Consider the following 71237-nt stretch of genomic DNA (forward strand, 5'->3'; position numbering starts at 1 on the left):
TCTTGAATCACAATATATGAATCTGAAAATTCTCAATTAATCATAAAATTCCAGAAATTAACAATTGTTCAAACATATATGTCAACTAAGGCAAAACCAACGAAATACAAAGCAAAGGTTACAAAGTAGAGGTCGAATTACACCGTGGATGGAAGATGAAGATGGGTGAATAACGTTGAATCCTTTGAGACTCGAAAGCAAGCTTCAAAGGTGGAGGATGGATGATGATGCTCACGGCTTGGTTCTTCTCTTCCTTGGCCTTGATTGAACTTCGTGGCTTGCCCTAGAGGATGTTGGAAAGGAAAATGGAAAGGAAATGGAGAGACAAAGAAGATGGAATGGATGAAGGAATGTAGTTAGAGTGAGAGGAGAAGGTGTTTATATAGGGAAGAAAAAGAAGAGTGAAATGATAAATGGAAGAAAAATAATGAAAGTGGTTTGTAAAATATGGAAAAGATGGAGTAATGATGAAATGAAAGCAAGGCATGAAGGTGCAGAAGTATGGAAGTGATGATGATCTATTGGAGCAGAAAAATATATCCAAGGAAAAAGAGAAAAGCATCTAGCTTTCTTCATGTGGGTAGGAAACTTGAACATGTGGTGTTGAGCTGTTTTTAGATCAGTTTCTGCCCCTTTATTCCTTCAATTATTTCTCCAACAGGACTTCAGATTTGGCTCGTGACTTCTTCATATGAAATGATCTACCATGAGTGTAGATCATTTTGGTAAAATTTCAGAATTTATTTCCATGCCTTTGGGCCAGAATCTCTGCTGGACTCCTTACGGGTCCAGTTTTCCAGTTTTGCTTCTGCAGGAAATTGGGCTGACTGTTTGAAGGCCTTCCACTCAAAACTAGCTCTGGCACTCTTCATAAGAAATGATCCTTAGGATGTCTAGAATGGATCTGGAAAGTTTCAGCTCATTTAGAGTTCATTTGGTCAGGCGGCCGCTCCTTCTTCCTTGCTTGGCTTGGTTTCTCCTAGCCGGAGTAGGAAAATGTGTAAAATTGACATTTTAGTACATTTCCATTTTTCTCCACCATTTATAGGTAAGTGTGGACCTAATGCTCATTTCACCATCATTTACTCCAATGTACCTAAGAAAATAGAAATTGAGTTAAAAATCGATTCGTTAAGGAATTAACTAAGCAAAATGTGAGGAATTAACTATTAAAATACCACTTTAAAATGCTCCTATCAAATTCCCCCACACTTAGCTTTTGCTAGTCCCTTAGCAAAATCAAAAACTAACAAACCAAAAAGACTATGACACAAAACAAAGAAACCAACGAAAAAAAATGACTAAGTATGGAAACAAAAACACAAAGACTCAAAGAAACCAAAAACGTAAAACACAAAGCAAAACACAAAGAAAAAAAAAAATGTCACACATAAAAGAGTAAATTCAAAGACAAAGACCAAGATGTTGACATCACAAAGACCTCTATTGCCCTTCAACATATTGACTCAGAAATCTCTTACTTTCACAACACCAAGATTAGCACTCAACCAAGAATCAATGTTAAGCATTCGAGAGTTAATTAAAACATATGATCCACACATACACAAGTAGGACTTGGTTGTAACAATGGTGATGGGGTTTAGCTTAGCATGCTTCAGACAAGTATGATTCATATCCTCACAAGGTATATCCACTCTTTCTTCTCTCAGATCAAGGCAATGCTTAAAAGCTTATAATCACTCATTTATATGTGAGAGAACATATTTTAAGGCAGTCAAATAGCTCACATATATAAGAAACGAAAAGCACTTTGTGAATATAATTTTTTTTTCAAAAGATCTCATGAAGGATATCAACTACTTGCACGAATGGACCCAAGCCATAGGTTCAACTCTTGTAACTCATCTCCACATCAAAGGCTGTCCCATCTTAAGGATCAAGAAGGTCTTCTCAAAGGGTTGTAATGGGGCTAAGGCTCAAAGTTTTCAGAAATGAAAGGTATGGAATGTCAAAGTATCCTAAAAACCTAGCAGAGCTCATGCAGATGTAGAGAGACTTCTAGAAATCCACCAACTCAAAATGCCACACCCATAGAGGTAAAATAAAAGGGCTAATGTCTTCATGTTGGGCCCAACCTTCCTTCTAAACTTCCTTTGAACTCTAGTGAAATGGACAAAGGTCAAATTTTTCTGTAGTGGGCCTTCAATTCAAAGCAAACTCCAAAATCACTAAGTATGAGGGATGAAAGTCCATAAACATATATATTTTTTTTCTTTCTTTTTCTTTTTAGCCGTACACAATTTTTCTCTTTTCTTTTCATTTTTTCACGGCTTCAACATATCTTTTTCTTTATGGACAAGTCTATCCCCACACTTGAACTTTCACCTCTTCTCAATCTTCATCCTTAGCACCAAACCCATGTAGTATGTCTCAAAAGATAGCTCCACTAAGTTTTTAGAACAAAGGGTAGGATTATCACTATACTAAGGTTCAGGGGTTAAGGATTTTTAGGGTGATGAAAGAAAAGGCTTAATGTAGGCTCAAAGGGGTTTATCTAAGGGGGTCCCACGACGGGCACAAATGGGGACACAAGTTTATTTAGCAATGGTGGTAATTCCTAGAGAACCTCTATCCCTTCCAGAATCAGGGCCATGTATTGATATCACGTCTCAACAAGCACAAGAGCGAATTCTAGCATTCTCTAGTCAATTAAACTTAATCTATGGCAAGCAGTCAATCAAGATGAAAGAATAATGAGATCATCAAAACATCGCCAAGAAATTAAGAATATATTTTTCATTTCACTCCAAGAAAAAGGGACATGTTCAATTATCTCACATGGATTTTATGAATCACAACTCATCTTAACATGCTCATATTCTGTACCAAGGTCATGCAATCCATATCCACTACAAGTGCATACATTTTTCATATATCTCAATTAACCAAAGAATACCATGTTAAAATCATCTCAATGTTGTGATCCTCTTTTAGTCATGATTTCAGAGATATAGAATCATCCCAGACAGTTGAAAGGCATCCTAAGACTCAAAACAAAACAAAAACAAGAACAACACATAAAGTGATGCAACATACAAGAAAAAAAACGTTTTGGACTTAGGGATATTTCTCTTCTCCTTTCGGTAACTCCTTTGGAACATGACCAGGTGAAGAGAGGAACGATTTTGGCGGAGCTCAGCTCACTTGATTTACAGGGGACGAGACCCTTTGTCAGCACTTCTCATATCCAAACTAGACCTTTAGACATCACATCCCATTGGATGCGCCTACGATGAAGAAGATATTTACCCAAAATTCATTTTGACTCTAACAACAAACAAACAAAACAAACAAACTAAAGAACAAAGATAAACAAAAACCAAAACATGAATATAAAACCTAAAACAAAGTTAACGATTTTTTTTTTTTTTTTTTTTTAAATTTAATTTTTTTAATTTTCTGATTTTTCTGATTTTTTATTTTGTTTTGTTTTTATGACAAAAACTAACTACAAGCATTAATCCTTCCCCCCACACTTAAATCATACATTGTCCTCAATGTTAAACAAGTTAGAGCATGCAATGAACAATTATCATGTGAATGGAATGATTAACTCAAGAAAACCTAAAAACAAAAACTAAAAACGCAAATAACAAAGATACAATCAGAAAATAGTAATAGAGGAGATAGAGTTTAAGAGAGCAAATCTGCGTTGATGGCTCCTCCACAGCTACGGTTGAAATGGGTTGCCTCCCATGCAGCGCTTAATGTTTAAAGTCTTTCAGCCTAGACTTGTACCTCCATTTACTCCTTTGGAGGAGCGGTATGCGGGCGAGTGGCAGCCTTCTTGCTGGTTTCAGCCTTCGGAGGAGGGTTCTGATGGAGTGACATAAATAAAAAAAAACGGGGGAGGCAAGGTTCGAAACCTTAACCTGCTACACGAAACCTTTGTCCCCAACCACTGGAGCACAAGCTGTGCTTAATATAATGTGTACAAATTTTATACTTATTATGTCATAAACGAACATAATAAAAATAAACGAGAGGCGAGGTTCGAACCTCAGACCTCTTGTACACGAACTTTACACTCAACCACTCGAGCACGGCTGCTCACGTTATTATCCATACCAATCCTTTTATTTAAACCAACTGTTTCAACAATTCGGCACAAAACATCCAAGACTGTTGCAGAAACCCAGCCCAACGTATCCAAAACTGTTACAGAAATCCGGCCCATCATGTCCAAAACTGTTTCTGAAACTCGGCCCATCATGTCCAAAACTGTTTCTGAAACTCGGCCCATCAGGCCTCCACCCACAGCTACGGTGATGCCTTGATCCGAGACAGGCCCAAGTACGGCCCACTTGTGTCACGGCTTATCCCTTCCGTGATTTACGGCAGTCAAATCTGCTTTCGGCTACAGCTGTCTGCCACAGCGCCTCGAGATTCCCTCGGTCCCCTTACACGCTCTCCACGCGCCAACAACTTTTCCGGGTTTCAGGGCGACTTTAATCCAACGCGTAGAATGAATCACAGGAATCGTCCATCCAACGGTGGAGATCTGCTCACCTCGCTCTATAAATAGGTGCATTCTGAGGGCGCAACTGTTCACTCCAAAGGAATGAAAATCTCTCCTGAGTTCCAGCCCCTCTCTCCCAACTCTTCAGCTTTCCTCTTCTTTCAAAACTCAAAATATTTCTTCTTCGATTCAATCCTTCTCTTCTGATCTTCTCTCCCATCTAGTTGATTCAATCCCATCTTTCCTCTGAACTTTCAGATCTCCAACACACCATCATCATCCTTAATCCCTTTAACAACAACTCCTTCAAACACTCGACAACTTTACTCTTCGATCTTCACATCCCCTCAACCCATTACCATGGAACCACGAACTCTGCAACTGATGGAGCTACAAACCCAGCAACAAATCGAGGATGGAGGAAACAACCAAGCAGCCGGGAGTAGTGCCAACACAGATTTCTGGCGAAGCCGTGCCAGGTGGGTTCCTACTCCAGATCAAATAAGGATCCTCAAGGATCTTTACTACGACAAGGGAGTTAAGTGCCCAACTACAGAGCACATTCACGAGATCTGTCTCCAGCTGAACCAGTATGGACATGTTGAGGGCAAGAACATTTATTTTTGGTTCCAGAATGTCAGGGCTCGAGAGAAGCAGATGAAGAGGTGCAATCAGGCTGCTCAAGTGCCCATGGGAACTAGTTCTCCTGGTACTGGTGGATCCATTGATCTCAATTTTGGGTCCACTGGTTCTACTGGTGCTGGTGGATCCATCGACATCAATTTTGGGTCAGCTGGTGGATCCATTGACATCAATTTTGGGTCCACTAGTTCTACTGATGATGGTAGATCCATTAATCTCAACTTTGGTTCCACCGATTCTACTGGTAATGAAGGATTTCTTGATTTAAATTTTGTTTCATATTCTTCCTCACACTTCAACACTAGTACCAGTACAACTCTTTTGGCACAACAGGAGGACAAACATCCCTGCAACAACGAGGAGGAGATCACCAGGAGATTGAAACCCTTCCACTATTCCCCATGCATGGTGAGGACATCTTGGGCATCATGAAGACTACTTCCGAGAGAGGTAGCGGTTATGGCGGTGGCTCTCACATTTCCCTTGAGCTCAGCCTCAACTCCTACAGAGATGCAGACATGGCTTAGTATAGAGTATTATTATTATTATTATTATTTTTTTTTTTTTTTTTTTTTTTTGTAAATAGCTGAATTTAATAAGACTGAATGAATGCATTTTTTTTTTATTTTTTTATTATTATTATTATTATTTTAATTTTATTTTATTATTTTTATTTTTATTTATTTTTTTTTTATTTTTTTTTTATTATTATTTTTTTTTAATTTATTTTTTTATTATTATTATTATTATTTTTTTTTTTTTTTTTTTTTAAATATAGGACTCAAAAATATTTATAGGACTCAAAATGAAAGACAAAAATATTTATAGGATTCAAAATGAAACACAAAAATATAAATCCCTTCCCCCACACTTAAATATTGCATTATCCTCAATGTAATCAATTAAAAGCATGCAATGAAATAAGTAAGCATATAGGGATGGAATTTACGAAAATAACTACTAAAACAAAAAGAAAATGGAGGAGTAAAAGGGGAAGAGAAAGCAAATCTGATTATATTCTGAATTGGGTTGCCTCCCAAGCAGCGCTTGTATTTTACGTCTTGCAGCCAGACGGTACCTACATTAAATAAAGTTAGTAACTTAATATTAACAAAGAAATACAAAAAAAAAAAAAAAAAAAAAAAAAAAAAAAAAAAAACAAGTAACTATGAATTACAAACTACAAGTATAATTAACAAGTATTTTGTACATAAGACACAAGTTAAGTATACAAGTGAGTATAAAACGTAAAAAAAGTATTTTTACAAGTATAAAGTGTGAAACAACAAAATAATTTACACGTAAAGAGTATGCACAAGTATTTCTTTTGTTATAAACATTATTGATATCAAATCTAATTCCAAGCGGTAAATCAAGTGGACGTGCGGCCCAAGTATAGTCGTCTAGACACAAAGTCCCTCCTACATCCGTTGGGCAACCTTACTGAAATGGCCAGGTAGGGGAGGGCGAACACAAGAGGAAAAATCCATTTTGGCATGAGCTAGGCCCATTTATAAGCACTTCTGGATTCAAAAACCCGTCATGAACGTTGTCCCCTTCCTAGACACCATCTCACATAGGATATTCTTACTAGGATGTAAAAGGTCCTAAGTGTGTTAGACAGTTCAATGAATGTTAATAAAGGCCGCCCTCAACCTTAAGGGACCTGAACTAGGTACCAATAAGGGGTTTAGGCCAATATTAATAAACACGACTTCACCTATTCCTTCTTTAATTTACAACTTACAATTAAAACTCGTGTTCAACAATATAAAAAAAAAACAACCTAAGTAATTAATTAACTAAGTTTCAAACAGTTTATATACAATAATTATAAACAAAAACAAGTGATTTTTCAATTCCCCGGCAACGGCGCCAAAAATTGTTACGCTTTGAGCAAGCGCATAATTTAACCCTAAAAATATCATTAGTAGTATAAGCAAGTAGGGATCGTTCTATTCCGGGGATTGAGGGTACACCTGTCATTGTCAAACAATTAAACAATTAAAATTAAAACAAAGTAATATAATCACAAAGATATTCACAAGTATAAACATATTTACGAAAAAGGGGGAATTTTGGATTTTGGATTCGAAAATAAACTAAGTTAAGAAAACAAATAAAACACATAAACATAATTAAACGAATGGAATGAGAGAACAAAGATCAAAACCGAAACTTATGATTAAAATTGATTCAAACCCTAATATTGTTCATCTAAGTCATGAGAAAGGAGTTGATCATGTGAAACATTCGAAAGCAAATGAATTCCCATTTTTTACTTTTCAATGCTAATTAACCTAAGCGAAAGCACCTAGATTAATCCTATCAAACATGCAATCAAACCCTAGAAAGCTAGTCAATCATGTCATGTTTAACGCATTACACATAGAGAAAGGCTATCAACTCAAGTGTACAACTTAGTATGGAAAAGTCCACCTAATTGCAATTCTCTTTAATTAAATTCGATCTTTGTACAAAACCTTTACTACTTTGATTCAAGTTTACACAAAACGAAAAGTCGATTTCATGTTCTTAAACCTAGCACCAATTATATCGAAACCCTAAGTGTTTGCAACCACATAAGATTAAAATACAAAAGTTATCCATAATGCAAATTTAATTAAACAAACCCACATAAGCAACTCTTGAATCACAATATATGAATCTGAAAATTCTCAATTAATCATAAAATTCCAGAAATTAACAATTGTTCAAACATATATGTCAACTAAGGCAAAACCAACGAAATACAAAGCAAAGGTTACAAAGTAGAGGTCGAATTACACCGTGGATGGAAGATGAAGATGGGTGAATAACGTTGAATCCTTTGAGACTCGAAAGCAAGCTTCAAAGGTGGAGGATGGATGATGATGCTCACGGCTTGGTTCTTCTCTTCCTTGGCCTTGATTGAACTTCGTGGCTTGCCCTAGAGGATGTTGGAAAGGAAAATGGAAAGGAAATGGAGAGACAAAGAAGATGGAATGGATGAAGGAATGTAGTTAGAGTGAGAGGAGAAGGTGTTTATATAGGGAAGAAAAAGAAGAGTGAAATGATAAATGGAAGAAAAATAATGAAAGTGGTTTGTAAAATATGGAAAAGATGGAGTAATGATGAAATGAAAGCAAGGCATGAAGGTGCAGAAGTATGGAAGTGATGATGATCTATTGGAGCAGAAAAATATATCCAAGGAAAAAGAGAAAAGCATCTAGCTTTCTTCATGTGGGTAGGAAACTTGAACATGTGGTGTTGAGCTGTTTTTAGATCAGTTTCTGCCCCTTTATTCCTTCAATTATTTCTCCAACAGGACTTCAGATTTGGCTCGTGACTTCTTCATATGAAATGATCTACCATGAGTGTAGATCATTTTGGTAAAATTTCAGAATTTATTTCCATGCCTTTGGGCCAGAATCTCTGCTGGACTCCTTACGGGTCCAGTTTTCCAGTTTTGCTTCTGCAGGAAATTGGGCTGACTGTTTGAAGGCCTTCCACTCAAAACTAGCTCTGGCACTCTTCATAAGAAATGATCCTTAGGATGTCTAGAATGGATCTGGAAAGTTTCAGCTCATTTAGAGTTCATTTGGTCAGGCGGCCGCTCCTTCTTCCTTGCTTGGCTTGGTTTCTCCTAGCCGGAGTAGGAAAATGTGTAAAATTGACATTTTAGTACATTTCCATTTTTCTCCACCATTTATAGGTAAGTGTGGACCTAATGCTCATTTCACCATCATTTACTCCAATGTACCTAAGAAAATAGAAATTGAGTTAAAAATCGATTCGTTAAGGAATTAACTAAGCAAAATGTGAGGAATTAACTATTAAAATACCACTTTAAAATGCTCCTATCAGCGCATCCCTTTGATCAATTATCTCAAGTATCCTGATCAGACCACGGATAGAAGGATTTGCTATCTTGCCCTCAACTACTTCCTCAGAGGCGATGAACTTCGCAGACGAGGAGAAGATAGCATGGATTTCAGATGTGTTTATGGCCACGAAGCGAAACAACTCATGCGCGAAGTTCATTATGGCATTTGTGGCGCCCACCAAGCAGGTCCAAAGATGCGATGGTTGCTCAGACGACATGGATATTTTTGGCCCAGTATCTTGAAGGATTGTATCGCGTTCGCTAAAGGTTGTTTGGACTGCCAAGCTCATGGGCCAGTCCAGCATGTTCCTAATATTCCAATGCAGCCCATTATACAGCCTTGGCCTGCAAGAGGTTGGGCGCTGGATTTAATTGGGTTGATTCACCCACATTCATCACTTCAACACAAGTTCATCATCGTCGCGACTGATTTCTTTACAAAGTGGGTTGAAGCAGAACCTTTGAAGGAAGCATCTGGTGGCACGTTGCGACAATTCCTATTCAGAAACATCATTTGCAGATTTGGGATCCCAGAAGTTTTTGTTTCAGACCGGGGGGCAGCTTTCATGGGTGGTGAAGTTGATAAACTGGCAAGAGAATGGGGAATACAGTTCATCCATTCCAGTCCTTACCATGCTCAGTCTAACGGTCAAGCAGAGGCCAGCAACAAGATCATTATCAATTTGCTGAAGAAAATGTTGGAAGCTAATCCACGACAGTGGCATGAGACACTTTATGAAACTCTTTGGGCCTACCGCACCTCTAAGCGGAATCCCACCGCGACAACACCTTACGCTTTGATGTTTGGCCATGATGCAGTCCTGCCGTTGGAAGTCAACGTCCAATCATTACGAGTTCAAGAGCAACATCATCTCATTGGAGAAGACTACGTTCAGGCTATGTGGCAGGAACATGAAGACCTTAGCGAAAAGCGTTTGGAGGCTTTAGATAGTTTGGTCATGGAAAAGCAACGAGTCGCTCGCGCCTATGACAAGCGGACGCGGGGAAAGAGTTACAGCGAAGGAGAGTTAGTTTGGAAAGCAGTTCTCCCGCTTGGCGAAAAATTAGATGGTTGCGGCAAATGGACTCCAAGATGGGAAGGTCCATACATCATCTATAAAATCTTAGAGAAAGGAGCTTTTCATCTCAAGGACCTAGATGGAGATGTCGATCATAACCCTATCAATGGGAGATACTTGAAGAAATACTTTCCCAATGTCTGGGACTCGGAGGAGTCGTAGACGGTTTATTCGCATAAGACATGGGGGACAATTCTAGTGTTCCTACACTCACAAAGCCCATTCATGAAGGCCTGTTTTTGAGGCCCATAATCGTTTCTTCGCTACGCCTAGCAACACTAGGGGGGCAACACTACACTATACTAAGCCGAGTCAGCGGCTCCAGAAATTTTTTACAGCTTTGTGTTTTCTCTGCGAATCTCCACCCTTGGATGGACAGTCGAAGATTCAAACTAAGTGTCAGTAAATCTTAATTAAAGTTGCCCTAAATCTCGGAAAAGAAGGGATTATTGGCGTGTGGGGGAACCGAACGGTTTTCGAGGAGGTAACTGTTCCATTTTCAATATTATATTCTCACGGTGGAGTTTTCAACAGCTAGTTACTGCGAAGTTAAAGACCCATTAAGAAGATAAAACCAAGAGTTTTGATTTGGGGCCAGCAAGTGGATCCAAAAGATACATATGTCCTCAAAAACCTCGCCGCGAGGCTCTTTTTGACGCATAGCATATTTTAAAAGTTTATATTATTTTCAATATACAACTATGGGGGCCTATATTTGGGGCATTGCGAGACACAATTATTGGTTTCTTACGGATATTTGAATATCAGGATAAGAAAACATTATTGTATTCAAAAAGTGGCTTTGCGGCCAAAAGCAGTACATTCATTACAAAGCCAAAGGTGGCTAAAATACAAAACAGGAATCTTCGGATATCTTTTGAATCTTTCCTCAAGTGGAAGCAGCTATGGAATCCAACGTCGGGTTGAGCCGAGCCATTATCCCAAGGAGGGGCAGACTTCAGGGAAGGAAAAAGAAGAGGAACGGAGCCCTCGCGCCCCTTTACAGGGAAGCTGCTAAGAAACCCAACGTCGGCTTGAGCTGCGCCATTATCTCAAGGAGGGGCAGAGAGTGAAGGAACCGAATATCGGCTTGAGTCTCTGCACCCCCTTTAGCCTTGGTAACCACCATTAGTTGGACGTGAAGTATGGGAACAACCATTCTGTAGCTTGAACCCATTCCTTCAAAGAGTCCATCCCTTCTCATCCCTTCAAGATTCTGTCAAAAAGAGAGAGGGGGAGAAGGAGGTGAGAACCAAAGCCCCTTCCATCTGGAGGGCACAACACGGGCCGGGTCCAGAAGGAAAGAAACAGAGGAGGAAAGACGAACCACAAAGTGGCCTTCCTCCCTTTCCCCGTTTCGCTCCACGTATGGGATTTTCTCAAAAAAATGATCTCACATGACCGGAGATCCCACACTAATGGAGCTCCCCGTACTTCTTTTCCCCTGAAAGCCTATACATTCCATCCAGGCTTTCAAAGGTAAAAAACACGGGGTTGCCTAAGATTACGCCATAAGGCCTAACCCAGGCTTAAGATTACGCCATAAAGCCTAAAATTTAGAGGCTAAAGGCTATTTCATGAGGGGAAGATTTGTGAAGAAGGAGAAAAAGAAGCAAAGACTGAAAGGCCATTTCCTGAATGTTTCAGAAGATTTGTTATGAGTATTCCCTGCCCAAAATACACTATTTATAGGGACTTCAGGCAAATCTCCACCCTTGGATGGATGGTTAAAGAGTCAAACTGATGTTAGTAAACCGAGATTAGTGATTTCAAATCTCGGGAAAAAGGGACTAGTAGCACGTGAGGAAACCGAACAGTTTTCGAGGAAGCCTACAGAGATTGGCCCGTGAAGCTCAATTTTCAAGCAAAGTTCCTCCCAGCGGAGGTCCGCCACAATGGGACCAGCTTCGGCCTGAGTGGCCCGTTCTCTGACACGGGCCAGGTTGCGGCCCATTTCTTCAGAAGCAGCCAAAGGTTCATCAAGTTGGGCTTCTTCTGCAGCAATCACATTCTCAACAAAGAGCCAGCGAACAAGGCAAATACTTGCTGCTATACACATGGCGAAGCTACCACCAAGGAAGAGAAGGATCCTCATTCGCGATCAAAAGCAGTCTCCTTCGCATGGGGGGCACGCTAAAGTTCTGATCTCCTACAACGTGCCCAAGTTTCGTCAATTCACTGCATACCAGACATCAGATACATGAGGGGCAATGGCCTATTTAGAGGCCTATATGGAATCAGTCAAGTAATTTCAATCAAGCCAATAAAAGTGGCTTTGGAGCAACGATGTTATAAGAGCAGTGCTGATTCAAGACCTCTTCAGTCAAGACGAAGACCTTTGACTTCGAGGTCTAGGGGGCAATGTTTGGGCCCAAAATGAGCATTTTGGCCTGACAAGGCACGTCTTGGAGAAATTGAGCTAATGTCAGTGGCTCAAGCTATATATTGTCGACAAGTTCGAAATATATATTTAGAGGCTAAATAAAGCCTACTATGGAAGCATGAAAAGTCAACTATAGCACATTTTCCTACTTCGGTGAGGAGAACCGAGCTAAACAGAAGGAGTGGCCGCCTGACCAAATAAACTCTAAATGAGCTGAAACTCTGCAGATCCATTCTAGACAGCCCAAGGATCATGTCTTATGAAGAGTGCCAGAGCTAGTTTTGAGTGGAAGGCCTTCAAACAATCAATCCAATTTTCTGCAGAAGTAAAACTGGAAAACTGTACCTGTAAGAGGTCCAGCAGCATTTTCGGCCCAACCACATGGAAATAAATTCTGAAATTTTACCACAATAATCTACATTCATGGTGGATCATTTGATGTGAAGAGGTCGAAGGCCCATTTTGAGTTCTTGGTGGAGATATAGCTGCAGAAAAATTGGAGCAGTAAGTGCTTAAACCTAACATTCCATTAGTGTTTTAAGTGCTTAAACCTAACATTCCATTAATGTTTAAGTGCTAAAACCTAACCCATTATGAGTTGTTTAAGGCCAAATAGTGTTGCTTGGTAGCCTATATATAGAGGCTACAACAAGTATCAAAGGACAACAACACAATTCAACAACATCTCTAAGATGATCTAAGTTCTCTCTAGAGCAACCTCTCTAAGAGCAACTCCTCTCCTTCTCTTTCTCTTACCGGTGATCACACTCCTAGTCCTAGTATTCTCAGAAGCCGACTTTCAGTGCCACCAAACCCTCTGTCAACGTACTTCGGTCCTAGTCTCCTCGGGAGCCGATTGTAGTACCACGACCACAACGGTTACGGAACCAGCCAAGCAAGGGTAACGCCCTCGCAAACCAGCCAAGCTAAAGTCACGCTTTAGCAAGTTCTCTCTACTTCCCAGTGGTTCTCGCTCTGCTCGATCTACAACATCGAGTATCGATTGTGATTTTCAAGAAGCTCAGCAAAAGTCCTCACCACGAGGCATAAAGAATCCCACGACGAGGTTGGTGCTCTCCTCGTCTACAATCGCTTGAAAGAAGTCAGGTTAAGGGACACCCCCGACGACCGTACCCGAACGGTGCTGGCTCGCCCGCGCAGAAAAGAGAATGTTGACCAGCTGCAACAAAATTGGAGCCAAACAGAAGCAGTGGTGGGTTAGTGGTTGGTGGGGAGGTTATCTTCCTCTTGTAAGCATCTCAAGGATGGTTTAATTTGGTGTCGTCAATGATTGATTGGGATTGGAGTTCATAGGGGTGCGGTCAATGGGATCGATCTGAATCGCATGCAAGTGGAGGAGGATATGCATTTGATATTTTCAGAACTGGTTTTAGTGTATCTGAGATGGTACAAGCGAGGGAATGTAATAGCCAAGGAGATAAGGGTGAAGAGACGTAGGTGTTGGCATGGTGTTGATAGTAGGGTGGTGGCAGTGTTAGGTTTACTGTAGTCCCAGGTCTGAGTGTCCAGTAATTCATTTTGGTCGGGTTGGAGTAACAATGAGTGAAGGCTAGGTCGATCAAAGGACTGGTCGGGTGGACTCTAGGTGGCGGGTTAGTGGTGACACAAGTGAGGTTGTATGGTTCATTGGTCTTCTTGGCTGGACGAGAGGTGAGATGTCAAAGATACACTGCTCTTGCGCATGAGTTTTAAAGTGAAGTTATGTTTAGTTGACTCTGCCATAAAGGTGTTGTGCAAGTTTTTTCATTTAGTCTTTTCAAGTTTGTAGTCAGCCACTTGCAAGACGAGAGGGTAAAAAATATTTCCATCGTCTTGTTAAAGAAGCCTTGTTAGTCAGCCTTTGTGCTTTGGTTAGAGTCAGGGTCTTATGGGTTCCAACAGTGTGTCATTATAGACTTTCAGTTTGAAATCTAATGTGGGCAAAGTTGGGTTCTATCACATTCTTGTTGACTATTGCTAGAATGACTTTTGCACTCTACTGATTGTAATCGTTAAATATATATGAAGTTTCTCTTCTGATAAAAAAAAAAAATTAGTGTGCCTAGTCCTGTGGTGACCCGAGAGGGGGGTCCCACAGCGCCGAGACCCCGTGCCAATGAGAAATCGACATGTCACGAATGACATCCTGATGACTCATCAACCCGGAAACGCAAGGCCTTTTGGGTTTAGTTTGTTGGATTACAAAACAATCTCTTTGGGCAAATCATTCTAGCAACCGAACATCATATTTTCAAAAGAGGAATTTAAAGTGGGCTAAAGGATTTGGGCTTACAATCGGAGCCCAATTTGGAAAACAAATCACTAAGTAACGACCAGTATGAGAGACGCGCCCCAAGGTTACGGGCCTCTCGAAGTTTTGTAAATAAGCGAGTAGGAAACAAATAAAAAGTAAATAAATGAGTGACTTCAAATTCCAACAAAGGACCAAAACCTTCTTTTGATAGAGTCAAAGAAGAATACGCCAAGTCGAGCCATGTGCCTCCTCTGTGCGCTCCCTGACCACGTGCTCGAAACCTGCACACTGTTGTAGGGGTGAGCTTTCGTCCTCGCATGCCCAGTAAGGGCCGACCCAACCATGCTAGGTTTAAAAAATAATATACTTGAAAATATTTACTACATAATATTGTGCACGTTTATCGAAAATACTTTAAAAAGAGGCAACCACAAACATTTGTTCTCTTTTATAAAACATATGTAGCATGCTTCACACAACTTGGAGCTCCGAGATACTTACCTGCTGGCTACTACAAAACAATCGGTGACCGGCCCGGTTCGTCATCCTTCGAGAATCGGCAAACTACTCTGTAGTGCATATGACTACAAGTAGCGAAAGTGTCCATTTCATGGCCCTGAATGTCCTATGACTGGTTCACCGTCAGTACTCACCTTTCCTTGACGAACATAGGAGCACAGCCCCCTCCGGAGGTTCACGGTTATTGACATCGTGGGATCCCTAGGAATCAACGCGTCTAGGTCCCATTCACTTTCAAGTCACAAGTACAAACATACAATGGGTACAGTGTCTCAACATGCAAGTCTAACCTCGGTTTTCGCAATCAGCAATTATCAGTTATGAAAACACAGGTATCACGAGACATCGACTAATGAACAACCAAAAACGTACTTGCAGGCAACATATTATTTTACTAGAGCATACCACGTATATCGAAAAACCTCTAACAAGGAAGGGACAGCTCACCCTACCTGGATATGGAGTGCTCGTCCACAATTGGATTCTTTCTCGACTTTCAATACTTCGTCCAGTTCCAGATGCACACGCACTAGTCCTTTATAATAAAATTAACCAATGAGTAACTTGACGTCATTAACTTAATTAACCGAGCACCTAAATCATTCACTTAATTCCCTTAAAACCCATCGAATTATTCTTTAATCGAATAGTGATCTAGAACTTAGGTTTGTAGAGATTTTCCTTTAATAGATAAATTCTATTACCCATTCCCAAATAATCCAAATGATTAATGTAGCATTTGAATCATTCGGGATATGGCGATTATACTTGGCACTTTCACCTTCATTTGTTTAGCATTTCTACTTTAAGAAAACAAATACGCTTACCATTCCCAAATGACTTCGCTTCTTAAAAGTCATTCCGGATATGATAAGTCTAGGATTGTTTCAATTGTAACTTGTCTAATTAATTTTTAACTTGAACAAATACAATCCTCCATTCTCATTTACCAATCTCTTTTTAGTATTTGGCCAAAACATCTATCACTTCCTTATATGATATTTCGATGTTGGTATGAAACTTTATGAACTTTACATGCTCATAGTACAATAAAAAATGCAACAGAAATACCCATCTTGCCTTTGCGACAAATTACGGAACTCTCCTAGCTAAATGCTTTCGGTTTTGGGCTCGTAACTTTTCTTTTATTCGTTTTTCATCGGAAACTTCCTAAGTTGTTTCTCGACTTCGTCATAGGTCCAAAACTCGATTTCATAAAAACTTTGTTACAACTCAATTTATCGTCTTCGAAACATCAACAAACGGTCGCCTCACTAAACTTCTGTAACCTTCTAGGCCCAAATGAAAGAATCTTAACCCAAACTTAAATCATGAGGCCCAATAGGTGGCCTCGACACCAAAACAATCTCCGAAATCGATTTCTTCACTTAAATCACCTTGCGAAAATCTCATTGGCGAAAAATTACCTTCTAAAAATTAAACAAAATTTTTGGGGGCTCACAAGTCCAAACAGTTTATGTATCCTATTATTAATAGGATTCCTTATACTCAATGATTTTATGCTTAGAATAGGATTCCTTATACTCAATGGTTTTATGCTTATAATTCTCTATAAATAGAGGCCCCTATTATTAATAGAATACACAACAACTTTTTGTTGAATCTCTCTTCTCTCTCTTCCCTTTCTTCAACAAGATTACTTTTACAAGACAGTGAAATTGGCACTCTTTCTTGCAAGCCACATCTCCCCTCCCCTATCTGGTTCCCTTTTGTATGATTGTTTTTACAATGGATATGTGCATGACAAAATGAATAGAAAGATATGGTTTGTAAAGAAGAGGCTGACCTTATATCAATCACGTACTTATTCAGCATTTAGTTATGATCACTCATAAAAGATCAAAGAAACTTAGCAAATGCGTCTGCAGATGATGATTCCATCTCCTACAGAAACATGAGAGATTTCAACTCGAGGGTCAGCTGAAACTGACTTGTTAAACTCAATTGTAGCCTGCCTCAACTTTCTTTTGGTCTCCGGAACAGCGTCTTCAGACTTAGCCACTGCCCCTCCCCATAGTGTATTATCATACATAACAATCCCACCAATCTTCACCAGTTTCATCAGTCTCTCATGATAATTCCAATAGTTATCTTTGTCAGCATCGACATATGCAAAGTCGAAATCACCCTCATTCTTTGGTTCTCCCAAGAGATTGTCAAGGACAGGCAGAGCCAGGGATTCCATGTAGTCGATTTTGTGCTCAACTCCGGCTTTTTGTATGATAGGGAGGCCCATTTCGTATGTTTTACGATCTCTATCTATGGCTATAATCTGCATCATCAAATTGATTAGTAACCCTGTAATACCATATATATAAAATTAATTATCAAACACACATACAGATTACACACACACAGATCAGGAATAAAGAGCTAGATAGCAAATTAACCTTGCCGTCGTCAGGGATTGTGAGAGCCGTAAGGAGAAGAGAGTATCCAGTAAAAACTCCAACTTCAATTGTCTTCTTTGCATTCACAAGTTTCAAGAGCATGGCCATTAGCTGACCTGCATCAGGTGCAGTCCCAAAGAAAGCACTTCACATGTACATGGATTTGTTCAGATGGTTTAGTTAATCATATGTACAACAGTAGAAGTGTAAAAAAGCTTAGATAATTAATTAGGGAGTATTGCAGTGGCTTTCCTCAGCTCCTTGAGTTGCTCTGGTTCTCGAGGGTACACACTAGTTTCTAGTATATACTGCAATTAATATAAGTAAAATATATATATATATATATATATATATATATATATATATATATATATATATATTATATATATATATATATATATTAATCTCCTCAATATAACAGCATCAATTGGCTTCTTTAATGGGGAGTCCGTGTTAGTCGTTTTCAAGACTCCCTCTCGGGAATCTTGAGTTATCATTTGATAGGGTGGATTTGAATTAAATTAATTCAAAGCTAGCACGATCTAGATATATAATAATTAAAAAAAATAGCAGTAGCACAACACCTTGTACAATTCCTCATCTTGCAGCAAGATTGGATTAGGCAGTAACTTTTTGCTTCCTGCAGTGTGCTCCATTTTCCTTGTATCACAATCAAACTTACTGTTAACCGGCCCTTTTCCTGGTCTATTTGATTTGTTAGATATTCATGCATGAATATGCATCCTAAACCAAAAAAATGAAAGTGCAAATCACTATAGTCTTATGAGATATTCCTATAAGCAATACTAATCCTCGGCAAGAATTATATAAAAGAGATCGAAGTCAAGAAATGACAAGAGACATACCAATTTCAGCCAGAATGTGGAGAGTTTAAAGTTTTGAACTTGTTCAGAATCTCTGGGTGTTTATATATAGGACTAAATACTGAAAAAATGCTCTGAACTTTTGCTGAAAAATTACTTCGGTCTATGTCCTTCTAATTTCACACGTTTAATTTTTGTATTGTCAATTTTAGACCAATAGATCCATTCAATTACTCTATATCCAAAAGCTCTGTTAAATTACTGATGTGGCAATTCTTCTACACCAAAATATCTATTACACCCTCACTTATTTTTTTTTTAATTGATATTTTTTCTTTTTTATCTCTTCTTCTTCCAGCTCTCTCTCCTCATCACTGTTCTTTCCCCATCAATGGCAATACCAAATTTGATCATTGCGTCTGAAAAAGCATTAGCAGCATCATACATAGCTGCTCCTTCACCATCAAGCTTGGCCGCAAAGGTCAAAATCATCTTTTAAAAAATTAGGTGTGGTGGGTCTTGATTTGAATTATTTGTACATCAGTTTACAACAATCATCGTGTTGTCATCGCAAAGGTCAAAATCATCTTTTAAAAAATTATGTGTGGTGGGGTCTTGATTTGAATTATTGAATTTACACAGAGAGCAAGGACATTGATTAAGATTGCAAGCATAAAAAGCATTTACGTAATGAAACTGTGCAAAAAGATTGCAAGCATAAAAGCATTTGCGTAGTGAAACTGTGCAAAAGCTCGACTTTTGTCAAAAGTTTTACCTCACGAGGAATAGAAAGGATTAGAAATTGTGCCCGCGCGATGCTGAATATGAGTGATATTGTTTGATTCAATGCTACTGAATTTAGAAACATTGTTTATATTACATTGCTACATTGCTAATTATATATTGTTTCACATGTTGAAAAATCTAGTAAGCTAGCCAGATTTCAAAGTTGGATATGCTAACCATAGAAGGTGTTTATGTACATATAGCAAACTGGTCAGGCTTGTCAACAAATGGCTACTTGTAGCCGCGACCAACTATTTTATATAAGGTAGTCATATGTGTGTACAAAGTCAGATTCGTCATTTGCAACAGATGATAGCTCCTTTGAAATTTTAGCTGAGCTGTTGTAATTTGACAACATAAGTAATAATGTCAATACGGAAGTGTAATGCAATCTAAATAGTACAGCAGAAGTAAATCACCAAAGTTATTTAATTGATTGAAAAAAGGTAAGGAGAAGAAAAAGGAAGAAGTTACCTTTTCGGAACTTACTCTACCCAAAATGGGAGTTTACCGGAGCATAATTTCCTATGGCACTAACACTTACCAGCTCCACCACGAACTGCACGATGGATTTCATTTTCAACCACTAAGTTGATTGGTTCCAGCCCCTGTTGCCATCAGAGAGAGAAAAAATATATGCTTTAGTGAATTAAGTATCTTCCAATAAAGTCCTTTTCAAGAAGCAAAAACAATCAACTTACATCTATCGAAAGAAGCATGATCTTTTTGTGTTACACAAAATGTTGCAGACCCATATCCGGGTCATTCAATTTGATAATATCATGAAGCAGCTAATCCATCACTAACTTACGAAATATATAAACCCTCCAAACATGTATGATGAAAGGAAACAGAGAGTCGCGTGGAAACTGTCTGTACCTTCTAGACATATATACATATGAGCCACCCTCTCCAACTTGTAGACAGATTAGGGGCATTGCTGTTAAAACTGTCTGTAATCCCTAAGCAAAAACAGAACAAAGAACAAATTAGAATCTTCCTCCAAGGTTTAGCCAAAGAACTAACGTAAAAAATAACAGTGATTCAACATCTATAGATATATATATATATATATATATTAACAGTTTAAGAAGATTACCAATTGACTTTGAGTACTCTCCTTTTTAGGTAATACATCATTGTTCCCAGTAGGATCATAACATAGCAATTGTGACCAGAACAATCACCAATCCGTTTCTTGTTCTGTTGACCTCCTTCCACTTGAGCTGTCAAGGTAAACATGGTGGTGACCTATCTTCTTATCAAAATTAAACATGTCGAATACCTGGAAGCTACTGTCAACCTACCAATGAATGAGTTTTTGATTAGGTAAGAACAGTAGATAGTAGTTAGGTAGCCAAGTTTTATTTTAGATTTGCATGATATGCTAGAATATGGTTTGCAGGTGCATCATCAATATGGTTCAATTAGTCATCTCTGGTAGAATTCTAAAACATATAGTGTAGCTGTTATGCATTCATTTATTCTTGAACTCTGATGAATTAGAAAAGTATTACAAAAGTAAATAGTTGATCAAAATGCTTTATGCAGATTTAAATGGTATGAATAAAAGTGTTAAAATGTGAAAGTAAAGAAGTATTCTGAAACCGCACTTTTTCATATATTAGCTTTTAGTACAGTTTTCATTGAGGATAATTCATTAAGAAAGCAATAAGTGGAGAGTGAGTTCTAAAAGGATAAAAAAGATTGTTGTGAAGTGAGCTAAACACATAATCGTAATACACATAATAAAAGGCTGATTTTCTAGTGAATCAAATAGAACAATAATCATATAGTGAAAATACAATAAATAAAATGATAAAATAAATGGATTCATAAGATAAATAGATGAGTAATTGTAGAAAACTGTATTAGTACGTTGAAAATGCTGTAGTCAATTATGTAGATACCAATCCACAGAAGAAACAAAGTTCATAGAAGATGAAAGTTTGTATCAGTTGAAACTCAATAATAATACAATATGGAATAAGAATAACAACATATAAGAATCAAGAGAAGAACAGCAAAAAAATAGTTTTTATAGGGAAACTGTCATGTACTCCTTTCATTATGTATGCAGTTCACTTTTTTCGTTTTAGGAGCTTGATCCTTTAAAAAGGCTTAAAATTTAAAGTATATTCTAGTAAAGCTTTCCAGCATATAAGTGCATCAAACATTAAGAAACATGGCATACATTTCAAAGAAATTGCATCCATACTCACCAGCATTTTACTTTATACGCTGAAGAATCCGTCTGCATCAGCTACAACAGTGGGTTTTGAAGTTCCAACAGCCATGATAGCACCCTGATCATCAGTCCAAAATTTCAGTAATAATTCTCAACTTCCAAGGAGCAGAACAATGTCATCAGTTAATGACAGTGCAAATTCCCAGTTTTGGGGGTTAAAACTCACCTGGCCTGGAGGAAGAATAGCATCGAATCTGCCCACTCCAAGCATGCCAAAATTGATTGGACAGAGTGAAAGTTCCTACATCGGATTTAGTATAACCTAATAAGTACATTGTACAGCAGAATGCAATGAGATGGACAAAGAGTTTCAATGATGAAGACCTGATCAGTTGTACTCATGGGGCTGAAGTTGCTTTGAGCGAGCCTTCTCCACCAGCTCTTTCCACTTCTGAGATAACAAATACAAATCCAACTGTGCCAACAAAAGCAAATTACCACACAGTAAGTATAATACAAACTACTACGAAACCATACAATATTAATTCTTATAATTCACAAATATTGTAAGTATTTTGGGTCAATACCATTCAACACACACTTTCCCATTGCCTCTAGGAGATCAGAGGTTGCAGAACATTCGGAGAATATTTCTCCTGCATTCTCGGTAAATCAAGAAAACAAGAAGAAGATTGCAGAATCAGATAATGAAGAGAAAATCAAGGAGGATCGCCTCACTGATCTTGAGTTAAAGGTAGGACTCATGCATATCATTTTACATGATTTAATTTGATTTGCATATCGGATAAATTGATCTGATATGCTTATCTTCATTAAAATGTTTTAGTCTTGTGTTGTGTGCTAATAAAGTGATTGTGATCAACATCACTACTTGTAATTGTATTCTCTTTACATATAGTGGATTTATCCTTCGTGTAGGCTACGTAAACAGCCTCGCAGTGAAGTTTCCTTAGTGGAGAGGTTTACACTGCGTCAGCAATTCTTGCGTTATTTACATCTATTACATATTGTGATATCCATTAGGTGTTTTCAAATATCACACCTTGTCTGCATCCTGAAGAACAGGGGTTATCAGCCCACCATCAATAGCCACAGCAACGGCGATGTTTTTGCTACTGCTGTAGTAAAAGCTCTTTCCGTCTTTGCAACTGGCATTCACAACCAGGTGCTGAGCAAGTGCCATAGCAACTGCCTTGGCAACTAGCACAAATGCATTCATGATTTATAGTTTTATACCCATTAATTTCAAGAGACAAAGCAAAATTCTTAAACAACTGCAATTCAACGAACACGAAGCAATAACCTTCTTGGCAAAATAGAAAAGAGCACAATGTGCATAGATTTCATTGTTTTGCGTGGTTAAGAACTCATCAGTACTCAAATACTACACAATATCGTATGTAATCATTTGTTTTTTTCCGAACAAATTAAAACTCGAGCATTTTCTCTATACATTAAAATGAAGGGCACAATCGTCTATACATTAAACTGAAGGGCACAACAGTCATTTCCATTCAGAGTGAACAGTAAAATGAATAGTGGCAGGAGCTTTAGAGCATCTTTAGCAATGTTAGCCATTTTTTAGTTAAATTTTAGCCAAAGTAGCTAAAAAGTCATTTTAGCTAGCCACTTTAAAAATATGTCTGCATCAGTGCTCTCTATTTTAGTTAGTTTTGAATTTGTATTATTTTTTAAATGAAGATTAAATAGTTTAAATCTATTTATAAATTACATAAAATCACTTAAAATGAACGTTTTAAATTATCGAGAGCCTCATCTCGCTCTCTATATTTAGGAGTGAGATAGCTAAAAGTTATAATGGAGATCCACTTAGGAGTCTGGTGCAGCTGCTAAAATAGATAAAAAAACTAAACATCTCTCTAAAATAGCTAAGGAGCCAAAATAGAGAGTCTGCTAAGAGCATCTTTAGCAATGCTAGCCATTTTTAAGTCAAATTTAAGCTAAAGTAGCTAAAAAGTCATTTTAGCTAGCCACTTTAGAATTATGTCTGCATCAATGCTCTCTATTTTAACTAGTTTTGAATTTATATTATTTTTTAAATGAATATTAAATAGTTTAAATGTATTTATAAATTACATAAAATAACTTAAAAGGAATGTTTTAAATTATAGAAAGCCTCATCCCGCTCTCTATATTTAGGAGCAAGATAGCTAAAAATTATAATAGAGAGCCACTTAGGAGTCTGGTGCAGCTGCTAAAATAGATAAAAAGCTAAACATGCTCTCCAAAATAGCTAAGGAGCCACAATAGAGAGTCTGCTAAAAATGCTCTTAGTATATAGTAAACTAGAGATTTTGCCCGCGCTTTGCTGTAGGACTGATTATTATTAATGAATTAGAAGTATGTAATGGAAAAAACAAATGATTACATACGATATATAAAATCCCAACAACATGATTTTAAAATAAGTTAAGGAGACTTGGTGTCCAAAAAGAAAAGAAGCAAATTCTTGTAACACCTACCATATGGATCACATATTTTGAGCATAAGTCCCCAATCTTAATGAGTTTGTACTGCTTACTGCCTCTGAATGTTTCTAATGCCTAAAATCAAAATTTTTGTATAGTCAAGTTGGAAAATTGGTAAAAATGAATAAAAATAAAAAGTGAGTAGGAGAGACAGGGGAGGTTATAATTGTCTCCTATCTTAACTAAGGCTTATAGCTTCCTATCTTAACTGAAAGCAGACATACTGAATGTCTTACAATATGAATATTTTAATTATTAAATGTATATGTGATTATTGTGTATCTAGCAACCAATATTGTTAAGTCCTGTGACAGAATGAAATTGAAAGAACAAAGTTGGTACACCTCTAAAGTTATTAGATGAAATAACATATTCAACATTTGCAAGTTGTTCCTGCTCTTTGCAATCAGGAAGTTGTCAATGCCTTTGATATGAAGCATGTTAACACCTGTTTGACAAACAGACTAATTGTTAAAAACAGAGTTGATCATAGGGTAACAGAGTTGATCATAGGGTGACAAACAGACTATCCTAGGGTAAACAAAGTTGGTAACTAAATCTAATTATAATAACCTCTCACTTTTTTTCTTTTTTTTTGAAGCGAGCAAAGGACTAACTCATCGCCCTTAGTCGAAATTTTATTAAAAGAAAATAAAGATACAAAGGAATGGGAGACTAGGCCAAAACCACTTCCAAGAGACGCAAAGCAACAAGTTGGGCATACCCAAACTTGCAAAGGAACAATACATAAACAGTACAAAGAAAACAAACCGACAAGGACAAAAGACTAACTATAAATCTACGGGAAAACATGAACTAAGAGAATCGATAATTAATTCTTGAAGACAAGTCTCTACCAAACTCTGCTAGAAAGGAAGAAGGTAAGGTTCTCCACCAGACTGCACCAACATTTGATGCACCAAAACGGGCAAATTTGTCATCTAAAGCATTTCCTTCTCTAAAGATATGCGTCATTCTGAAAGTGATTTGACTAACCTTGTCACGCCCTGAATTTTGAATAAATAAATTCAAATCCGAAACGCTATAACTTAACAAGCACAAGAAAAATACATAGAAAATTTTTCATTTTAAATTAAGCAACAAAACAAACTGAGCTCACAATGTCAATACCGACTCGTTCTTTAGAGTCACATATTACATTACAGATAGTTTACAAATCAAACTGAATGACAATTCAATAAGTAAACACACCCACCACAACTCACTACACAGCGGAAGAATTAAAACTAAGAGTACCATTCGACGTCCGCGCTACCCAACATAGACCTCAGCTTCGACAACGACTAATCGATATTCTAACCTGCACAAAAACCCCTGCACCATAGTATAGTGCACCGGGATTGAACAAAACAAACCCGGTAAACTTTTAAGCCCGTATGAGTAAACTCAAATAAAGTGACTCACGTCACGCATGCTTATAATTTCTCAACTCGTGAGAAGAATTAAAGCAACAATATTTAATTCCACAAAATACATGCTTTCACCATCTTAGTCTAACAAGTCAATATGCAATTATCACAAGAAAACCTCAAGTTCATATCCCTCAATATCATGCTCACTTAGTTAACACAAACTAAACCCACATGCTTTGACTCTCGACTCATGCGTCTAATTTCACACAACTTCAATTTTATAAAATAAACTCCATTAACATCTTAAAACACAACAATCTACCAAATCATCCCTCATTTGTCTCAACGACAAAACTACGAAATTACACTCATTTCCTCTCAACATAACGCGGTTGCCAAAATCATGCCATCCCAACTCATTTTCCAATCACTACAGATCACAACCCACAACTGTACCCACAATAAGAATTAAGCAAAATTAGTAATCCCTGCGTATAACTTAGTTCAGGAGATTACATTAAAACAAACAATACAAAATGCAGTAATCCCTGCGTAGAAATTTAGTTCAGGAGATTACATTAAAACAAACAATACAAAAGGCAGTAATCCCTGCATATAACTTAGTTCAGGAGATTACATTTAAAATCAACCATTAGAATGGAAAGGAAAATCAATGAAGAAGTCAAACAACTCACACTAAAGTCAATGATCACCCATCAACTCCAAACTAAAGTCGATAGTCGATGATCACCCATCAACTTCAACTAAAGTAGATGATCACCCATCAACTCCAAATACTCTTTTAATACAATTACAGCAATCACTCACATGATGAATTGTATACCCGAAAAGAGTAAATGCTCACAATAATAATTCAATCAAATCACCATCATTACTTCACCAATGTCACACCATCCAATATATATATTCCACGTAAATATATATATACGTAGTCATTCAAGTAGGAATGACCACTAATACCAACTATAGTTCACACGTATTATAACCAAGAAATTCATTTTTTATAATAAAACTTCATTTTACTTACCTATGAACCGTCGACGATCAAGTTCATATAATTTTAAAACAAATATTTATTTATGAAAAACGATTTCACAATTATCACACAATTCCGACTAATAAGTAAACCCGTTCATAAATGAACCACGTGAGATTTACTCACCTGCATATCCTACTGCGTCTTCACACAAAACCAAGATAAGCACCAAATCGTCCAAACTCCGCTCACACAATTTCGTCAATCACCTAATCACATCAAGGTCACATTCAATACAACACAAATCACACAATTCACAAAACACAATTATACGACGATCCAACAGTCGGATCGAACGGCCGAATCCTCGCGGATCGAAAACCGAAACGAATCGAAAATATTAAAAATCAAAACTTGCTCATACGATCTCCAAAAATTACAAACTATATATCGAAATGCTCGTATCGACGAGTAGATCGCAATGAGGAGCAGAAACTGCCCCAGAGGTGGCCGAAAGCCGCCGGAAACCACCACCACAGTGGCAGCACTGCCACCAAACCAAAGTTAGAATTTAGCAAAACTTCCTAAACAAAAGATCTTCATCTCAACTCCAATTGCAACATTCATAACTAGCACAAAGTCTGAATCAAAGCCATATAGCCGAAATTACCTCGCAAGTTCTGAAATTCGATGAACCCTAGAAATTTCAACTCCAAAATTCGATCTCCACACTTTGAATCGTTGCAAGCCGCTTGGAGGGAAGTATCTATGTCCTCTGGGCTACAAAAGCCCTCAAGAACCACCGGCTATGGTGGCCGCAAACTCCAGTTCCGACGAAGGCGATTTCGTCCCCGACGAGGCTTCTTCTCGTACTTGCAGCGCTCACCACAGCTCGTCCCACACTCGATGGTTACCACAAACGTGTAGAGGAGGTTGAGGCGAGCAGAATCCCCGTTGGAATCGAAGAAAACGGTGGCCGGATGGTGAAGAAATCGGCCGACGAAGGTGAGAGGGCGAAACTGGGCTCGGGACCGAAGAGAGAGAAAAGTTTCCCTTTTTGGAAACTTCAGATTTTCTGATTAATTTTCGGAAAAATCCCATATATACCAAAATGGAAACTTTTTCCAACCGCCATAACTTCTTCATACGAACTCCGATTTCCACGTTCCACATGTCCACGAACTCGTATCGACGCGCTCTACAACTTTCGTGAAGGAAGTTCTCACAGAATCTAAACGTATAAAAAGTCAAACTTCGTAACCCCCTAAAACGTGCACTTCGAATAATTATTCGTCCGAAAATAATTCCACTCCACACTCGAACCACGAAATCGTACAAACGAACACTTTATTAATCCCAGGAAACATTTAGGAATTAATAACAAATTTCCGAGGTCTTACAAACCTTGTGTAAACAATTCAACCATGAGGTACGCAATCTCCATGGAATTAAACCAGGGTTCTTGAAGTATCGTAGTGCCAATATTGAGTCTGTTTCCAACCAAATATGAGTCCAGCGACGGATCAAAGCAACATCAATTGCTTCAATAATCGCGAGAACCTCAGCATCAATAGCACTTGGGACCTCATTATATGAGAAGCCCCCAAGAAAAAGCCCTTCAGAATCTCTGAACACACCCCCAAAGCCTGCTCTTGTAGGGCCTGAAAATGAACCATCTGTATTTACCTTTATCCAACCCGAAGGAGGAGCCTCCCAAACCACTGGTAAAAACTTTGGGGCCTTTGCTCTGAGTGGGGAGACTCCCAACAATGAATAAACCGGCGCTGCAGGCACTATTCGATCGCAAGGAACAAAGTAACACAATGCTGATTCCTTGAACGAATTAATAAAGAACTGTTTAAATCTCCAGGAAACAAATACTCTCCCATCAAACCTTATTTTATTTCTTTCAGTCCATATACACCAAAACAGATTGCAGACAGCTAACCTCCATAAAAGTTTTGAAGCAAACGGAAGCCGGTTTAAAAGAACAGGAGAGAAGAGCCCCTGTAAAGAAATTAACGCTGGGCACTGTAGGCAGAACATGTCAAACAACGAAGTCCATACATCATGAAGCATAGTGCAATTGATGAAAAGATGGTTCAGAGATTCCACATTCGAGTAGTAGAGAGAGCATTGAGAGCAAATAATCTTACCTCTTCGCTGCATGATCTCATCAACCAAGATTTTGTGATGGAAAACTTTCCAACAAACAATGCTTTTTCGGGGTTGCAATGCTTTGTGCCATATAGCCTTTCCCCACTCAAGAGGAGCATTCAGGTCCGAAAGAAAAGAATAAGCCTCCGCTGCAGTCAAGGAGCCAGACGAAGTAGTAGGCCATATCACAGTATCCTCCAAAGCAGCCTCTAAAATGTCAATCTTCATAATATCATTAGAAGCTTCTGGAAAGTTCTCAAGAAACTCTAATGGAAGATCCCTTTTATTCTGTACAATATAATCACCAACACGATCTTGAAGGAACGGCAGAACTGAATCATCAATGTTCAATCTGACTGCTAATGAGTTACCAAGCCAATTGTCCCTCCAAAAATATATATTCATGCCATTACCTACCTGCCACCTCAAGTTTGATAATAATACAGGCCATAATTGCCGCAAACCCATCCAAATAGACGATCTTTGATAATAAGAATAAGTGTCTAGGTTCCCTTTTAAAAACCTAGCTCTGAGAAACACTGAAGAAGAAGAAGTACCTGTTAATATTTCCCAACAGCGCTTAAGAAGAAGAGAGCAATTCAAAGTGAAGATATTTTTTAGACCAAGCCCTCCACAATCTTTTGGCAAGCAACAATTTTTCCAAGCAACCAAGGCAGTGCCCTTCTTCAGAGGATCCCCAGACCAGTAAAAATTGCCCATCCAACCTTGCACTTTCTTAAGTAATGCACGTGGCCAATGATAGACCTGAAAGCTATAAACCAATAAACTTTGGATGACAGAAGAAATAAGTTGCAGACGCCCCGCTTGTGATAACTGCAATCCTTTCCAGAACCGGCAGAGAGGAAAAAAAAAAAAAAAAAAAGGAGCAGCCAAGCCGCAGCCCAGAAGCCCAAGCCGCTGACGTCATCTCAATCACGTCAACTACGCCGCGTCAGCAACCACGCCAGCCACCGATCAACGCCGTTGACCGATTTCGGTCAACTTTTTCGGCCGTTTCTGGCGACTTTTCCGACCACTTTTCCGGCGATTTTTTCTGGCCAAATTTCCCGGCGACCTATTTCGAGGTATTTTTTACTAAAAGTTTCCGTTTTTTTTAGAGTTTTTAATTCAATTTCTCTTCTTTTCTCGAGGACTTGCAAACTCCCTTCTTCTACCCCCTTTCTTCATCATAGGGGAGACCTAATTAAGCCGAACTATGGGGGTTCGTGCTCACTCCAAGCTTGGAGCTTGTTGAGATCTCCAAACTTAGAGTTTGTAGAGAATTTATGATCAACCATTTACGTCATTGTTTCGATCTAATCCAATACCTCTTGGAATTGAATTTCTTGGAAGCGATTATGCTTAGAAATTCCTAATTTCTTGGAAGCGATTATGCTCAGAAATTTTATATGTTTTCGTGGTAGCTTTTTCCGCTCCGAAACTAACCTTTTTTTTTTGTTCTCTTCAGGATGAGTAACCGGAACAAATTGGACTTTGCTCCATTGGGAACAACTGGCTCTGGATATCACAGGTGGGTTCGTGATGTCCGCCAGCATCTCAAGGCTAATGGAATCCTGGATACGATTCTTGAGCCTAGCCAGGATGTACTAACTGTTGAGCAAGCTCAAGCTTTGGAAGCAAATAGAGCAGCCTTAGAGGCAAATAAGGGGAAAGCCATCATCTTAATGATTCATCATATGGATGATTCGCTCCAGTACGAGTGTATGAAGAAGACCCCAGAAGGCTGTGGGTCTGACTCGAAGAAAGATTTGGCAACGTCCGTGACTCCCTGCTTCCTGACCTAGAAGTGAGATGACATAGCCTCCGCTTCTGTGATTTCAAGTCAGTTCTAGACTACAACTCGGAAGTACTTCGCATTAAATCCTTAATGAAATTTTGTGGTAAAGAGATCACAAATGCGATGTTGATTGAGAAGACTCTCTCTACCTTCCCCGTCTCTGCATTGATGGTTGCTAAGAACTATCGAATCGATATTACTGCAGGACGGATCACAAGGTTTCATGAGCTCATTGGAGCTATGAATGTCACTGAAAATCATGACAACATCCTTGTGAAGAATTATAATTCGAGATCCGTGGAAACCGAGCATATTCCGGAATCCAATTATAGTCGTGCCCCTAAGAGAGGGCGCCAAGAGCGAAACCCTAATCTTAGGGATACTTCTGGACGTTCTGGTCCATATAATCGCTCTACTTGGGAAGGTAACCGCCAAAATAGGCGAACACGGAACCGAAGAGGTCAACGTGGAAAGAGAGAAGGGAGGCAACGCCTCTGGCCATGTTGGTGGCGCCACAAACACTAAGAGTCATCTAAATGACGTTTTCAAAGCGCCTCAATCAATGGAGTCTGAGCAAAGAGATGTATGTTCTCGATGTGTAGTATCCGGTTATTGGGCACACATTTGTAGAGCTCGTGAAGAAATTGTCACCGCCTACAAAGCATATTGTGAAGCAAGAGAAGCTCACTATGTGGAACAAGAAGATCAAGAAGATGATCTAGAGTGAAGGGTTGAAGACTACAAATCTGGTTAGGATCAATAGATCGCCAATTCTGTTTAAGTCTTTATTTTTCCAAGAGATGTAATAGGCAATTGCCATATTTTTGTAGTAAATGCCATTGGTTTTGTTTTTCTTCACATAGGCTCATCCAAAATGAGTATGATGTCTAGGAAGGTTTTGAGATAAGTGGTACTTAAGCGAGCTTTGCTCCACTGACATCTCTCTACTCACCTGGTCATACTTATTTTGAGTTACCGAAAGAAGTTAGACGACTACCATTGTTTTGCATTAGCTAACATTTTGGATTAGATTCTCCTAATGGTTAAGAGACAATGATGTACTCCGTTGGCTTATGGATAAAATTTCGAGTTCTTTTCATTATGACTCAATTTTGATTCTGAGCATATTACTTTGTGACTACGATGACTGGGTCATCAGTAATTCAAGGACATGGAATAGCCCAAGTTCCCCCTACCAAATGACACCTTGATTATTGTCACAGAAACTCTCTACGCTCTTAGGGCAAATCGCACCTATGAATAGCCAACGGATTCCATGCTAAAACGCATGAAGAGAACGGAAATGAGTTCATTTGCAATACCCCTAACGATTGCAAACAAAGGCGCATCTTAGAGAAGTTTATGTGTCTCTCTAGTGGACTCTATGTCACTATTCGAGCTATTAAATCCAATGAAGTTATGAGAGAAGATCTCTTGGATTTAGACACATATTGGCTTTGTCACGACAGGATAGGTCATCCTGGTCATGATATGATGATCCGTCTACAAAAGACTTCACATGGAAAACCTTTCTCTCGAGCGAAACGAAGCATGAATCAAAAGTTGATTCCAGGACTAAGTGTGACCGACGCTACTGCCTAGGGCACCGACTCCGTCCATCACCAACCTAGGGCTGGCACAGTCCTTATCCATGACGCCATGGATGGAGTCCATCATGGTGATGGCACCCCAGGTGATGCTGCAATCACTAACTTGCTTCAAATAGCGTTTCAGACACTCAGGCCCAACCAAAATCCTCATTGGGTGCTTCTAAAGCCTCTCGCTCATTTTACAAAACCGGTTCCTTAGGGAAATTAGGACTGAGACCGTCCAATGCAAATGATATAAAAAATACTCATTATGTTCATACATAGAATCTGTGGGGATTCTGTGGACTAGTTCAACCAACTTGCGGACGTTTAAATATCTCATGATGTTGGTTGACACGCAAACACGCTGGTCACGTGTTGTGCCATTGTCCACTTGTAATGCTGCTTATGCTACACTCCTAGCACATATAATACAACAACGGGCTCACTCCCCGGATCATCATATTCTGTCAATTGGACTTGACGATGTTAGAAGGTTTACATCGAAGACTTTCGATGATTATTGCATTGGGACTGATGTTGGACATTATATTCCCATGAACACACCCAAATGGTCTCGCGGAAACGACTACGATGGTAGTCCGGACATTGGTAATGCGCACCAATCTCCTTATATCCGCTTGGGGTGATGCAATATCGCATGCAGCTATGCTAATTCGTCTACGACCCACTGCCACTCAATCTACCTCTGCATTACAGCTAGTGACTGGGTACAAATATCGTACTTACGCATATTTGAGTGTTCCATTTATGTGCCAATTGCATCGCCACAGCGCTCTATGATGGGTCCTTACAGACGAATGGGCAACTCAATTGGATTTGAGACTCCAACAATCGTCCGCCACTTAATGCCCTTGAAAGGCGATCTCCTTACCGCTAGATTTGCGGCTGTCACTTTGATGAGACAGTCTTCCCGTCGTTAGGGGGAGATAAGAACACAAATGTTCAGCAGGAACGACAGGAATTGTGGTGGTTTGTCCCCACTATGTCTCATCTCGATCCCTACTAAAGTGACGAGATCACACATCTGCTGCAAATATGCCTGCAAGGAAGTACGTTCCTATGAGAAGACGTAGCGCCACCCTACAAGAAGGTAGGCATGGCACCAACGCCAAAGAGAGTGGCACTTTGGCGTTACATGCCATGCCCCAACTAGGATGCGTGGGAGGCCCGTGGGTTCGAATGATACTTTGGCACATTCCAATCATTTGATCATCAAGACTCAAAATCCGTCTCATGAGAATCTTTCGGATTATGGTTATTGTTGGGGGACGCCTCAATGTCAGAACCTAATCCTGAGAATATAGAGCTCTATGAAAATTACACTAGTGTATATGAGACGTGGGATAGAAACTTCATTATAATTGATGATGTAGTCACGCATTTCGTTGCGCATGAGTTTGTTGAGTCTGATGATATCGAACCACGCTACGTTGATGAATGAATGCCAACGTAGAGAGATTTTGCATAAATGGAAAGATGCGATCCAGGTTAAGTTGGATTCTCTAACGAAGAGGAAGGTTTTTGAGCCAGTGATGCCAACACCTCCTAACATAAAACCTATTGACTAATGGGTCTTCGTTAGAAAGTGTGGTGAGAAAAAGAGATGGCAATCTCGCCTTATGGCGCAATGCTTCTCACAAAACGCCATGGAATCGACTACGATGACACATATTCTCTCGTAATGGATGTCATTGCACTCCACTAAAGTGACTACTTGATTGGGAAGGGATATGCCCGCGTGTTTCCATAACAAGTTTTGGATTCTATCGCGGTTCATGTTGGACATGATCTTCATTGGAAGCCCCTTAAAGAGTTAAGGGAAACCGCTGAACACTTAAAATCCGATTTTGAGATGAAGGATTTTGGGTGAACACCATTATGTCTCGGTTTGGAACTTGAGCATCGTGTTGATAGATGCTTAGGTATTTTGACAAGGTCAACCCTTCAAGCACCCCCATGATCGTCCGTAGTCTTGATCTTGAAATGAATCATCTTCGTCTGAAGGATGATGACGAAGATGTGTTAGGGGTAGAAGTACCTTACTTGAGTACAATAGGCGCATTATTGTACTTAGCTCAATGCACAAGACCAGACACCTCCTTTGCAGTGAACTTGTTAGCTAAGGTATAGCTTTGCGCCAACGCGACGCCATTGGATTGGTGGAAAAAGATATCTTTCAGTACTTGAGATGTACGATTGATTTGGGCTTGTTCTATCCTTACAGAGAGATGATGGATTCGGACCCATCACACACCAGGAACGCCACCAACACTGGCCTACGTTCACTATCCTCATCCCTAAACGATAAGCGTTTTGGAAAGGTTTTGCTGATATTGGGTATATATCTCTCTGACCCACACAAAGGTCATTCCAAACTGGTTAAGTGTTCACCATGGGAAAGACCGTGATATCTTGGAGGTCTACAGAACAGACCTTAGTAGCTATATCTTCGAACCATGCAGAAATTATTGCTCTTCACGAAGTGGTTCGTGAATGTTTATGGATTGGATCCATAATTACGCATGTTCGAAGTAGTTGTGGTCTAAAGTCTACCACAGATGAGCTAATAAGTATTTATGAGGATAATGTTGCTTGCATTGAACAAATGAAGCAAGGCTAAATCAAAAGCGACAACACCAAGCACATATTGTCTAAATTCTTCTACAATCAGCAACAACAGAAGCTCCTCAAGATTAAAGTAAATCAGATTCGATCTGAGGACGATGTGGCAGACTTGTTTACTAAGTCATTGCCCAAATCCACGTTCGAGAAACATGTGGCAAGAATTGGCTTGCGGAAATTATCTAAACTCCCATGATCGTAGTCATCAGGGGGAGATGTCTACATGTAAATCTCGAAACGTGAAGGGTGTGTTGTGCTCTTTTTCCCCTTCGACCGAGGTTATTTTTGTCCCACTGGGTTTTTGTTACTCGGCAAGGTTTTTAGCGAGGCAACGAGAGAAGCACCGCATTTGGGCGACACAAGGGGGAGTGTTCAAGTAAATCTCTATTTGTGTGTCTGGCTCAAACCCTAGGTTACTTGACTTAGTGGTAATAGGGTTAAATTAGAAGGATCTAGATATTCCTATTCAATATATGATTATCTTTCCTTGTATGATTCGGATTCTATGCATTGTAATCCTCTATATAAAGAGGTCCTTATTATCAATGAGAATACACAGCGATTTTCTCTCAATTCCCGTTTCTCTAAAACTGTTTGAGCCCAAAAGTAATTTTGGCAATATCCTTCAGTGGATCTAGCGCAGCGGGCCGATACCTGCGGCCCAAAAATAAACATACTTGGTTTTGGGTTACAACTCCGCCTATTCCGGAATCCATGAGGAGAGCGAAGTCCTATTGGAATCAAGTAATAGAGATTGACTAGGAAACTCCAGTCAATAATCCTTCTACGACAAGGAATGGTCGAAACCCTAGGTATATATACCAGGTTTCAAGGACAGATTAAAGACCTCTCTCATATCAATCAATCCTAGCGATTACAAAGCCTCCCAGGAGCAAACCTTCAACCTCGTTGAACCCCGGTGACCGCGATACAGTCCCAGTCTCCCAGCGAGCCGACTGCTAGCATCACCAGATCAACCTGGCGACCGTACTTCCAGTCCCAGTCTCCCAGCGAGCCGACTGTAAGCGCAACCGCCACTGTTACTTCCAGCGAAGCAAGGGTAACGCCCTCGCACCCAGCGAAGCTAGAGTCACGCTTTAGCGCAACCCCGTGCTTCTCCCAACTTCCCAATGATTGCTCTGCTTAGTCTACAACACTAAGTATCGATTTGGTGAACGCAAGAGACCACAACCAAAGCCCTTACCCAGTAAGGCAAGAAGTCCTTCTCCGGAAGGCTAGAGAAGAACCCCGTGACGAGGTTGGTGCTCTCCTCGTCCACGGTCGCTTGAAGAAGAAGTCAGGTCAAGGGACTACCCCGACGACTGCACCCCACGGTGCTGGCACGCCTGCGCAATCACACGCTCAAAAGAGACAGTTTGCAAGCCAACTGGTTTTGGAGCCAAACATTTTGGCACGCCCAGTGGGACCAAACTAGTGTCTCTTTGTGAACGTAGCCATTGGGAGGTCAAGCGAAAACCCTTACCAAAAGGTTTACGCTAACTGCCCAAAGCACAAGACCTCCAGCTACAAGCCGCATTCTCGCGGGGATTGTCGTGGTCTTGCTGAACAACAAGTGACTCAAAGATTCGCTCTTCATCCCCATCCAACCGAGATGTCGACGGAAAAAGGAGAGAATCGCCCGATCGCCGCTGAGGGTCAAACTGTCACTAACAACCAGGCCAACGAGCCGGTTGACACTGTCGCTAGCTCCAACGCAGCGACAAGAGTGCAAAGAGAGGCTTTCGTTCCGAAGCCTATCCCAGAAGGGGCCTCCTCCGAGGTCGCGTTTGCAATTATCCTGGAGAACATCGAAAACCACAGCAAGAAAATAGCTGCTGACCTTGAGAGGGATAATGCGAGGGCCGACCAGGTCATACGCGAAATAAACCAGCGTATTTCCCAACAGGCGGAGGAAACTAAGCAGCAAATCTCACAGACTGAGAATGCTTTGATGGCCCATGCTTCAGGTATCGCAGAAGAGCAGAACCAGCGCCAGAAAGGAATAATAGAGGCCATTGCGAACCATACGAAGCAAACAACGGCTGACTTGGCTGGTCTCCGTAAAGATGGAGAGATCCTCGCAACCGAGGTTGCCATGCAGAGGGCCGAGTTGAACCAGGCTAAGGAGGTATTAAACCAGACCTTGGGTGATCCCAATGCTATCCTTGGTTCTCTTGGCCAGCCATCCGGTTCGGGCAAATACGTGCCACCGAACCAGCGCGAGAAGGTTAGCAGCCATACTGCTACACCTGCCGCAGCTGTTACCGCCACGCCGCTGAAAAACAAAGAACAAGCGCTAGTTATCGGCGGCAGCAAAGATAAAGGTACTGCCTCAAGTGGGCAGACTACCAGGCAGAAGCACCAGGCCTCAAAGGGCGCTGGAACCTCGTCCGATTCTACGTTCGTCCAATACGACAGCGACGGGGCAGAGAACGTATATCAAGAGCTGCCGGGGAGTTACTATGGGATTGACCAGGCTGGTAATCCGGTTAGGATAACAGCGCTGGCAAAGGAGATGCCCATACCAGCGTTGACTCTTCAACAACCCGCTACAAACCGCGTTGTCCACATAGGAGAAGGGACAGCGACTGTAAACCAAGCAATACCTGTGCAGCCTGTTCGCCATGCAGCGGCCATACCACCTCCTCCTCCTCCGGGTCCAGAATATGTGAGATGAGACGAAGTAGAGGAGATGATTAGACAGGCTAACCCCAGGGCCCAGATGGATGGGATCTATGAGGGACCTTTCCCTCCGCATATAATGCTCGCGCCTTTCCCCAGGGGCTATAAGAACATTATATTTGCTACCTTTTCAGGGGAAGACTCCGAGAATGCGGCAACCCATCTGGCTAGGTTCAGGGTACAATGCGGCCAGTACCAGAATGATGACATCCTCAAGTGCAGGATTTTTGGCACTTCTCTCTCAGGAGCTGCCTTCAGGTAGTTCTCCAAATTGCGGCCAGGAACTGTAGCAGATTGGCCTGCAATGGAAAAGCTTTTCCGGGAGACTTTCGGGGCCACAGAACCTGAGGTAGACTTGGCTTCTCTCACCCAGATGGCCCAACAACCCACAGAGTCCGCTGTGGCCTATCTTCAGCGCTTCCAGATTCAGAAGGCCAAGCTAAATGTGATCCTGCCAGAGAAAGAATTGATCAAGTTGGCGATCAAGGGCCTAGAGCCTCGCCAGCGAAAGAAGCAGCATGGCAGCATGATCCAGTCAATGGGAGAGCTCATCACAGAGGTGGGAAGCTTCGAACACCTCCTCAGAGAAACTGACGCCAGGAAGAATACCTCCAGAGGCACATACGTACCAGGGAAACATCGCACTGTAGCGGCCCTGAGCTACTAGCCGGCTACGTATGATCCTTACTACCACTATCACAGTGAGGAAGTGGCTCAGGAGGACGAGGAGGAAGATGAAAGCGACATCGCCGCTTATGAGCTGACAGGGAGAAAGAACCCAGCCTTAAAGCAGTTGAAAATCTCCAAGGAACCTGTCAAGCTCAAATCGATGGCCTTCACTAAACCTGAATTCGCGACATATACATATGATGCCAACAAGGCACACGAGATTCTAGATGAGATGATCGCCGCGAAGATGGTGAAAACCGACTTTGGACCTTTTCCTCGACCAGAGCAGCTAAAAGGGAAGAAGTACTGCAAATTCCATAACCTGTGGAACCATAATACAGCTGATTGTGTGAAGCTCAAGGACCAGATTCAGGTATGGCTCAACAACGGTAGTCTTCAGGTGGAAGCTCCAGTAACTGCAGCAGCGCTTGTGGACCTAAACCCTTTTCCTGATACTGGGATTAACATGGTCGATGTGAATTGGACCAAGCAGAACCAGAGGAAACCAACTCTGGATTTGTCCACGAAAGGACAAAAAACAGAGCCTAAAGAGGCTCCTGCCCAGAAGAAGACTAAACCATTTGGTCAAGCCTCGCCAGTAGTGTTATGCTCGCGGTGCAAAGAGGAGTGTGGCATTCAAGCGTCGCACGAAGAGGTCGAGCAGACATTTCGTTTTGGCTCTTTCCCGCCCATTAAGTGGGCTTCGCTATCACGAAACTACCAGCCTTCCAGCCCAAGAGAAAAGGAGAGAATGGGGTCGCCTACGTCGCCAAAGGACTCCAATCTGTTCAAGAAGCTGAAGGCAGCTACGGCTGACCAGAAGATGGAGGAAAAGGTCGCGAACAAGCACAAAGACATTCTGACCAAGCCCTACATACCACCTGCTTCAACCGCTACCATCAAAGAAGGAAAGTGGTACACCAGGGAGAAGGGGAAGGCAGTGGAGATAAGTCCTTCCAAGAAGCGAAAACTGCAGCGCAGATTTGGTGAAACCAAGCGCGCGCTAGAGGCTTTAGACCAGGGCCTGATCAAACCTTCACAGTTGGTCAAATCTCCTGAGCAGTATCAGAAGGAGATGGAAGCGCTCGCTGCCAAGCCATTAGTGACTCCTCGCAGTCTGCGAAAGCCGGCGAGCTCAGAATCTGGGGCATCTAAGCCCACTGTTTTTTGTAGGATTACCAAGGAGAGAACACCTCCGCTGGCCAGAAAGGAGAGCTCGCCGTCCAGGCGACCACACGTCAGGCGCAGGTTGTCTCGCGAGGAACCAGAAGCCAAATCCTCGGTTTTCGAGAGACTGGGGGGCAAAGACAAGACTACCGACACTTTACAGTGGAGACCTAAGAAAGTCCAGAGTTTGTTGGTCGCTCCTCCAAAGGCGGACATTGCTAGGGAACTAAAGCCAGATTCCCTTGAACGAGGTTCAGTGGTTCAAGAGCTCGAACAATGTGAAGTAAAAGGCCTCGCTGAGGAATCCTTAGTGGACAGGTTGGTCAAACAATTCAACACGGATATCCCTGTCCACGAACCCAAGCTTAACCTGGAGGACGACATAGATGAATTCGAAACGTCCTGCAATATGGTTTATGTGCTTCCAGCGCGGTATGCAATGCCGGTCGCTGCTCAGGAATGCGTAGAAGCTGAGGAAAGTAATACACAACCCCTGCAGATCACGTCAGCAGTCCCAACACCGGTAGAAGAGTTTGTCTGTCTGGAAACAGAGGACGCTAACGGTAAAGAATTCTTCATGAGCTTCACTAGGCCAACGCCTGCTATGGTCCAGCACATGAGACCTTTATACATCACGGCGGACATTGGCGGTACCAAAGTAAGCAAGATCATGGTTGATACCGGAGCTGCTGTTAATGTCATTACTACCAGGACCATGCACCTGCTAGGGATCAAGAAGGAGAAAATCCAGTCCACGTCCCTCACTCTCAAGAACTTCGCGGGGACTGTAACAAAGACCTTGGGATTGCTTTTCTTGCGCATCAAGGTAGGTCCAGCAGAGGGAGTTTATGCTTTCTTTGTGACAGACTGCTATGCGGCCTACAGCGCTATCCTGGGCAGAGATTGGATTCACCGGAGCTACTGTGTTCCGTCAACCCTCCATCAGGAACTTATTATGTGGAACAGGGAAACAGACAAAGCTGAGGTGATCAAAGCGGACCCTCGTCCTTTCCCAGTATCCGCAAACTATGTAGATGCCAGGTACTACTTGGAGCCTATCGCTCCATTGCAAGTCAGTGGCATCGATAACAAAGGCCGCCCCACAGGGGTGACGGCCTCTGAACTGGCACAGTGGGGGCTTACGCTGGCAAAAGAAGGCTTAGAAAGGCCTGGCCACGCTGTGCCTAAACCCTTGAACGATTAATGGATTACGACCTTCCAGAGGAAGGGATAAAGGCCCTCCACTCGCTAGATGAAAGATTATCATCATATCTAGTGGAGAAAGAGGCCTACGAGCAAATCGCGACTTTGGAAATCGTTGAAGAGGGACTCTCTGATCAGGAACAAGAGGATGAGGTAGAAGTCCAGCTCGCTCCGGCAGCGTTGGACGACACGCCTCCTAAGGTCAGAGATCCTACCGAGAAAGTCAATCTCGGAACAGCAGATGAGCCTATGGAAGTGGCTATCAGCGCTTACTTAGAGCCTAGCGAGAAACAGAGGCTTATTGACTTATTACTAGAATTCAAGGACTGCTTTGCGGAAAAGTATGAGGATATGCCTGGCCTGTCACCGGACTTGGTCTGCCATCAGCTACCAACAATCCCTGACAAGAGGCCTGTGAAACAAGAGCCGCGAAGAATGAATTCAGAGACTCAAATCCTCGTCAAGGAGGAGGTTGAAAAAATGCATAAATCAGGCATTATCAGGGTGGCCAAGTACAATCAGTGGCTATCTAACATAGTGCCTGTCCGCAAGAAGAATGGCAAGATGAGGGTCTGCGTGGACTATAGAGACCTTAATACTGCTACGCCTAAGGATATCTACCCCATGCCGGTCGCGGATATGTCGGTCGACGCCGTTGCGCGACATGAACTATTGTCCTTCATGGATGGCACTGCTGGATATCACCAGATTCCGGTTGCAGAAGAAGACAGACACAAAACCGCGTTCCGCTGCCCTGGGTTCGCGGGCGTTTTTGAATATGTGGTTATGCCTTTCGGACTGAAGAACGCTGGCGCGACTTACCAACGAGCCATGAACCTGATCTTCCATGACATCCTTGGAAAGATTTTGGAGGTTTACATTGATGACGTGGTTGTCAAATCTCAGAAAAGAGGGGATCATATCACAGACCTCAGGAAAGTGTTCGAGCGCATGCGACAGCACAAACTTAAAATGAATCCTGCTAAGTGCGTTTTTGGAGTTCAAGCAGGAGACTTTCTGGGGTTCATTGTCCATCAGAGGGGAATTGAGGTCCCTGAAGACAAAGCGAGCGCAGTTATCAACGCATCTCCGCCACGCACGAAAAAAGAGCTACAGCGCTTGCTTGGTAAAATCAACTTCCTGAGACGCTTCATCTCTAACTCTGCAGGTAAGATCCAGCCTTTCTCTCCTCTGCTGAAGCTGCAGGGCCAGAGCGAATTCGTCTGGGAGCATAAACACCAAGAGGCTTTTGATAAAATCAAGGCCTACCTGGCGAGTCCACCAGTGCTCGTTCCTCCTAGGGCTGGATTCCCATTAAAACTATATATTTCAGCAGCTGAGGCTTCCATTGGCAGCCTGCTCGCCCAAGATGATGAGGATGGTGTCGAACATGCTATATTCTATCTTAGTAGGACACTCACAGACTGCGAGACAAGGTACACTCCAATGGAAAAATTGTGTCTCACATTGTACTTCTCAGCATGCAAGCTGCGCCACTACATGTTGTCCTTTACCACTTGCATCATCGCCCAGACTGACTTAGTCAAGTACATGCTATCTCGACCTATTTTGAGAGGCCGCATTGGCAAATGGGTGTTAGCTTTATCTGAATTCTCACTACAGTATGTGCCACAAAGGGCAGTAAAGGGACAGGCTATCGCAGATTTCCTCGCCCACCACCCTACCTTAGACATCCCTATAGTGAAGGAGTTAGAAATAGCAGCTGTCACCATAACTCGGTCAGATTTAGCGCGCATCCCAGAATACGCTATTCGGTGTCAAACCACAGTCTCCTTGCAGCCCTGGATACTGTACTTTGATGGTTCAAGAACAGAAACGTTAGCAGGGGCAGGGATTGTCCTGGAGAATCCCGCGGGCGATCGTTTTTCTTATTCTTTCCAGTTGGAGTTCAAATGTACAAACAATCAAGCCGAGTATGAGGCCCTGATCATTGGCCTAGAGGTTCTGCTAGAGTTGGGAGTCAGGGACGTTCAGGTACACGGTGACTCTTTGCTTATAATCAATCAGCTCCAAGGAAAGTATAAGTGTGAAAGCCTTTTGCTTACACCCTATTTACATCGCGCCATTGAGCTTCTGGATCAATTCGATGAGGCGGATTTGGAGCACATACCCCGCGAGCGCAACTTTGCGGCCAATGAGCTCGCTCAATTGGCTACAGGCATTACATTGAAGTATGGAGTTCGCGAGCGCATCCTGAAGGTCGAGCGCCGCACACTGCCTTCGTGGCTCGCGCGGCCTGACCCACCGGATGATCCAGTTGTCGCGGTTCTCGAGCCTATTGACGTCGATTGGCGCATACCATTGATTGACTACCTAAAGAACCCAGACCCTACAGCAGACAGGAAGACTCGATTTCTCTCCTTGAATTATTTTCTTAGGGGTGACGAGCTGCGACGACGTGGGGAAGATGGCGTAGACTTTCGCTGTGTCTATGGCCGCGAAGCCAAGAGGTTGATGCGCGAAGCGCACACAGGAGTCTGTGGAGCCCATCAGGAAGGCCCCAAGATGCGTTGGCTTATCAGAAGACATGGGTATTATTGGCCCAGCATTTTGAAGGACTGTATCGCGTTCGCGAAAGGTTGCCAAGACTGTCAGGCGCATGGTCCAGTGCAGCACATTCCCAATATTCCCATGCAACCTATTATTAAACCTTGGCCTGCCAGAGGCTGGGCTTTGGACTTGATTGGGATGATTCACCCTCATTCCTCGCTCCAGCACAAGTTCATCATTGTAGCCACTGATTTCTTCACGAAGTGGGTTGAGGCTGAACCGTTGAAGGAACCTTCCGGCGCTACCATTCGCCAGTTTATTTTTCAGAATATTATTTGCAGGTTCGGCATTCCGGAAGTTTTGGTCTCAGACAGGGGGGCAGCATTTATGGGCGGCGAGGTAGAGAAACTGGTCACGGACTTGGGCATCCAGTTCGTCCACAGCACACCTTATTATGCCCAATCCAATGGTCAAGCGGAGGCCAGTAACAAGATCATTATCACCTTGCTCAAGAAGATGCTTGTTGAAAACCCTAGACAGTGGCACAATACGTTGTATGAGACCTTATGGGCTTATCGTACCTCCAAGAGAAATCCCACTGCTACGACCCCCTATGCGCTAATGTTCGGTCATGATGCCATCTTACCGTTGGAAATCAACGTCCAGTCTCTGCGCGTCCAAGATCAGCACCATTTGATCGGGGAAGTTATGTTCAGGCGATGTGGCAAGAACACGAAGATCTCAGCGAGCAACGCTTGGCAGCTTTGGACAACTTGGTCTTGGAAAAGCAAAGGATTGCTCGCGCCTATGATAAGAGGACACGTGGCCATAGTTACAAAGAGGGTGATTTGGTTTGGAAGGCTGTTTTGCCTTTTGGCGAGAAGTTGACCGGTCGCGGTAAATGGACTCCGCGATGGGAAGGACCTTTCGTTGTTCATCGCATTCTGGAGCGCGGGGCCTTTCACCTCAAAGATTTGGATGGCGACCTCCACCGCCATCCCATTAACGGGCGTTTCCTGAAGAAATACTACCCTAGTGTTTGGGAATTTGACGATCCACCGGATCAACCTTCTTCTCAGACAGGGGGGCAGCCTTAATCTCCCCAGGTTCGCTTCATCCATATTCAGGCCTTTCTTGTGGCCTTAGTATCCTGTACTTGCTTCACCTACGCATACTAGGGGGGCAACACTCTGTACATTTAGGCCTTATTTGAGGCTTTTCGTTCAATAATTTTCAATAATTCAATAATTTTCAATTTCAATGTTTCTTTTCTTTGACATTATGGTGTTAAGAATGCATGTAATGGCCTATACCTGAGGCCTTATTTTATACTTTGATTTGCAAAAAGTGTTAAATGTTTCTTTTCTTTGACATTATGGTGTTAAGAATGCATGTAATGGCCTATACCTGAGGCCTTATTTTATACTTTGATTTGCAAAAAGTGTTAAAAACTTTCATTCATAAAGTGGCTTTGCGGCCAGAAGCAGTACAAAGTGCAAATCAAAATAATCACATCTGCGGTTTACAAGGCCAGAAGTGGCTTAGAGTAAAAAACCATAAAGTTACAGATCTACTGAGAGTTTCTGGATCTTGTGGCAGCAAAGGGGCTGTGCTCGGGCATTCCTACTCTCCCTCTCTTCACCCACATGCCTCCTCTGCTTTGAGTTGCAGCCGCTACCGTCTGTACCGGACCAAAAGGAAGGAAATAATCCATCGCAACCTTTTGGGAAGGATTATCCTCCGGGATGGAGATGGTCTTCACAGAGAAGCGCGACTCACAACCACATCTACCTCCAGGGGAAAAACATAAATCACGCGGTCAGACCCTGGAAGTAGGCGACGGAGCAAGAACAGGCGACCCATATTGGTCTTCCGCCCTTCTTCCTCCTGCTCCACGCGGGCAGTTTGAGAGAGGAGACACCTCAAAATCTGGTTCCGCCGCTACGGGAGCACCACATGTTCTTTGGTCTAAGTGAAGCCGGTGGGTTTCACCGTGACTTCCAGAGACCAAAGACATGAGGTTGGACCTGAGGTTAGGCCATAAGACCTACCCAGGTATTGAGGTTAAGCCATAAGACCTAGGGGTTTGAGGCTAAGGCTGATATCGCGAGGAGAAGATTTTAGAATCTGGAGAAAGAGAAGTAGAGATTGCGATACTATTTCTGGGAAAGCCATATTGCGTTTATGTCTACCATCTCCCCAGAATGCAGGTATTTATAGCGCCAATCTCAGCGGCCTCAACCGTACGATGGGCAGTTGTGATATTCTCACTGTCATCAATGAGCGTATCAACAAGGTTAAATGTGAAGATCTCGGAAATGAAGGTAATTGAAAGCGCGTGGGAGACGGGGCAGTCTCCAAGGAGGTAACTGCTCCATTTCGAGATTATCTTTTCAATCTTTTCAAACGGTTTTAAAGCAATAAAGGCAATCTAAAGCGTTGAACCGTTTGAGAGAATAAGTTATTAGTTGGGCCAAGCAAAGTGGGCTAAATAGTAAGATAATAATAATAATAATATTGTTCATACAAAATATGGGCCTAACTCTAGGGGCCCAAAAGTCTTCGGCCTGCATGAGTCAGGCGAAGGAAGAGTTCATCCAAACGAAAACTGGCATCTGCAGCAGCTTGTGCGGCTTGTTGGGCTGCCACGCGTGCCTGAGCCAGTTCTTGGGATAGCGTCTCGAGAGCAGCGAGGGGTTGTTCCAACTGAGGCTCTGCATGAACGAGCATAGCAGTAACATCGGTTAACCGGGCTTGAAAGGCCTGAATTTGGGACCTCAAGTGGTTCCTCTCAAGCGTCAGGTCCCTGATGAGGTTAGCTTGGTCACCCAAGACGTCGCGCGCGGTCTCCGTTTGCTGATTAAGGTTCTGATAATGCATTTCGGTCTGCCTGGCTTGCGCATTCGCGACTGCCCGCTCGTTGAGCCCTTGAGGAAGATCCTGCAACAGTTGATCGATTTCCTGGAATTGTTCCTCAGTGATGGCTCCCTTGCGGAGGAGCACCCTCAAGTATTCTAAGACCCTCACAGGCGCACCAGGAATCAAGATATCAGGGCCCAGGAGGCGGCGAAGGCTTTCTCTGACTTCATCTACGACCCCAGGGGGGGTCACTTCAAGAACACGAGCTAACCTTTCCAAAGTAGAAGGAGTAGGAGGCTCAGCGACAGGGACCTCAGGAGGTTCAGCGATAGGTACTTCTGGCACTGGTTCAGGTACCTCCGGCGCTGGTTCAGGAAGGTCTTCCAATTCTTCAGCTTCAGCGACTTGGGGGGCAGGGGGAGGAAGTTCCTGATCAACCACGTTAGGAACAGGCTCAGCAGCTTCTTCTTCTGCTGCTCCGATTACATCGTCCCCAGTTCCAACGACGTTCGGAACCTGGAAGAAGACATTATCAGAATACTTGAACCAGGAGATAATGATGAGATAGTTGGTTAGGGGGAATACCTCTTCGATTGGGGGCTCATACACAATGATCGCGAGCATTGTCTCTGGGCTAGCTTCGCTGGGAACAGGAATCGAGTCAGGCGCTATCTGTTCCAGGACAGAAACGTCGCTTGGTTCCTCGTGAGGGGCGTCCAGTGGCAGTACTCTATTTTCAGCCTCCGGCGAGCTGTCATCTATGATCTGCACTGGTATCAAGGCCAATTGTGCGTTATCTACAGCGCCCGCAGGAGTTGGAGAGTGGTTCACAACAGTTGGCGCTGGAGCTTGGGAAGCAGATGTGCCTTCACCAACAGTTGAAGATCCTTCTTCAGCATGTCTCGAAGACCTGTGGCGAACCTGCAAATGAGGATTGTTACAGAGTCGCACAGAATGAAAAGAAATTTCTAACAAGTGCTTAGTGTGCTTGTGTCTTACCAGTCGGTCAGCGATTGGTTCATCTTCTGCCCACAGGTCAGTTCGAGGATCAGAACGAGCGCGCTTCCGAGCCGAGAGAGCAGCGATCTGTTAGAGGCAGGGGATTAGGTATGACTCGTAAAGAAAGCATGACTTGTACAAACAGAGGGCTCTTACCGTTTGCATGTCATCATCATCAGAGGAGGACTCTTTGTCCCCAGGCTCTATCATTACTGCCTTTTGCTTCCCAGACTGGCCAGCGGCTTGGGAAGCGTTGGCTGCGCGACTGCCAGAGAGTGGCGCGCTCCCCTGGAAAAACAAAGTTTGAATTTAAAGGGGAAGGGATAAAAGAACAAAGGGGACAAAACATGAGTCAAGATTAGTTACCTCTTGAAGGGGTTCGCGGATTACGATACCAGCTTGGGCCTGACGTGGGGCTCGCGCGGGTCGCGGAGCCGGTTCAGCAGCAGGAGGAGGAGCTTGTGCAGCGTCTTCAGGGATGCGAGCAAGTTGATCAACGTCGGCGGCGTAGGGATATCGCAGTTCCCCGAAGATGGCAGCGAATACCTCATCGTGTTGTTGCCGCCAGCAGTTAACAGAGACTTCTGCCCACCATGCATCATATCCTTCCTCAGTCGCGTCCACAGAGTCAATCTCTTTGGCCCAGTCAAGAAGATCAACCAGCGCGAGCGTGCTTTGTGCTGGCGGAGGCCCAGAAAGGGGCCCAATTCTACGCCAAGAAGTGTTGTAGTTCCAAGCATCATGTAGAGGGAATGGCACTAATTGAACAAGACCAAATTGACGAGCGAAATGGTTGGGAGCGTAGAGCTCATAACTGAGTTCGTCAGCGGCAATCCTGATGTCGGAACAGGAGATCGCGCGGCGAAAAGCCAAGCGCGCGCGATCACTGTAGCGAGAGGCGCCAGGGAGGAATCCATGTTCAAGCGGAGCTGGGAATCTTCTACTCAGCACTAAGTAGCAGTACGGCATCTCGTGCAGTAAGTACAAGTATGTGAAGCACTCAAAATAAGGAGGAGATGTGTACCTTTCGCCGCGACTGAGCCATCGACCCAAGAGTTGGTCAGTAGGCGGAAGTAATGGGATGTCGTCGCGACGAAAGTATGGAAAGTAAATTTGAATCCAGAAGTCAAGGATCCAAAAGGGGCCAGAAATGCTAGTCTCAAAGGGATGCATTGTGGCTTGATACAAAGTACGGTAGAGGGCACCTAATACTGGTTGTCCTAGTCCCACACGGTGGCCGTTGTAGAGGGTCGTCGCCAGAGAAGTCCAGGCACCAGTGGGCTTACAGGAGGAAGTACAGAAAATAAATTTACAGAGCCAGTACTCCAAGAATGCAATCCCGCCAGTCGCATTGTGCTCCTGGCAGTAATAGGCCAGCCACCGCAGATAGGAGCCGCTGTGGGCGCCGCGACCATGTTGGGCCATGGTGGAGGTGAAAGTATCAGAGTCGAATTGGCCATGCAGATAGGGTTCACCATCAATGGGTAGGCCAGTAATGGTGAGAATGTCCAATAAAGTGACACTCATTTGGCCAAATCGAAAATCAAAGGTGTTGGTAGCAGTGTTCCAGAAACAAAGAAAGGCAGCGAGTGGCGAACGATTGCCACCGCGCAGAAGACGAAAACAAAGATCAATAGTATGGGTGATACCTGCTGCGTTCCAGCGGGCTAGATCTCGAGCGCGTGCTTCCCGGTACCAAGAAAGCTCTTCCGCACTGATGGAGGATGGCCAATGCCCTATTTTCGATCGATGATTAGGGGCACTCCAACTGGTAAAATCCCCAGGAGTCCTTCGGAGGACGGGGATCGGGCGACGAACAGGTAGACCATAAAAAGCGACGGCGTCGGCCGGGAAAGCATCTCGCGGTGTTGGGCCTAGTCCGGCATGGTGGTTCGAAAGTCGGAGGAGCAGAGGTCTTTGGATGGTGGTCTGGAGAATCAGGCTGGCGCCAATCCCAGTTCCCCAAGAGCGTGCAGCCTGTTCATTCAGTTCTTCTTCTTGGTCGATAACCATCTTTTTCGGGGGAGCCATTTCTGGGTTTCTGTGAGAAGGATATGTGCAAAAGAGGGTTTCTGGGTTTAGGAGACTAAAAGAGTTTCTGATGTGACAGGTCTGAAGTGGCTGCGGATTTAAATAAGAGATTTTGTGAGGGAAACGATGCGACAGAAAGGCGTTTCGCGAGTGAAAAGACGCAACCCTCATTAATGACATCGTTTCGAGCATCGAACGCGTCGTTTTAGTCCCCTTCAATCAGTTACACTTTCATGGGCCTGATTTCGAGGCCTGGGGGGCAATGTTTAAGCCCAAAAGTAATTTTGGCAATATCCTTCAGTGGATCTAGCGCAGCGGGCCGATACCTGCGGCCCAAAAATAAACATACTTGGTTTTGGGTTACAACTCCGCCTATTCCGGAATCCATGAGGAGAGCGAAGTCCTATTGGAATCAAGTAATAGAGATTGACTAGGAAACTCCAGTCAATAATCCTTCTACGACAAGGAATGGTCGAAACCCTAGGTATATATACCAGGTTTCAAGGACAGATTAAAGACCTCTCTCATATCAATCAATCCTAGCGATTACAAAGCCTCCCAGGAGCAAACCTTCAACCTCGTTGAACCCCGGTGACCGCGATACAGTCCCAGTCTCCCAGCGAGCCGACTGCTAGCATCACCAGATCAACCCGGCGACCGTACTTCCAGTCCCAGTCTCCCAGCGAGCCGACTGTAAGCGCAACCGCCACTGTTACTTCCAGCGAAGCAAGGGTAACGCCCTCGCACCCAGCGAAGCTAGAGTCACGCTTTAGCGCAACCCCGTGCTTCTCCCAACTTCCCAATGATTGCTCTGCTTAGTCTACAACACTAAGTATCGATTTGGTGAACGCAAGAGACCACAACCAAAGCCCTTACCCAGTAAGGCAAGAAGTCCTTCTCCGGAAGGCTAGAGAAGAACCCCGTGACGAGGTTGGTGCTCTCCTCGTCCACGGTCTCTTGAAGAAGAAGTCAGGTCAAGGGACTACCCCGACGACTGCACCCCACGGTGCTGGCACGCTTGCGCAATCACACGCTCAAAAGAGACAGTTTGCAAGCCAACTGGTTTTGGAGCCAAACAAAAACAATAATAATATTTTACACAAAAAACCATTTTTCAATTATTTTTTATTTTACTTTGTTAATTCTCTTCTTCTTCTTCTATCTCTGCCTCTCTCTCTCTTCCCATTTTTCTTTGTTTCTTTAGATATCGACTACAAGTTCTTTTTGGTCAAAACATTTTTTCGACTACACTCAAGTATCTACCATTTGCATTCCAAGATCTCTCGCGCCTTTTCTCCAACAGGTCATCTGCACCATTTCGCCGGAAAAATCCACCAGCACCATTCTCCGTTTAGAAACATCAACTGTTTTGAGCCCTCTAAACCGTTGCAGAGTGAGTGATTGAGTGAGATGGATGATGATGCCAAGCAGCAGAGGAGGTAGAGGTACGCCTTTTCTTCACATTACTCTTGATTTTTCCCTCGGCAGATACTTGGCCTCTAAACCAATCAAATCTACGAGTACTACCCATGTACCCAAAATTGCTGGTCTTGAAGATGCCCAGAAATGTTCGATGAAATGCTTCACAGGCGTCCTCTGCCTTCGATCATCCCTTTCACTCAAATCTTGTGTGAAGTAGTGAAATTGAACCTCTTCTCTGAAATGGTAAGTAGAGGTACTGCCCCAGATGCTAATACCTATGGCCAACTTCCAAATGTTCAAACTTATGCTGTTTTACTGGATGACCTATGTAAAAACCAACAACTTTCAATGGCAATTGAATTGGTTAAAGAGATGCAAGGCAAAAAGTTGGATCTAAGTATTATATATAGTGTAGGTTTGTGCATAGCGAGAGAGTTGAATCTGCTGAGGATGTAGAATCGTAGATCAACTCTGGGAGGGTTCGTTTTTGGGCCTCTTTGGGAATCGGTCTACTGAGTTTAGAGATCACTATTTTCACTCCATTCTTTATAATAAATGCAGCTGTGACCTTTATTTGTTGGTTTGTTTTTCTTATTGTTCTTCTTGTGTTGTATTTGCTTTGGTCATTAGTAAGAGTTTATTTCTCATCCTCTTTAACAATTATATATTATTTGTTATGCAATTTCAGGACACAATGATTGCTGCAGTGCACATGAGGATGGTTTGATACTTTGATGACTTGACAGAAGTAGGAAGTATCTTAAGAGATGTCCTGGAGGTAGACGTACATCTTTGCATTAATCCATCATTAATCAGTATTTTTTTGTTCCATATAACTAATTTGGTGATCTTATTGGTCATTTCAGATTCCAGATGTCCCTCTAAAGGTGCGAAGACTCATCGTCAAGGTTTCCGATGCTGTGACCTGCAGGGCCGCTAGATTGGCAGCTTCCGGAATCGCATGGATTTTAAAGAAGATCGGGCGTGATGGGATCGCAGACTGATGTAGAAATTATCTTGAAATGAGAAGAACTTTTTTTTTTTTTTTTTTTTTTTTTTTGAAGTAGACCTGGTGCGGCTGCCCTCAAGCCTTGATTAATGAAATTGCAGAATACAAGAGGGGGACATAGAGCCTGAACCCCAAATTACAATAAGCATAGAGAGAACATCCTAGAATAAAACCCGGATTCTCCACAAAATCTATGTATTCTAACAAGCACCAATTAGCAAAGAGTGCACGAATGACTACTCTATTTGCTTTGACATAGCGGTGACATACCGGAAAGAGAACTCTATTACGAAGAAGCATAATTACCTGCTTTAGCACAGCTTTCCCACTATGTTGCCGCACGGAAATAAATCCGGCGACACTCAATTTCATCCTGCCACTAGGAGGTTGCGCCCATTTGATCAAGCAAATAGCTCGCCGCCTCGCTAGGCCAGACAAGGCACACTGAGTGTGCATACCGGGACAAAGCCCACGTCGCCCTAACCAAAAGTGGTAGGGACTTATTGCCGGCATAGAGCCACGTTTAACTAAAAATAAGTAAAAATAAGACAAAACAGAAAAGATAAATGGGCCAAGGGACAAAGCCCAGACCCAACCTCCAACAGGCCCAAGTCGAAGCAATTGGGTGCAGAAATCAGAAACCTTGCATCCCACCTGCGCCTCCGATGTCGTCCCACCACCGGCGGCAGAGCCACCGCGACTGTCGTCGAGCCATCTAGCCTCGCCGCCCCTCAGGTCGGAGCCATACAGCCCAAACCAAATCGGGTCTAACAGATCCGATCTGAACCCAGTGGTTCTCGACGATGCCAACGTCCGGCCATCACCGGTAGGCGATCTCCGAAAACGTGACACCACCTCGAAACATTATCTGTAACTTATATATAAGCAGCAATTAAGCAAGTCTGAAGGAAAGTCATTTATGTCTAGCTCACATTATCTGTAACTTCATATGTATACACATAGCGAGGGCCTCTAAAGGCTGAGAAAGCATAGTGGCAACGAAATTCAAATGACAATTTTTTTTTTTGAGCCACACTTCAAAAAAAAAAAAAAAAAAAAAAAAAACAATGCTGGATTTGATTAGATTGCGAAATACTTACAAAGCGCTTGTAGTAGTTTAAATTCACTTTCTGAAACATGCATATATGCAAACCAGAGTAATTAAAGACATAGGGGACTGACTCACTATATTAATTAGTAGAAATAAGGGCAGTGGGGGGCTTAAATCCAAGAGGAATACAAGAAATGACATAAATTGTAACCTTATGTTTAAACCTCCTCAACAACACCACCTTTCCCCCACCCCAGTGAAACACAGACAAGATTATCTTCTTTATGGGTCTCTTTCTGCTGCTGCTGCTTCTGAATTTCTTGCTGGAGTTTGACTTTGATTTTAAGCCTTCCTCATGATGATCATGATCAGCAGCTCCTTGTTTTAATTCCCAGTCAAGAGGATAGCTTCTCAGGAACACTCTTCTATTATTGAAATCTTCGTCTCGAAAGCTTCTTGTTCTCATTCCACCGTAGTCCAATCCTGCTTGCAAATCCATATATATTACTTGAGGAGTAAGTAACACACTAATAGTTACTTCTCAACTATATAGCTTGGATTATATATCTAGTCTACAGTAGGGGAGGACAGAGCTAGATGGCGATATATATAGCACTATCCCATGCCAGGAGAGTAGAATGAAATCATAAAAAAATAAAAATAAATAAAGAAATGATTCTGTTGTTGAAAACGATTGGCTAATTAATCTTGTTTTCTTTGGCTTTTCCAATGTTTGAAATGAATATACCTCTTCATAATTGGATCAAAAGAAAAAAGTCATATGTTAAATAAGTCGTCTCTATAATTAGCAAAAGCTAGGGTTTTGAGTATAGAGAGCGACGGCGACAGCTTGCTCCTCATCGTCGGTCTAGCAGAGGCGCGATCTATCGTCGTCGAGAGAGTTTCAAAGGTGAGGCAGGAGAAGTAGGTTTTGCGGCTTGGAGCGGGTTTCTTTTTTGTGGTTTGGAGCAGGTGTTGCGGAGGAGCAGCCGGCGGATTTGCAGCGGCGATTGAACTAGGTGCGGTCTGTGTAGCGGCGGTGAGCGAGGATTGGCTGAATAGGAGGCCTCTGTTGTTGCGGCGGCGGTTGGGTTTGAGATCAGAGATCCTAATCGGTCCCTCGATTTTGGCCGTTTGGGTTTTGTTGTTCTTCTCTCCCAGTTCCAGCACTGATCGGGTTGCTGGTGATCTGTGCTCGGTTGCTAAGAGGAGGTGGCGCTGATGCTGCGTTGGAGGGGACGTCCGCCGGAATCTGTGGCGGCGGTGGCGATGATTGGCAGAGGCAGATTAAAGTCTACTATGGTGTTGTTGTTGGTACCCTTGGGCCTGGGCCTGGGACAGAGTCTTTTGGGCTTGGTCTCAATCTCTAGGCTAGTTTGGTTTGTTAAGAGGTCTGACCCTTTTACAGGGCAAGAGGCTATAGATGTCTAGTTGTTTTATTTGCATCTATGTCTATGCTAGTAATAAGAATGTCTCTATGAGTCTTGTGGAAGTGCTTAGCTTTAGCGTACCACAATTGCGTGCTCGGCGTTTTAAGGTTAGGTAGAATAGATTGCCTGCAAGGCGAGGTATTTTTATGTGGCATAGACTACTCTGAGCAGAAATGTATTATTGGAGTAGTCTTCTGTACTATTCTTGATCTATGAACCGGGACATACTATTGGTATGCTTCCAATTTATCAACAAAAAAAAAAAAGTTGTCTCTATAATTCTGGAAATAACAATTTGTTACTTTTTTTTTCTTTTGTTTTTTTGGGTGTAAATATGCTCCTTGGATTCCTTCATAGAGCTAAGAAAACAAATATAGAAGGCCTATCTATCAGCTCTCTTGGGAATAAAGTGGAGGATAGATAAGTTAGGTATAGGAGACAAAATAAGCTAGCAGTGTGCCGTAGGGAATGAAATTGCCAATTTTTATACTAATTAGTCTTAAGGAGAAACATAAAAGAACGGAAGAACTCACGGCCAAGGCACGGGAAAAGGACAATTGAAATGTTAATGTCATGGCATGCATGTCCAAGAGCTTTTCTATTGAAGTATCTTAGCTATTTTTCTTTTTCATGCTCCATCGTAATTGCATAATTTTCATTTAAATGAAAGAAAATATTACAAGCAAGATTGGAATACAAAGATGAGCTATAGAAGTACTTCTGACACAAAGTCAGATCAATGAACATCAACAGCCTTTCCCATAGAAGTACAAACAAATGGCTTTACGATCTCCAATACATTATGAGGCAACAAATATAGTCACCAAACAGGCACCTGTCGGACTCGGCCATAAAGTGATTGAAACCAAACGTCGGCATACCAACTGAGCCATGACTTGGGCACAAAAAGGAAATAAATATGCTACTGCCCTCTCCATGCATCTCTCAACTAGTGAATAGACGTGGTTAGAGCACCCACTACTTAAGATCAAGGTCCTGGGTTCGAGTCACTATGGGGGTAGAAGTGAAATCCTTTGATCCTCTTTAAGAAAAGGAAAACCCACTACCTAATGACGAAGTCATGGGTTCGAGTCACCATGGGGTAGGAGTGAAATCCTTCGATCCTCTTTTTAAAAAGGTACAAAAGAATAGACGTGGTAATCTCTGGTTCAAACTCGTTATCATAATGTGATATCATGAGAAATGTTGCATGATCGTAATGGGTTGGACACGGGCCGGATTTTTTGTGAAACCGAACCCGATCCCGAAATTTAATTTCGGCTAGGCCTCTATTGGTTATTTTGAGATTTGATATTGACACCTCCTGAACTCGATCGGTTTCGGCCCGGACCCAAATTCGGGATTTAATATTAAGAAGGAAAAAAAAACACCGGTCTCAGTGCAAACCTAGCAATTTTCTGAGTTTCTAAACTGATACCTTTCAAGTTTTAATACTCTGATGACCATTTCCATCATTCCAGATTTCCAGCCCCATTCAAATGACCATTTCAAAGGGAACAAACAAGAAATATACAACATTCTATCATTCCATAATCCATCAAGACATCAACTGATTCAATAAATCAAGCAAAAAATATACAACATTAACAAGCTAAAAGAGTAAAAGACAATCTGCATTACAAAGTACAAACAAGGCAACTTGGAAACATTAACAAACTAAAAGGCAACAACCAACATTAACAAGCAGTTTGCAACTCTGCATTACAGTTCACACATCAACTAAGTCAAATTATAAAATGGAAAGGAAGAAATATTTGTGAGTGATGAATTTTCTTGTAATACTCCGGAAATTCGTTATAATTTTCTGAGGACTTTCCAAAATTTATTCGGTGGTCGTTAGTATGTGCACGTAGTTCGAGGATGAGGTGGAAGTATTTCGGACGAATAATTACTCGAAACGTTTTATTTTCAAGGGGTCAAAGGGTTGACTTTTTATTCGTTAAGTTTCTCTAAAAACTTCCTTCACGAAAGTTGCAGAGCGTGTCGATACGAGTAAGTGGATATACAGAACGCGAAAATCAGAATTCGTATGAAGAAGTTATGACCATCAGAAAAAGTTTCCTTTTAGTATAAATAGGAAAAATCTCAACAAAAAAATCAAAAATTTCCTTTTTTGGACATTTTCTGGAAAATTCCGGAAGATTTCTCTCTCCCCCCCAGACCCCGACCCTGCTTTTCCGGTGCCGTCCGGCTTCCTCCGATGACGGGCCCAACTCTAACTGGCTCAGAATCCTCTTCTCTCTTTCCATACGCCACTGGTTTACTCTGGCACACACCCAAGACAGAGATCAAAGGACTTTCATTTCTGCACATCCGTTTTGTGTTCGGAATGGCTTCGGTGTATCTAGCTAGATGTTTGGGGTGGTCTGAGTTCTAGTGTGGTATTGGGAATGATTGTGGAGTGTTGCTTCTCTGATTTTTGTTATTGTAGAGGTTTCGGCAATGCTGATTTTGTTTGTGGAATGCTTTGTGAGGATTTATGTGTGAGTATGGCCATTGTTGTGGTAGTAGAGGATCTATACCACTTTGATTGTAATTACAATGACAGGTTTCATTCTCAATTCTTGTAATGCTGGGGTTACATTATTGATGTAATGATACAGATACTGTTGTAAGGACAAGATTCTAGACTGTTGTTTTGTCTGTGTGATGTGCTGCAATTGCAGAGTTTTGATTCATGCAATGATTGATTTACCATCAAGTGGGGTGGTAAATGTCTTAGTGTGGTGATACTAGGTATTGTACCGGTATCAGTGTGTTTGATCGTGGTACAGTTGGAAGGGATGTTGATGCGACCATTGTTGGTGTCGGCTTGTATTCCAGACGGGACTACATAACAACTTGGATCGAGGGATATTGACTTGCTCAATATCTGGTGGAGGTTTCATGACGAGAGCATTACTTGTTGAGGAACAAGGACTGGATTTGAGGATGTGTTTAGCCGTACCTGATTTTTGGGTAATGCGCTTAAATTTCGGGACGAAATTTCTTTAAGGAGGGTAGAATGTAAGACCTCGGAAATTTGTTATTAATTTCTAAATGTTTCCTTGGATTAATAAAGTGTTCGTTTGTACGATTTCGTGGTTCGAGGGTGGAGTGGAATTATTTTCGGACGAATAATTATTCGAAGTGCACGTTTTAGAGGGGTTACGAAGTTTGACTTTTCATACGTTAGGTTTCTGCGGAAACTTCCTTCACGAAAGTTGTAGATCGCATCGATACGAGTTCGTGGACATGTGGAACGCGAGAATCGGAATTCGTATGAGAAAGTTATGAGCGATTGAAAATTGAGGAAATTTCTATAAATAGTGAAAATTCCAGATTTTTCATTAAATCCCAAAATTTCCAGTTTTTGCGTTTTGGCCCCAACTTTTCTCTCTTCTCTCTCCTCCGCGCCTCCTCAGAACCGTCGGGTCTCCGTCGACCCGACCCGTGTTTTCCGGCTCCGTCGCGCATCCTCCGGACAATCAAATTGAGTTTGGAGAATGAGTGATCCTTTTTAAAAAAAAAAAAACTACTCTGCACTCGTTAATTTTTGTGTTTTTTGAGCGGCCATGCGTATCTAATATGTAGTTACGATGACCACACAGTCAAATGACTCGAGTGTAATGTTATGTATGGAGAATTTATTTTCCCAAGGTAATATCGTGACAGATTCCTTTATAATGCTATATGTTTAATTAATATTTAATAAGTTCTCATTTCTCTCATAAAAAAAAAAAAAAAAAATTGTAAAGAGAAATTCATCTATAATTCACTAGTGTATTGAACTATTGATAAATCAAGTAAACTAAATCAATACAACAATTCAAATGCCAAACGCCCATGGAAAAAGGTGAACCTTATATCGTAGGGAAAATTTCGCAAACAGTACACCAAGTAAAGGCCACTAATAATTCTTATACATAAAGTTCCAAACCAAACATTTCGGTACACTAAATCTGAAACTCGACCCACTATCAGTACACAACGTCAATTTTTGACACCAAAATGTCCATTATGCCCTCAGTTTTTTTTTTTTTAATAATTTTTTTTTCTGTTATTTTTTTTCCTTCTTTTTTTCTGTTATTTTTTTTTCCTTCGTTTTTATCTCTTTCTTCTTCCTTCTTCCGGGCTCACTCCCTCGCTTCCAACGCCGCCTTCCTCACCTCCACGCTCACTCCCTCGCTTCCAACGCCGCCCTTGCCCTCCAATTGGTGAGATTTATGGTCCTACAGCTTATATTTGTAACTCAGCCAATATTTAGTCATGTGAAAAGAAAGAAAGAGATAAAAACGATGGAAGAAAAAAAAATAACAGAAAAAATGAAGGAAAAAAAATAATAGAAAAAAATAACAGAAAAAATGAAGGAAAAAAAATAATAGAAAAAAATAACAGAAAAAACGAAGGAAAAAAAAATAACAGAAAAAAAAATAATAGAAAAAAATAACAGAAAAAATGAAGGAAAAAAAAATAACAGAAAAAACGAAGGAAAAAAAAATAACAGAAAAAAAAATTTATTTAAAAAAAAAAGAACGGAGGGCATAATGGACATTTTGGTGTCAAAAATTGACGTCGTGTACTGATAGTGGGTCGAGTTTCAGATTTCGTGTACCGAAATGTTTGGTTTGGAACTTTATGTATAAGAATTATAGCAAACTACATATACCCCCTTAATAGGATTTCAAAACATAAAAAACTCCACAACATTTGGTTTTGAACATTTAAGGACAAAAGTTTACACTTAAGGACAATATGCTCTCCACTTGCCACATGTCATGAGTTAATTTACTTTTTTACCCTTAACTATTTATTTTGACTTGTAACCCCTTTATAAGGATTAAGTCTTACAAATAAGGACAATCTGCTCTCCACTTGCCACATGTCATGAGTTAATTTACTTTTTTACCCTTAACTACTCATTTTGACTTCTAATCCCTTTATATTACTTTTTTTTTTTCAAAGAATAATCCGTTTATGTTTTTTTTCCCCCCTTAACTACTCCTTTTGACTTCTAATCCCTTTATATTACTTTTTTTTTCTTTTTATGAGAATAATCCATTTATGTTTTTTTTTTCTGAGAATAATTTGTTTATATTACTTTTTTTTTTCTGAGAATAATCCATTTTTGTTACTTCTCAAAAGCAAAAAAAAAAAAAAAAATCTTTCTTCTACACGTTGCTAAGAGAAAGAATCTTAGAATCTCATCACCTAATCCTACTATTGCACTCGTCCAATCTTGCTACTGCACTCGCTACACTCATACTCGTCAAGTTCTGCTACTGCACTCATCATCGCCTAATCCTGCTACTGCACTCGCCCAATCCCGCTACTGCACTCGCTGCACTCATACTCGTCCAGTTCTGCTACTGCACTTGTACTCTTGTCCTGCTACTGCACTCGTCATCGCTTAATCCTGCTACTACACTCATCCAATCCTGCTACTGCACTCGCTGCACTCATACTCGTCCAGTTCTGCTACTGCACTTTTTCCTACTTGCCGGAGCTTTTCTTCTCACTGGTTTTGTTCGATTATTTCTTGTGTCATCACCCTTTTGCACCTCCACACAGTAGGCGATTTGAACCATAAACAACGAATATCATATCATTAACATAAACCATAAACTATAAAGTAGCAGATCAATTCAATTTGAACAGTAGCAGATCATATCATTGACAACAGCCGATCATATCAAAGTAAACCACAGAACCTTAGTGATACTAAATTCATGAATCTGCTCCTCATGTATATCAAAGCAAAAAAAAAATTTAAAAAAAAAAAAAAAAAACTCTTCTTTTTACATGTTGCTAAGAGAGAGAATCTCAGAGCTCTTTGTCAAATTTCTTTTTCTTCTTTATTGCTAAATGTGTCATTGGTTCAGTAGTAGGAGCAGTAACAGTAGCAGTATCAGGAGCAGTAATAGTAGCAGTAGCAGTAGCAGGAGCACTAACAGTAGCAGAAGCAATAGTAGTATCAGGAGCAGTAGTAGTAGCAGAAGCAGTAGTAGTAGCAGGAGCGGGAGCAGGAGCAGGAGCAGTAGCAGGACCACTAGCAGTTACAGTAGCAGGAGCAATAATCACAATAGCAGTAGCAGGAGCAATTAGATCTGTCAATCCATGAATGACAAATCAATTCAATTTGAACACTAGCAGATCATATCATTGACAATTGTCGATCATATCATTGAACAAATTGGAGATCATATCACTGAACAGTAGCAAAGCATATCATTTACATAAACTATAAACTATATAGTAGCATATCAATCCAATTTAGCATATCATATCACTGAACAGTAGCACAACAGTAGCATATCATTGACATAAACTATAATTGGCCTTTCAAAAATCCTTCCAGGAAACTTTCATAGAGTGGATTTGCTTTTAACAAATCTAAATGCATTTTTCACTTGGGTAATTGTAGACAGGGTAGTATTAAGCATTTAACTTCATAATTAAGGTAATAATAATACAGTACTGATGCAAACCTAATGATATAAACCTTGTCAGAAGTGGAAGATCTGAAAACTACATTATGGACGAGATTCGAGTGGAATTTGCACATTATAACTATAGTGAAACCCTGAACTATATATCAATGCACACTTCATATATAGAAAATCTTGATCATTTATGTGCTTGTTTATCTAGGGAAGGGCCGCAGGGGTAGCATATCTAAAAGAAGGGGATGAAACATTAAATAATTCAAGTCCTGAATTCCACTCGATTTTGTTGAGAAACTTTACTTAGAAAGGGAATCAGTAACCAAAACATGAACTAGTTAAAAGATCTCATTGTTCAACTTTAAGGTCCCTTATAATCTGTATATACCATTGAAAACCTGCAAGTACTACAATTCTATTTTAAATAATTTGAACCATTCTATCAACAAAAGGCTCTATCAACGAAAGGCTCTTATTGTTCAACTTTCAGGTCCCATATATTCTGTATGTACCATTGAGGACCTGCAAGTATTTCTATTTAAAATCATTTGAACTATTCTATCAACAAAAGGCTGTCATAGCATGGCAGAGTATATAGAATCCGAAGGTGCTATATATACCATGGTATATATATACCATGTATTGCTTAATTTCCCATACTTCCTTAGCAAACAATTTAAAAATACTAATCAAAAGTGCAGAATTCAAGCATCACGGAGAAGAGATTTCTTCTACACATATATGGCAGACAACGATCCAAGATGTGTCATCTCTACCAGATTAGATAAGTTAAAATGCTCATACAGTCATGTCAGATTGGTCCCTTTTGGAGTTATACACTATAGTGCTATGCCTCTTGGAAAATTTCAATCAGTTTAGTATTGCTACTTTCAAAAGGAGAGGTCGAATAAGAATCACACCGGTCGAATAAGAATCAAAAGCAGTAAAATGTTCATACAAGCATTTTCACAAACACTTGGTGTGCGCACTTTGGTGCACATCATATTAAGCTGAGATAAAAACCAAAAAGAAACTACAGAGCTCTCGATTGAAATGCAGCAAGAACAAAGCACCAGTAGAAAGCAACACTAGCACCCATAAATCAATAGAAATGCAGCAAAATCACCACACAAGCAATCAGACAAGCATTTTCGCTGCTACTGCTAATTCGAAGAAACATGAACGAAGGCAGCGAAATTGGAGTAAGGGCTTACCTTATCGACCTCCATTGAAGCCAAATTCGAGCTGAGCACGGGCTAACTGCTACTGTTGGGCGTTGGGTTTTCTGTTTTGGCGTTGGCTCCATCGTTTGGTTTAGGTTTTCATTGGGTCAGTGGCAATATCTGTAAATTGTGATGAAACTCGAGTATTTTAGTCATTTTCTATTAAAATTGAGAGTCAGGCTTTCATCATTTGACTTTTGGGCCTGGACTTATGTCCTTATTTGTATAAATCTTATTGAATGTGGGTTTTCTGTGTTTACATCTTTGGTCATGTGCTACTATGTAATTTTCTATAAGAATTATTAGTGGTCTTTACTTGGTGTACTGTTTGCGAAATTTTCCCTATATCGTATGATGTATCCATTGAGAGGGTCATTAAAAATGGTAATTAAAGGATTCGAAATTGGAGGAGGCCCTGATCCCTTGGGGTAGCCCACCAACCCGGCCCGTTGTCTAAGCACACAAGAGTGAGCGTGATATTGAGGCCACTAGCAGTAGCGCCAGTCTGAGGTCGCCGCCGTGTGTTGCTTGGAGTAATGGCGACTGAGAATAATAAGTCCAAGTGGTCCTCAGCCCCCAAGTCCAAGAAGGGAAAGACTCGTTACCTTCCTCACAACGTCAGTTCTCTCTCTCTCTCTCTTGAAATTGAAATTGAAATTTTGAGGTTTGTTAATCGTCTGAAACTCTGAATTGTGTGGTGGTGGTCTCAGAGGTCGGTGAAGAAGAAAGGGTCGTATCCTTTACACCCGGGCGTGGAAGGATTCTTTATCACTTGTGATGGTGGCAGGGAGCGCCAGGCCTCTCATGAAGCTCTCAACGTTATAGACTCGGTACTGGGTTCTGCTTGTTTTCGATACTTTGGTTTGCTAATATCCCCATTACTAGAAATTGTTCCAGTCATCGGTTTTGGACTGAGGGACACCTTTATATTAACTGGCTTTATGGAGATTTAAGAAAAGTAGGTTATGAAAGCTGGGTCTCTGAAATTGGGGAATATGATTTTGTTGTTTAATTGCTTTCGGGTATGCATGAATGCAAAGTTACACATTAGTTGACCAATAAGTTCAAAATCGGGCAAATCCATGATGCAAAAATGCTTTTTATTTTGTTGTTTTGATCTTCTATTCGTATTTTCTGTTTGCTGGGAAAGAGTGGAGGTTGATTCAGCAAAATCAGAGTTTTAAATAAGTTGTTAGACACAGTTTCTCTGATTTATTATGAAATCAGTCTCGACATTGGTTCTATTGTCTTTAGTAGGCCAAATGGATACTACCATTTAACCATCATTCATGTTATTGTAAGATTTATGCTTGTGCATGGCATACGTCCTTGTGTACCCATGCACTGCAATTTGGAGAAAACAAGTGTAGCTTAAGCTTTATTTGGCTACTGATGGGACCAAAGTGAGTGATCTGCAAAACAATCTTGGTTGTCCGTATCAATATTTTTTTTTTATTTTTTTTTTTTCTTTGCCTTCCATATTATTTCTTTGAAATCTTGAGCAATTATGGATCAGAGGAAACCTTCATCCTATTTCTTGTCCTTTATGGTTCTTGTTCAGATCTTGATAGGATAAATTAGTTACTGTTATTTGTGATTATGCATGGAATCAAAATACTGATTACCTTGTGAAGCCCAAGAGTTGGTGTCATGGAATATGGACAATGATTTTTCTCTTCAATATTTTGTTCCTAGTTGTTAATTGTCTGCAAGAATCTGATCTGTTGGACTGTTTTGGTTTGTCTTGCAGTTTTTTGAAGAGCTTGTACAGGGGAAGGATTCAGGGATAAATCTTTCTGAGGCACCCAGTAAACCTTTAAATAAAAAAATCAAGTTCACATACTCTGATTCTTCTAGTAGTGATGATGATAATGATGATGATAAGAAAGAGGAGGGAGAAACTGAGGAACCTGTTGAAGACAAGGAGGTGGTCAAGGAAGAAAATAAATCTGATACTTGTAGAGATGATGATGGTAGTCATGATAATCAAATAAGTGAGACATCAGATCTCGAGAAGAAAGACAATGCTCTCTGTGAAAATAAACCAGAGGAAGATACTAAAGACGACAAAGAGGGTAGTATAAGTAAAGAGATTTCTGCAAAAGAAGGTGAAGAGCCACCAGCAAAGAAACAATGTCTAGGAACAGATTCTTCAAAAAGGATCCCGGATAAAGTAGAAGAGAAGTCCATTGATAAACTAATTGATGATGAGCTCCGAGAACTTAAAGATAAGAACAAGGTGAACTTCAAACTCCATGCAATATAGTTCTTTCTGGAATAGAAATCTAGCTGATGATCATGTGTTTTGTAAGAGTGTTGTTTTGCACCAGGCTTTTTGTTTTTTTTTTGTTTTTCTCAGATTATAACTCTTTTTCTTGTGGTTAATATGGCTCACTTTTTTTGTTTGCACACTTATCTTTTCTCCTCTGCATTAGCTTGCATCAAAAATAGATCCTTGACTGCGCATCTGTCAAGAGTTTTCCATTACTATTTAGTTGTTCATGCGTCTAATTGTTTTCTGCTAGTGCAAATGTATAAACTACACTGTTCTCTTGTTTCATTGTATAGTACCTACAGTTATATGTAATAGTTTTACCTACATCAGTCTCACTCGCTTTTGTAATAGTTTAACCAGAACCTGCTAACCAAGCAGGTTTAAGAATGCATGTTGGGTATTAGTTTAGAGTTGCTTCAAGTTAAGATGTTTGGATATCTTGGCAGTCTCTTTATCTGTGTCGACAACAGAGGGAGGGTATTGTTATGTAATTATTTATCATCAAATGATGTACGGAGATGTTATTGCACCCCTCCGCTCTTATAATAACTATATTTTCAGATCTACCTCAGCACCTAAGGCCCCCCTCCACACCATTCCACCACACCACTAAAGACACACTTTCTACCTCGTCTTGGTCAAAAAATTTGGGACATGGATTTTGCAATTTGGAATTTAAGGGCTTGTGGTTTGGTTGCAAAAGATCAATTGCATTCGTATTTGAGGATTCTCACATTCATTGTTGTATTTCCTCTGGCTTCAGTATCCAGTGTCATGGTTGGATCATCTGGGTTGTTGTATGGACTGTACCATTAGGATTAAGGCTTGACAAACTATCATGATTTCTAAAGCGAAGTTGAGGAAAAACAGAAGTCCATAATCCCCAAATATGGACATAATCCCCAAACAGAAGTGGTAGCACTTAGCATCAACATGGAACAAAGATGGAACTGAATGAAGCAAAAGATGGAGCTTGACAGTGAACATAGTCATAAGGTGGGGACTCTGTGGTGTGGGAAGATATAGATAGAGGCAGCACAGTTGTCTCATCTTTGTGTTTCTCTACTTTGAATTTTTTTTCTAAATTATTTGTATTGTGGTTAATGTAGTTTGGAAAACTAAATTAATAAACGAGAAAGTGAACTGCAGATCGACTTTGAAACTACAGAGTCATTTGTTATGGTTATTGATCATCTTGACAACTATTATTGAATCATCTTGGTGAACAAGAACAAGTCTTTCTGCTAGTAAACATACTCGTCCTAGTCTCCATCTCATTTTTTTTTATGCACCATCAGCATATTATTGTTCATGGGTTTGTTTTAGTTAGTTGTAGATTTATATAGATTTTTTGTCATTGTTGTCACTTTCCATATATCTGATAGTATCTGGGTGAGATGATCTTTTAATTCCCCTTGCCATTGGTTTCATCAAAAAGTTTCATATTTTCAAATGTTAACCGGTCTATGTCATCTTTTAGGAATTGCTTCTCATGTATCTGTTGGATTATTTTGTAGAGGCGCTTTGTCAACCTTGAGTCAGGTTGTAATGGTGTCGTCTTCGTTCAAATGCGGAAGAGAGATGGAGATCCTGGCCCCAAAGATATTGTACAGCATATGATGACATCTGCTGCTGCAACGAGGAAACACATGTCGAGGTTGATGTATTGCTTATTAGGTTAACTTACAAAGAACATGTAGAAAACTGATCTCAAATAGGTTGGTGCAAGCTAACTTTCATGCTGGTTTCATATATAGGTTTATCTTAAGGGTATTACCTGTCGAAGTATCGTGCTATGCTTCGGAAGAGGAGATTTCCAGAGCAATTAAACCTCTTCTTGCACAATATTTTCCCTTGGAAACTCAGAGTCCTCGGAAGGTAAGACTATATTTCATCGTTTCTCATCTCTCTTTTCATGATAGTTTGGTTTTTAAGACTGCCTTAAGTGTTAATCTCTTCATTAAGACACATGAACTTACACTGTTCACACATTTCAATTTATTAGTTACTGCTGGAAATGCTGTCTCCACTTACTCGATTTAGCCAAAGTTTAGATTATGTTGCCTGCTGGCAGGGAGAGCTTCTCTATGGGTTTTTTTTTTCTTTTCTTTTCTTTTCTTTTTTTTCACTTTTACATGCTTTAGATTTTATTCTATTTTGTTAAAACTCAGATTATACGATAGAAAGATAAATCCAGTTGATTGTGGGACCATGTTGAGTGATAGATAGAAGTTTTTTATTTTTTTTTATTTTGAGGAGGATAGATAGAAGTTTTTGGAGGGACAAAAAAGTGACTGGGTCATTTGGATAAGAAAAATAACTCAATAAGAGAATGTGATGTGGCAAGAACTGGATCTTTTGTTGGAAACTGTTCAATTTTGGGCATCCGTTGCTTCATTATTCAGAAATAGTTTCTTCCATGCTACTCTGTGGTTTAAGCTCATGTGAATTTTGTTGATTCATTGTTTGCTACTCTTCTGCAATGACCAAAACCTGTACTGAGCAGCCTAGCAAATTTAGAGTGATGTACTTTGTTATTAAACAAAAGTACGATTGTCGTCGCCCCACCCCAAAAACCAAAAACAACGTACATATCAAAAAGATCGGATCATAGTGTTGTTTGAATTGGTTTTGCTTCAAGCATAACTAGAATATTTATCTGTTTAATATCCTGAGATGGTTTCTAAGTTTACTTGATCTTCTGACAGTTTGCAGTACTTTACGGAGCACGGGCAAATACGGGTATTGATAGGATGAAAATCATAGATGCAGTGGCAAAATCCGTGCCTGAACCTCACAAAGTTGACCTTAGCAACCCTGATTTGAACATTGTAGTTGAAATTTGCAAGGTACTTGGATCTTTTCCTGCAAGTCTTGTTTTCTTACTAAGTTCATTGTTGCTTGCTTACTTGCTGAGATGGTAACATGAAGTGCATGAAATTTAGTATTTTGGGTTTTACTTTAGAGTGATATATGCATTTTCATCTTATCATTTATTTCCCCTTCTGTGCAATTTCAAGATTTTCATTCATAGGCTATTGTATTCTTGCTTTCCCTCTTGCAAAATAATGGGTGCTACTTAGTCCGTGGACCTAGAATTATCTATATTTACTTACAAGAAAGAAGCATTACCTTTAAGTTACATGTGTTTAGATTGTTGTGCTATATAATATGCTGCTTCTTCACTATGATGTAGTCTAATTTCGCATTTTGCTTTCATTTGCAGACTATTTGCTTGATTGGTGTTGTTGAAAATTATAAGCAGTTGGCCAAGTACAACCTGAGGCAGCTCACATCACCTAAGCCATAGGAATTTGTTCTTTTACTGAAGCTGGATTTGGTTCCTTACATGTAATGCATCATTCTGGTAGTTATATCACAGAAATGATCTGGATTTGAAACACGAGAACCGAGAACTCATTTGCTTGGCATTGTAGAAGTTAGCCTCTTAGTCAAGTTCCTTTTTTTTCTTTTTGGCCGAGTTATGTTGTTTCAATTTGTATTTGACATTTTCAATTCCTCTTACTCATGATAACAGAGTTTTAGAAGCGTGGATTCTCTTATTATATTGTTGGGTTGAGAAATATGCACCATGATGCTGGTGTTTTTCAATTGATATTAGGGTTTAGGGTTTAGAAGTGACCTAAAATTTGATGATCATAATTGTTGCTGTACTGTTGGAGAAGGATGATCTAAAAACCCTGGCATTTGCAGATTGCTTTTGCTAATTGACTTGGACTTCGCAAAGCCCTTTATGAACTTCTGAGACTGAAGAAAAACATGCTAAATATGCAGGTCATGGAATTGACCTAAAATTTGATGATCGTTTGAGAAGGATGATCTAAAATACTCTGCTAATTTCAAATTGCTTTTGCCAATTGACTTGGAGCTAACAAAGCCCTTTATGAACTTCCGAGACTGAAGAAACGGATGGTAGATCGATATGCAGGTCCCCTGTTAACCAAAATCTATGATTATTGATACCGTGAATCCACTCCTTCCCTATGAAAAAAGCATGGGGATTGAAAATTACGGATTTAAAGTGTTCCCCTACTTTCTTTGTGCACTTGCTTTGCTAAATAGCATGAATTTATCTTAACTTAACGAAAGCTTCTGGTTGTTGGCTTCCGAAAACAGTGACCTTTTCTTTTGTGTTCGTTATGTAACTTTTGAGCAAAAATGTAACTTTTGGTGCAGGCTTTATGAAACTGATATGGAATTCATACCCATTTTATTAAGAACTTATTTGTTTCAATTGAACACTTTCAATCAAATCCTCTGACCGAGCTTGGTGACACCGAAATTTTCGTACTTCAGTTTTTTAATCAAGGAAAGTATCAGAGTATCTATCAAAGCACATAGAATGAATCAGTACTCCAACTCTGAATTAATGTCTACACCTTTTGAATATAACAAGGTCCTTCAAATTTCTCATTTGTAAAGAGAAAACAACAAGAACAAAATGAACGAATGGAACACACTGAATGAGAAACCGAATCATTAATCCTACACTGAAGACTCCTTGCATCTCAATTAAGCATTTGGAGGCTTGTACAACTTCTCCACCATCTTCCTATATTCTGCAAGAGACATAGAGAGACACAGCATTAGTCAGACACTGTTTATCATGTAAAACTATTTGAAAACTAAAACAAATGAAGTAGTAAAAGGAGACCCAAGATTTACCTTCTTGATTGCTCCACAGTTGTGCTGCTTGGGGGTTCAAAGGTGAGCTAGTGTTTGGTTCTGTAATTCACATCAAATTTCATAACTAGGTTAACAATAGCTCGACGATCCAAGTAGTATTTCACACGGCAGCACAGACAGAGAAAACCAGTAAGAGATTACCTCCGAGAAGACTCTGGATCGATAAGAGGATGGTTCTCACATCATAAGCCGAAGACCATTTATCCTGCAATTGGTTTCGAAGGCACACATCAGATCAAATCATTGCGGAAATAAAACACCATTGTAGACTAGTATCGGTAGCAGTAAAGTACCTGAAGAATATCCAAGCAAATGTGGCCGCGGACATCGACATTGGGATGGTAACAGAAAGACTCGAACTTGACCTTGGGAGGCTTAAAGGGATAGTCATTGGGGAAAGAAAGGGACAATCTGTATTGAGTCCCTTCGAAAACTGTCTCTTTGCTTCCATTGATGGTCCCTTTCCAGCAGAATATGTTGTCTTCTTCAGGGAATGCAGATATCCCCGAATCTCCACCCATCTATAATTCAATTTTCAATCAATTACCAAAAACCCTAAAATCTCAAAACCCCCAAAATTCACAAAGAATTAGTACGCAGTGACTCACCATTAACGCCATCAACTCAGATTGAAGCCTGTTGTAAGCATATAAATCAAGATCAGAAACCTTGAAAACCAAGACCCACAATCAAGCAAGCAAGCAAAACCCTAAGAAACTGAGCATGCGAAATTGGGATTCACCTTTTGAGAACCGACTGTGAATCGGCGGTCTTCGCCGGCGCCTGAGATTTCTTCGACGGAGTGGTGCCTGTGGCCCCTGGGACGTTGTCTTGGTTCACAGAAGCCATCGCCGTCTGAGATCTTAGAGAGAGAGAGAGAGAGAGAGAGATGGGAGAGAGGGTTGAGGGTTGGGTTTAAAACGCTGCGAGTGTGGAGGTAAACGGCGTCGTAGAGAGGAGCTTGGTAGGGTATTCAAAAATTTTCGAACGTTGCAATGACGGTGCGTCATATATTCTAATAATCTAATCGGTCTTTCCTTCTTTATCTTCAACGGCTAGTAATGTACAGAAATGGGTAAACTTTTTTCTCTCTTTCCCTTTTTTGCTTTATTTCTAGGGCCAACTGATTTTCCACCCTAATACTTTTTTTATTTAAAAATGGGTTTGGAACCTAGCCTAATTGGGAGACTCAGCCTTACACCCGTTATTATTATTAATAATAGTAGTAATAGCGTACATCGAGGGAGACATAGAGCCTAAATCTCGAGTACTAGTACATGAATCTTCCACCCTATACTATTTAGTCATTAGTTAGATCCATGACACTTGAGTACAAATCTGGCATGGATTTATTTGTTCTAACTCTCTTTTATTTATATACATTCGATAATACAATTTATTACTCATTGTTAACTTTACTTATGACCTCATTGCTCTTTCATGATTTTTGTTATCATGAACAAAGTCTCTGAAGAAGTTCTAGATTTACTTGGTGTAAAAGTGGTTGTGGGGGGTGGTCAACAAATTTGGACCTGCAATAGGGGGCACAACGACCAGGTATAACATCTCATTCTGACTTATTTGATTACACTCGACTGAGAAATATATTGACTTAGGCATCGGAGGGTTTTTTGCAGGTGCCCCCTCCTCTTCGAAACGATTGTCGAAACATTAGTCAACAAATAAAGGATGCTTCTCTATTGTTCTTGATCTCTCACTCCAGTCCGCATTCATTGGCGAGTCAAAATCCTCTTCAGAATTTTTCGTCACCAACAAGTGGAACCGTCTGTGGGAAACACTTTTCCCTAAAAAGTGATGGTGGGAGCTGCACCTCAAGGAGTCCCATTTTCATCATTAAGGACTGGGAATGATGGAATACAAACCCCGAACGAAGTTGGGCAAGGATGAGACGTGTCAACCATGAACCCCAATGTCCAACAATCGCATTCGGATAATGATTCCTCCCAGATATGCCCTCTATACAAGAATCTGTTACGCGATCTTGTTACAAGACTCAAAGATGAAATTCGTATCGAGGAGAGGCGAAACCTAGGTAACATAGACTAGTGTTTTTTCCTTTAGCGAGCACCTTAATTTTGATTTCACCTTTTTGTATTTGAAATATTTATGAGACCGGTGGCCAAAACAAACCTATGAGGTCGGTGCTCGAAGTGAATCCATGAGGCCTGTGATCAAAGTGAATCCATGAGGCCGGTGGTCGAAATGAATACATGAGGCTAGTGGTCAAAATGTAAACGCAAGGCTGGTGGCCGAATTGAAGCTTTAAGGCTAGTGGCTGAATTGAAGTGAATCCATAAGGCCAGTGGCTGAATTGAATACCCGGTGGTCGAAATGTAAATGCAGGGCCGATGGCCGAAAATAATACATGAGGCCAGTGGCAGAAAGCACAAGGCCGGTGGCCGAAATGTATGTGTGAGGCCGGTGGTCGAAATGAATACAGGAGGCTAGTGACCAAATGTATGTGTGAGGCTGGTGGCTGAGAGGAGTGCATGAGGCCAGTGGCCGAAATGCATGTGTGTGGCTAGTGGCAAAGAAGAACCAAGAGGAATGTGTTAGGCCAGTGGCCGAAATGAATATAGGAGGCCAGTGGCCAAAATAGATACCTAAGGCTGATGGCCAAAATGAATAAAATGTTGTCTATTAGACTCAGAGAGAAATGGGAGCAGCTCTGTGTCCCATGCAGAAATTAACTCTTTCCCTTAAGAAGCAACCCATGAATTCATCATATACGGTTTGATCTCAAACTCTTGGTACTCTGAACATACTTGTGTTTTTCATTGTTATTGAGCTTCCCGTAAATGCTGATCCTTGGTAAGGGCGCCAATGATATATTGGCAACCAATCGTTTTTCTTCTTGTACTTATGAGTGCACAACAAAGGAAAACATGAGGCCAGTTAGTTGTAAAATTAAAAAAATTAAAAAAAAGAAGTTGTCTGTGAGAAAAAGGCTCTCGACGAGGGAAAAGCGCTTAACAAGGAAAAAGCTCTCAGCGAGGAATAAAACTCTCCACGAGGAAAAGGCTCTCAGCGAGGG

The 71237-nt window shown here is 41.2% G+C and overlaps 4 protein-coding genes, 1 long non-coding RNA gene and 1 pseudogene across 6 annotated transcripts; 2 read left to right on the forward strand and 4 right to left on the reverse strand.

The window, feature by feature from the left end:
- Nucleotides 1-16992: 16992 nt before the first annotated feature.
- On the reverse strand, nucleotides 16993-18835 carry LOC133731515 (probable caffeoyl-CoA O-methyltransferase At4g26220). 2 transcript variants are annotated; one of them, XM_062158879.1, is made up of 4 exons: nucleotides 18500-18835; nucleotides 18218-18377; nucleotides 17634-17778; nucleotides 16993-17515 (listed from the first exon to the last, which is right to left on the reverse strand). In XM_062158879.1, the coding sequence occupies exons 2-4, from the start codon at nucleotides 18364-18366 to the stop codon at nucleotides 17093-17095; spliced, it is 717 nt and encodes a 238-aa protein (XP_062014863.1). In that variant the 5' UTR covers nucleotides 18367-18377; nucleotides 18500-18835; the 3' UTR covers nucleotides 16993-17092. The 2 variants fall into 2 exon arrangements, with proteins under 2 accessions (XP_062014863.1, XP_062014864.1); XM_062158880.1 differs by lacking the exon at nucleotides 18500-18835 and adding an exon at nucleotides 17865-17941 and having other exon boundaries at nucleotides 17634-17781; nucleotides 18218-18493.
- A 1110-nt stretch (nucleotides 18836-19945) lies between these two features.
- On the reverse strand, nucleotides 19946-22671 carry LOC133730609 (dihydrolipoyllysine-residue acetyltransferase component 4 of pyruvate dehydrogenase complex, chloroplastic-like; annotated as a pseudogene).
- A 22606-nt stretch (nucleotides 22672-45277) lies between these two features.
- On the reverse strand, nucleotides 45278-46801 carry LOC133730610 (uncharacterized). The gene is made up of 3 exons (XM_062158168.1): nucleotides 46748-46801; nucleotides 46178-46678; nucleotides 45278-46108 (listed from the first exon to the last, which is right to left on the reverse strand). The coding sequence occupies exons 1-3, from the start codon at nucleotides 46799-46801 to the stop codon at nucleotides 45278-45280; spliced, it is 1386 nt and encodes a 461-aa protein (XP_062014152.1).
- Nucleotides 46802-49796: 2995 nt separating this feature from the next.
- On the forward strand, nucleotides 49797-52069 carry LOC133734181 (uncharacterized). Its single transcript, XR_009858127.1, has 3 exons — nucleotides 49797-50287; nucleotides 50733-50822; nucleotides 50911-52069. It is a non-coding gene; the product is annotated as an uncharacterized LOC133734181 (long non-coding RNA).
- A 9561-nt stretch (nucleotides 52070-61630) lies between these two features.
- On the forward strand, nucleotides 61631-67096 carry LOC133734312 (uncharacterized). Its single transcript, XM_062161927.1, has 7 exons — nucleotides 61631-61817; nucleotides 61911-62030; nucleotides 62951-63439; nucleotides 64993-65132; nucleotides 65233-65353; nucleotides 66184-66324; nucleotides 66702-67096. Exons 1-7 carry the CDS (start codon nucleotides 61737-61739, stop codon nucleotides 66783-66785), a joined length of 1176 nt encoding a protein of 391 aa, XP_062017911.1. The 5' UTR covers nucleotides 61631-61736; the 3' UTR covers nucleotides 66786-67096.
- Nucleotides 67097-67858: 762 nt separating this feature from the next.
- Nucleotides 67859-69115, reverse strand: LOC133732484 (ubiquitin-conjugating enzyme E2 20). Its single transcript, XM_062160047.1, has 6 exons — nucleotides 68925-69115; nucleotides 68791-68818; nucleotides 68476-68703; nucleotides 68324-68387; nucleotides 68162-68221; nucleotides 67859-68055 (listed from the first exon to the last, which is right to left on the reverse strand). Exons 1-6 carry the CDS (start codon nucleotides 69029-69031, stop codon nucleotides 68009-68011), a joined length of 534 nt encoding a protein of 177 aa, XP_062016031.1. The 5' UTR covers nucleotides 69032-69115; the 3' UTR covers nucleotides 67859-68008.
- Between the last annotated feature and the right edge of the window lie 2122 nt (nucleotides 69116-71237).

This window comes from Rosa rugosa, chromosome 2 (genome assembly GCF_958449725.1).
Source record: "Rosa rugosa chromosome 2, drRosRugo1.1, whole genome shotgun sequence".
NCBI classification, from domain to species: domain Eukaryota; kingdom Viridiplantae; phylum Streptophyta; class Magnoliopsida; order Rosales; family Rosaceae; genus Rosa; species Rosa rugosa.

Bases quoted from the DNA above. Each gene is read 5' to 3' on its own strand.
- LOC133730610 (XM_062158168.1), bottom strand. From the start codon at position 46,801: ATGATAGAGCCTGGGGACAAAGAGTCCTCCTCTGATGATGATGACATG. The intron at 46,679-46,747 runs GTAAGAGCCCTC...TGCCTCTAACAG, and splicing joins ATGATGATGACATGCAAACG to ATCGCTGCTCTCTCGGCTCG. The intron at 46,109-46,177 runs GTATTCCCCCTA...GTCTTCTTCCAG, and splicing joins ATGAGCCCCCAATCGAAGAG to GTTCCGAACGTCGTTGGAAC.
- LOC133731515 (XM_062158880.1), bottom strand. From the start codon at position 18,289: ATGGAGCACACTGCAGGAAGCAAAAAGTTACTGCCTAATCCAATCTTG. The intron at 17,782-17,864 runs TAATTAATTATC...CATGTACATGTG, and splicing joins AAAGCCACTGCAATACTCCC to AAGTGCTTTCTTTGGGACTG. The intron at 17,516-17,633 runs GTTAATTTGCTA...TTGATGATGCAG, and splicing joins CAATCCCTGACGACGGCAAG to ATTATAGCCATAGATAGAGA.
- LOC133734312 (XM_062161927.1), top strand. From the start codon at position 61,737: ATGGCGACTGAGAATAATAAGTCCAAGTGGTCCTCAGCCCCCAAGTCC. The intron at 65,354-66,183 runs GTAAGACTATAT...ATCTTCTGACAG, and splicing joins AAACTCAGAGTCCTCGGAAG to TTTGCAGTACTTTACGGAGC. The intron at 66,325-66,701 runs GTACTTGGATCT...TTTCATTTGCAG, and splicing joins TTGTAGTTGAAATTTGCAAG to ACTATTTGCTTGATTGGTGT.
- LOC133732484 (XM_062160047.1), bottom strand. From the start codon at position 69,031: ATGGCTTCTGTGAACCAAGACAACGTCCCAGGGGCCACAGGCACCACT. The intron at 68,704-68,790 runs GTGAGTCACTGC...ATTGAATTATAG, and splicing joins CTGAGTTGATGGCGTTAATG to ATGGGTGGAGATTCGGGGAT. The intron at 68,222-68,323 runs GTAATCTCTTAC...TGTGAATTACAG, and splicing joins GATCCAGAGTCTTCTCGGAG to AACCAAACACTAGCTCACCT.